Here is a 72,089-nt window from a genome sequence, read left to right as displayed (position 1 = left end):
AAGGGATGCCCCTAAATGACAATGGCACTCAATTGCTTCAAAGGCTTACATGGAGATGATCCTAAACCAAGTGATTTGAGATTGTGTTTGATGCAGTTGACTCCATGAACACAATCTCCCATGTGTGTACTATGCACATGCCAGACTATTTCTCTTAGAGAGGGAACAAGTGTTTGTGTTTATTCGCCCAGTTTCAAATGTCTAGCAGGAGTTCACTGAATCTCAGTTCTCTGAATCTCAGAATAACTGCTGTGGGTGCCTGACAGTCTTGATAGCAGGGCAGAAGTCAGTGTGGCCACAAGGACAGGACAGGTCAGGACAGGTCAGGACAGGTGTGGCCACAAGATGAGGTGAACTGGTTTAGATCCATCTGGATTCGAACCCAACACAGTAATCTTTCCTCTTGATTTACTCATCATCCTGCCAGCAATAGGGTTCTTTAAATTACATTTTCTTGCGCTCTTTTGAATGTTTTGTTTCAAGATTTCTGTGGTATCTCTTTATGTTAATGTGGTCTCAGTAATTGTGTATATATCACGGCGAACAAAACGCTAGAAAACAATACGAATCTAAACAATAGACGTTTTCACTTTCTCAGGATCTCAAAAGCTACAATGAGATGAAAGCAGATTCGGATTTCCGCAAATAGGTCTCGATATTGTTCAATACTGTCTCTCTGTTTCTTTTCTCAAATATACCACAGATGCATGCGAGAGGATGGGGGAGAGAGGAATTCGTGAGCTCAGAATTATAAGGTTCTATCTCCGTTTAGGGCAGTTCAGAGATATCGAGTTTTTACATTCCATTATGTTTTGTGAGATGGAACCGTTGTATTTTATGAATTACTAACTCAAAAATGTCAACATTTAAAAAATAACACCACACAGGCATTAATAAACACCTAATGGGTCAGATTATGTAAAAAAACTCAATTTTGACAAAAATGGAGATAGAACCTTATAATTCTAACGTCACAAATTCCTCTTCTGATTCATATGATAGACCTGTTTCTTTCCCACAACTCTAATGCTGAATGCAGGTGGCTTGCACACAATGGCAGTTATAAATTTGCTCTTGAAAGTGACCAGATAGCATCTTATGCTACGGGTCATACTGGGCAGGGTGGGTGTGTTAGGAGTGGATTACTGGTCAGGGGCCTGAGTAAATGTCGTTCAATTCCCTCTCAGAATAGACAGAAGACACTCCCAGGAACTTGTCATCCTGGAACTCTGACGTTATGAGGAGGGAAGAATTACCTGCTGAAATGTATAGATCCGACTAATGACAGTTTGTTTTCTGTTTCAGGAGCTTTTAGAAGATTAGCCAAATTCCGTTTAGCGACTCCCAACAGAATCCAGATGAATGCTATGAATGTTACGTTATGTTCAATGCAAATATCGGGGAGGGGGGGGTGTTTTAATGGGGACATATTATAGAAAGGCAGGTGGGTAAAGACTCTCAAAAAGAAAAGAGTAGAGCCCCGCTCCTTATCCTCTGATCACTGCAGGGCCCAGGCTAAACCCTAGCAATGAGCACTTGTAAAGTGTCTGTCGGTAAGCCCTGTAGTGGCTGGATAAGCAAACGAAAGAAAATCTAGAAATAAATAAAGTGGATTAGACACTCTGAAAGCTTCATCTTTGCCCTACAGCCGGCTGGGTACCTCTCCTGTCTGTATGATAATGCTTTTGTCAAGGCTCATGACCCACTTGGTACAAAGTGGGGAAATTACGTCATTTGCAAATGTGCTTTCATTCCATGATAGTGTATAATTGTACAAATGAAAAGAGATTATCTCTCTAGTCCTCCACAAACAGCTATCCAGCTTTATAGGGGGGGGATTGTGGGGGGAAAAAAAAGTGATAATTTGCCAAAAAAACCATGGCGTGGAGGCATGTACTCAACCTTGGGCCCAGGTTATTTTAAGGGAAGCCAATCTTTGATCAGCCAAGCTGAAACGGCTAAGATAAGTGGGAGCTACATCTCGCGGCGGGACCCGCGCTCCGGTCTGTTATTGCTATTTCCTCACTGGTTTCTTGAGAGCGGTAAATAGCTGTTACCCCCCTCCAATTTTTTTTGCCACCCCCCCCCCCCCCTCCCCACCTTATCTGCTCCCCACTTTCTTCTGGAGATCTCTGTCACTTTAATCCACAGAGTCTGCCGCTGGTTAACAAGGAAATCCTGTGTCAATTATCACCAACCACTTCCTGCTGGGAAAGCGGTAGGGAATCAAAGAGGCCTGAGAGCCTTTCACACCAGAGAGGAAGAGAGGAGCAGTAGGCCTAATTAAATGGTCCTTGTGTCCCGCTGTCTGCCGGTGGCCGGGTGACAGATAGCCCAGCCCAACGATAACCTCCGTTAGCTGATGGGTGTTTTGATAGGGGAGGTATGGCCACTTTGGCTGCCCTAAGTTTGGCAGATTGTGATCCAGGAGGGCCAAATTAATTCACGTAACCAGGACGTCTCGTCGTCTCGCCCCTAAAGAGCTACGTGACCGATGGATGTGTTGTTGAGAATGTTGAGATGTATGTATGCAAGTCAAAAGGCGAAATATCTGTGTGACAGTTGAGCAGCAACAAGTCTGACAGAAATACATTCTGTCAGCAGTGAATTCTGGAGGGTTGTGACAAAGGCTGACAAATGGTTACAAATTGTTATTATTATTGAGAAACAACCGGTTTGTTTTATGATCAAATAATTCAATTTGAACAAGCAGACAGAAATAGATTAACATTTTTTGCGGAAAACAGCACAGCAAATTCCTTGTATGTGAAAACCTACTTGGCGAATAAAGTCATTCTGATTCTGATTCTGATTCTGGAAATACATCTATAAACAGAGCCGACGTTCCTCTCTTAAGCTCAGGTTCTTCCCTTCAATTAATCGAGTCGACACCTGCCATTTTGATAATGCATGAACAGGCCTGAAATGCAGGGTCAAGTGTAAGTGTTAAAAGCATCAATAACCTAAGGTAGTGTAAGCCCTGATGTTCCTAAAGACTCTCACAAGGTGGATGTTAGAGTTGATGTACAACGGTACATGAGGCCCACCCACTGCTTTGTGTGTATAACTACAGGTAACTACAGGTACATCTACCTGTTTGTATGATACGCCACTGCTTATATAGGATGTGTAGTTGATAATGTTTCCAGATGAAATCAAAAAATAAACTTGAAAATGTAGCAGTTTAAGGTAATTATTTCAAATATTGTTGTGAAGTGGTCATAGTTTAAAAATGTGCGCAACAAATTGTTGAAATTATGTGGTAGAAACTAAACAGGCTATCGAGGGCCAAAATATGCACTGAAAGAGAGAATTCTACTCCATCTTTCAAGTGGAGGTCTGGGAGACCCCAATTCAAGGTTCAAACTAGTTTTTATCATCATTATCATCATAGAGGGTCAGCAAACCGCCCACCTGCTTACCTTGTAGTAGCCACTTCACTCCTAACTGTCACTTACGGGTATCTAGAGTCGCCTGCATAATGTCAGATTATGCTATCACCCAAAGTAACCGCCAAAACTGTCTCTTTGTGTCTGTTCATTTAAAAAAAAAGAAAAAAAAAGAAAGCTAACTGTTAAAACCACCAGAATTCTATTTTTCAAATAATGCTTGTGGTAGTCGATAGATACAAGTGCTCATAGGACTGACATTACTTGAATAGAATTGGTAATTTAAGATTTGGAATGAAGTAGAAAAGTTAGCACAAACAGCTCACTCTGATAAAAACTGTTTCTAAATGTATTAAAGATATAAAAACCTCACAAAACGCCAATCCTAAACACTGCATATAATTAATTTGTTTATACATTTAAGAGCTCTTTACAACCAAGCGCCCCCCCCAACCCTTTTTTTTCTCTCTCTATTCATTCCCAGCCCCTGTTGGAGGGCCCCCCCCCCTCCCTCCCCCTCCTCCCCTCTCCCTGAGTACCTGGACCACCTTTAAATGTTCAAATGGAGGGGAAAAAGGGGACGCGGTAAAAACCAATTTACTAACAGCGCGACATCATCTGTTTGGCCCGTTTATCTCTGACACACCACCCCTCAGTCCAGTGTTGACAGTACATGATATTCCATTAATCTGCCTAATGAAAATTTAACCAGTGTTATAAACAAATAATTGGCCATTATCCTCTCAGAGATCCCCCCGAATAAATTACTCGGGCGGTTTTTCAACGGCTTCTGAAAGGAGGAGAAGAAGAAACCGGCCCCTCCTGATTGATGTTGGAATAAATGCGGGGCCCCGCTCCAGTCGCTGCGAGTGGGTCTCGGCTAAGCCTGTGATTGACTTAATGAGAGTCTTTGGGGTGAGTAAATGTTCCAAATTGCTCAGTCATTAGCTTTTTACTCGGCTGTCTGAAGATACCCCCGGATCTGCGGCGTGGGTCTCTCCTCTTGTACCATTCCCGCCTGCAATTACATTTTCATTTAGAGCAAACCTCAGAAGTCCGATAGGCAGGGCCCTTTTCATTATGCTGGCCTCCGTTTTCTTTTTTTTATCTAAATGGTGTGAAATGTCTCTTAATTTAGACCAATTAAAGTTGAAAAAGACTGTGCTGTAATGAATTATCATACAAATTATTTACTTAATGCCACAATCTCACTCTCTCTCCCTCTCTCTCTCTCTCTCCTCCTTCCTTCCTCTCATCCTCCTCTCTCGCTGGCACCGGGGATGCAGAGAGAGAGAGTGCAGGCAGACCGGGGAGGGAGTGAGTGAGGGAGAGAGAGAGAGAGAGAGAGAGAGAGAGAGAGAGAGAGAGAGAGAGAGAGAGAGGGAGAGAGGACATGGTGTGGGGAATCCAACATTGAATCTTCTTTGAAATTGAAACTTTCCCTCCCCCCCCCCCCCCCCCCCAAAAGAAAATATACTTGCACAAATGGCTGAGTTTATCCCTCTTTTCAGGTTTATCTGTGTTTTGCATTAGACTGTGCGTTGCGGATACTTGTCTTCAAGAACCGAAGAGGGAAGGAACACCAGACAAATGAACAAAGGGGGAATATGTCATTAATATAACTGCTCATTCCAGGAATTTTCATTTCAGGAGATGTGTCTTCTAAGCTCCTTCTTAATTAAGGACAAGCTTATGCTTTCAAATTAACTTGTTTTAATTGAGGGGGCCGTTTTTTTTCAGTCTGGAAAGACAGTGTAGAGAATGGCATGGAGGCTCTTCTGAAGGCTTCTGGCTGACACACAAACACTGGGACAGTTCAGAACTATCACAGCATCCCCATCCCCTCCACGGGGACCGCCTCTCTCTATCCCTCCTCACAGGGGCATACACTGCCAAAGGCTTCTCCATTAGCCCCCTTTCACCATCACATCAGCTATTTAGCGAATATTCTTCAGCCACAATGACATGACTAGGCTAGTGAATGTTACCCATATCAGTTATTTTTTTTCTTTAGCAGCCAGACACAATGAGGGAGAATGGGTGAAAACTGTATATTTCCTCTAATGGTTTTGTTTTTGCGTCAGTCTTAAAAAAACAAAAAAAAACAGAGCTGAGTAAAAACTGGGCAAAGCTGGTCCACGGCTGAAGTGGCCTGTCACCATGGAGACTGGAGCTCTTGCTCTATGCCAGAGCAGTTCGGCAAAGACCCCAAGATGAGGGGGGGTAGCGAGGGGGGGGCACTAGGGTGTTTCTGTCCACCCCCCACCCAAACTCAAACATCCATTCCTCAAAAAAAAAAAAAGAGTAGCCTAACCAATACATAACACATAACATAACCCAGATACACACCACTTCTACGTCACGGTCATATTTCAACAACTCTTAGTGTCGCAGCATCTGACATCAACAAACGACAACGTAGCGTAGCGATGAATAATTACTTTTTATGTTTTATGATGAAATCATAAAAAAAACGGGGGGGAGGAGAAATACATTTGAGTGGGGGTCAAATTCAGGAGGTGTCAGAGTGTTGTTGGGAACTGAAAGGGCAATAACGTTAAGTGCTCTGTGATTTGTGCTAATCGGTATGGAATCACCCACAGTGCTTAAGTGCAGCTAAAGCTTCTGTTGGCCCGGCTCTGTTCTGTGTCAAGGCCGATTCCTTCTGACAGCCTGGAAATACAAATCCAGCATCGCCACCTGGGGTCCTTGAGAATTTAACTCACAGGTACAAAGTGGGGGCAGGTTTGGTTTTTAATAATGTCGACCGACTGCCCCGTTGGTTCGAGTCTCTGAGAGGGAGATGAGACCTAAAAGCAGTTAAAGGGGTAGTTAAGTTAGTTAACACAATATATAATTGAGTGTGATTTCACCACATACATTGGCTGTGATCAATTCACCAAGAGAGTTTGGGGATTCTCAGTTAGATACTTACATATTATATTGTTATATGTATTGTAAACATATTAGGCCTACACAGGAAATGTACCCCTATGGTGATACTGTCAAAATAAAACATGTATACATATTCAAAAATGTAGTTTTATCTTGAGTAAACCAACCCTTTTACATCAACGCAGACATCAGAAGCAGTGATTCAGAATATTTGAGGGCATCTAAAACTTTACCAACAGATCAAAGATATTCCAAAAACATCTGAATATACCACCATATACTGCACGTACTGTCATCATAATACAAGTGATTATATAAGTAGGCCTACAATTGTCATATTATTGTGCTGAACACAGAACTATAACAAGCATCTTCTAAGTGTTGTAGCACCGCTGTGAGCAGGCCTGAGAGACAACCTCCAAACCTGCTCATTTAGATGTGTCAGCGGATAGGAAGGGCGTCCCATCCTCACATATGGCTAGACAGGGGATATTTGCTCACTCAGACACAAAGCTGTACTCAAGTGCTTGCTTGGCATTAGGCGTGGAAGTGTGCCCCCAGATGCTGGCTAATTGCAATTTTTGCCCCGTGTCTCCATGAATGAAAGAGCAAACAGTGTTTTCTGAAGACCTCCGAGGAATAGCGCGTATTATGTGTGAGAACACGACTGTTCTCATAACGCAACGTCCGTCCCGACTGTGTTCTGGCGGCTAGCGCCTTTAGAGAGAGTTAAGACAAGTTGAAACAACTGGCTGGCTGTTGTGTAGAGCGAGTTAATGTGTGTTCCGATTTGTTTTTAGCTGTCAACAATTGTTTGAAGGTGGTTGAGCTTATTAGTTCATTGTTCACAGAGGAAGATCACATCAGAAGACGGCCTTTGTAAACCTGCAGGATCATATTACCTCCCTCCTAACTCCACACAATGGGCTTGTTTCTTTAGTATTAATAACCAAACCTCACCTTCAAAATCAATTTGAAAGTATGCATTCGGTCCTGAATGAGAATGGGGGGGGGGGAACTATTAATTATAAGTGGAACAGGTTCTTATTTTAGTGAAAAGTGGAAAAATTATGTGCCTTTGTTGAGGAAAGCCCAGGAGCAAAGCTTTCATTAGCCTACATGCATGGCAAAAGGAATTCATCAACTATAATTTTCTCTCAATGGGCAAAAAAAAGAGGGATCAACCTCAGTATGCTATTTATGGATTTGTGGGGAAGTCTGGGAAATGCTAATGTGATTAACATTTATCTACAACATGTTTCAAAATGGCCCTCATGTCCATGCTTGCCTTCAAGATTAAGTATTACACTTACTCAGGAAGAAAAAAAGAGAGAGAGAGAGAGAGAAAAAAAGATGCAGTGATATAAAAAAATCTGTTTGGGAGTAGAGCTACAGCAGGAGCACACAATAAAAAAAAAATTTTTTGGAAAAATTCTCTGTCACATTAGAGGAGATTTTCTTCTACTACCCCCCCCCACACACACACAACCCCCCCTCCCCTTTCTCTCTAAATATCTCTCTTTATGTGTGTCTGTCCCCAGTTGAAGGCGCGGCAAGCAGAGCACTGCTTTTGTCCTAGCGGAGTGTCTCTCTCTCTCGAAAAAATGTGAACTGTTCCACGGGATTAGCAGAGTGGAGATTTATTTAATGCATCCTCGTAGAGTATTGTTGAAATCTATTTTGGGATACGGGGGTTTGCCAAGCTCTAAGCCTGGTAATATATGCCTGCTACAGTTTAAGAAAGAGGGTTCGCAGACCCTCTTTATATTGGGATCATATGGATCATACAAAGTCACTGAATATGAAAAATATCGAGGGGCTGGTGGTAGCGCATTTATTGTTTTCACAAAGGCCCCCTCTCTCTCTCTCTCTCTCTCTCTCTCTCTCTCTCTCTCTCTCTCTCTCTCTCTCTCTCTCTCTCTCTCTCTCTCTCTCTCTCTCTCTCTCTCTCTCTCTCGAGAAAGGGGTTGTTTCCAACTGCTCTCTCCTGTCTCTTGTTTGTATGGGGCCTGTTTAAATATTTGATGTCCTAGAGAATGTTTGTGATATTCTTCAGATAAGATACTGCACATGCATATGCCATGAGAGGCCCCTGTTTAAGATGCTGGCTTAAGGTTTCTGAGAGGCCAACAAAGCCGCGGATGGGAGAGACTGGAGTACATTTGCATTTAAGCTGTGGATTACGAGGCAGCCAGAGGAGAATGAATAATAATAATGTTTCTTATTTAAAATGCTAAGTGTTTACCATATCCGCACATTGCTCTTTTGCCATAAAACCATAAAACCATATACCGTTTTGGTATAGGCCTAAATATCATGATAATACACATGTTTACAAAACATTGATCTAGGCCTAAATGTCAATTTCTAGGCTAAATGATATGTATAATTTGTTAAAATTTGCTAAAATGATATTTGCTAAATGATATGTACATTAATTAAAATATGTATTTTATATAATCGCCAGCATCCTAACAATCTCCCCCACTTTTCAACCTTAGACTGAACCACTGAACCACTGAACCGTCGATCTAAACCTGCTGATCTCAGCATATTTCTAAGAATTATGCTTGGAATTCACAGCCACCATACTCAACTACATTTCCCAGCATGCCTTAGAGGGGGGGGGGTGTAAGGTTTGGACTGCTTTTGTCCCTCACAGTGAACTGTGGGCAATGTGACAGAGAGTGACACAAAAGAGGAAAGCCAGGGGGTGCGCAGGAGTGGGGGAGAGAGAGCCGGACAAAAGGGGAAGACATGGGCTTTGCACGGAGGACATGATAAAGCCAGCAGCATTATCGTCAGTGTGAAAGACGGGGGCCATACTTCAAACGGGATTTTCTCTCCATGACAGGATACTCCGCTGACGCAGAGCAAATAGCGGCTGTAGCGGCACACAGCCCCGAGGGCTTCTGGGGGTCCTTTTGTAAATTCAACAAACTACAATGAAGTGATATGATGTCCTATAAAGAAACCCCAGACTGTTCACGACAGAATGACTGACAAATAAATGTAACAGTTGTCAAGATCGTTTAAAAGAAAATGAAAAAAAATGAACGGAAGGAAGGACCTTTCTGAAATGAAAACCTTCCTTTAAAGGAAAGGTGGTTTCCACTTTGGGTAGAGAAGTCCTGAATCAAATATATATATTTTCGGCAAATGTATAGATAGGCTACATTACTTTCATTGCAGAGATACCGAGGGAGGCATTGAGCTTGACAAAGTCTGTAGCAGAAAGCCACAGGGTTCAATCAATTAGTCTGTGATTATTATGACTCCTGCTGTTATTACTAGTCCCTCTAGTCGCCTGTTGTGATAACCCCAGACATAGTCCATAGTACTAATCCTCGCCCTCTCCCTAACCCCAACCTTTACTCTTTTAATCAATATCATATTGTTGAGCGATGGGGGCGAAAATATTTACATGTTATTTCTCGCTATGTTCAGTGAGAATTCACTGGTAGTCTTGGAATTTTACATTAAAGTTTTACGTGTGTATGTGTGAGAGTGTGTGTGTGTGTGTGTGTGTGTGTGTGTGTGTGTGTGTGTGTACCATGTGTCCAAAAAGTAGCCCAGTCTTCTTGGTAATACATTCAATTCCACTGTGTGTGTGTGTGTGTGTGTGTGTGTGTGTGTGTGTGTGTGTGTGGTTGTGTGTGTGTGTGTGTGTGTGTGTGTGTGTTTGTGTGTGTGTGTGTGTGTGTGTGTGTGTTTCACTCCTTTGTCTGAGCTCAAAATCACAAGGACATTAGGATTTAAATAAGTTTCAACAAGAAAGGCAGCAGTTGTAGCTGGGTGGTTGTGGCCGTGGGTGTGTAGCTCTGTGTTTGATGTGACTCTGTCTTAAACATTATGGCTGTAAAAAAAAAACATTCATTGTCTAGATATTAAAAGTTGTGGTACAATGCCATGCATGTATTATGACTAAATAAAGTCAGCGAGCAAGTGAGCAATCTACCATACACCCTCAACCACAACTAAACACATTTTTTACACCAGACAATTTGGAAGACATGTCATTTTTTATTTTCTTCAATTATTCAACCCATCTGTTTTCTCTCTCTACCGAAAATGGATTGTTGAAGAAGTTTGATCCGACAATAAATATGAACTGGCCAGAAAAGATAAAGGAAAACGCACGAAAAACACTGCAGCTAGCAAACATGACAGGGAGACAAAGATATTTCCTATGCAAAGCTTGAACACAATGTCATGTGTGATAGCGGCGGATCCTGTCCAAGTCACACGCAGGGGGGAGTGTGTGTTTGTGTGTGTGTGGGGGGTTTGGGGGGTGTGGGGGAACAGGGGAGGGAGGAAGGAGGGAGGAAGGGGGGGGGGTGGGGGTCAAAAACAAGGTTGGCTGCCTGCATCTTCCCTTGATTCCCGCTCTCTGGTTTGATTCAGTTGATCCAGTATCTCCGGCACATAGCAGGAACAAAAAAGGAGATCTGGGCTTTGGGGTAATCTCATTAAGAAACTCTAACCACCGTATGAGGAGGGAGAGAAAAAAGCAACTCATTCTGCACTATGCCAGAACGAAGGCTCAGGGAGGCAGGTGTAATGTTACATAATTAGCCTCTAAACGGTAAAAAGGAGATTATTGCAAATGGGCCTACTAGCCAGCACATGCAGGCAGACCTGGTCCCTGAAGACACCAATTTAGTGGAGCTGAAAACTCCCAGGGGAACTGATCTGTTCAAAAGGAAAAACCGGCTGTGCAGTAAGGGTGGGGGGGGGGGGTGTGTGTGTGTGTGGAGAGGAGGGTATCACACAGTGTTTGACCTATATCCTCTCAACTCCTCTAGAATACATGAACATTATGACCTTCACCATGTTAGGATGAGGAAATTACATTACGATACAATTATACCCCACATTACATTCACTGCATTTAGTATTAATTGACTTTTATAATAATGACAGGCGTTTGCTTTTTCTTCCTTCTTTCTTATAGCCTCCTCTTCTTCTTTCTACTTTTTTGGGAAAAAGTGGCTTTTAGATACTTTTAAATTCCTCAAATCTGCATGACGGGGGGAATTCACCGTGGGCCAGATTCTATCACTAGCTACTAGCAACGTTACAGCTTCTCCTTCACCTCCTAAAAAAAATGGTTAACAGAAGAATTGATGGGGTCCGTTTGATCCAGCGAGCCCATACATAGTCTGTCATACCCTCACGACTTGATCACCATGTCAGATTGTTGCCACATGTGGCACGGCGCACCGATCTCACAATGACAGTGATCAACTACTACTGTGTAACGTCCCCATCCCTCTACTACAACCGGACCGAACACCGGACCGAACATCACCAGTCCAAAACAACCTTAACAGTACAGTAACCCTCCTTTAGTAGGGGAAACCCAGTGGAGCCTAGAAGACGCAGCCTCTCCCTCCGTCTACTCTACTGTAGATGTTGCCCTCCAAACATGTTAATTATTGAAACAGACGATTCGAGGCGCTCTCTCTCTCTCAGACCGAGCCCACTTTTCGGAGGAGGAAAGGAAAGGAAGAGGGGCGGCATTCCTTTGTTGCCTTCTTCAGACGCATTCAAGCATTGGCTGGTTGTTACATAAAGTTGTATAACAAATGAGGCAGGATCCTTTGAACTGGCTGACCACACAGGCCTGGAAGAACCACTACGGGTCCAACATGTGGCAGTAATAACGGCGACCCCGCCCACATCAAGACATGTGGGAGACACTGCATTCCAGCGGGGCTCATTAAAGCTAGGAGACAAATCCACCAAACACTGAACACCACTTTACAAAAGAGGAGGTGGAAGATAAAAATATGTAGTAGACAGGACAGGGAAACGCATGTATGTCATAATTGCTGGGCCCTTAATGGCAGAAGTAGAAGTAGAAGTGAGAATTGTGTTATTGTAATATTGTAATATGAGGTTAGACTTACGGGATTGTAAAAGTGATCATTTAGCATTTAGTGATCAGGAATTCATAGTGAATCATAATGTAGTAAAATCATTTCAACATGTTGTTGCCATTGTGTTCTGGGATTGACAGCTACTGTAAAAAAAAAAAAACTTTTCTTTAAAAGTATTCAGGCACCTTTTGTAGTGAATGATTTAATGACTATAGTTATTATGAACTCTCATGTGGTAAGCTTTAAGTTTTAGAGAGCTGCCTTTGATTTAGGTTCATTTATGCATGTTGTTTGTTTTACAAGCCTGTCCGGTTTCTGTTCAAACTCCTCCTTTGACGAAACAATCTTAAAAAAAAAAAAAAAAAAAAAATCTAACATCAGGAAATGTGACAAGATATTGAATTTGCAAAAACATGACTTCACAACATGAGACATTGCATTATAAGGACCTAAGAATGTATTCACTTAAGATATAAAAAAGGAAAAAAAATACAATGAACATAAAATGCCCATCGGGGAGCCAGTTCTCTGGGTGTAAAAGACATCTGGCATGATGATTTTCAGCTCTTCATCTAATCCCCTCTAAATGTAAACTGAGGAAAAATGTGCCAAATGGCTTGAGAGCAAGAGACTATATTTTGGACTTGTGGAAGATTTAAATGAGTTTTATAGAATGTTAGAGGCATTATTGGAAAATGCACTGAGACAATTGTAATTAGTTTTCAGCCTGTCACATTCAGAATCATTATCCCACTTTTTAGATATGCCAAATTTCCCCTCCTGTTAACCATCACGAATGAGCCACGGAACGTAGAGACGTTTTTTTTTTTTCAAGTGGTTTGATGTTGTTGTTCATCCCTGTTGCAATGTGTTAGATGTTTGATATGTGGTGTTTAAACTGAGGAACGCACACGAGTCGTGTGCATGCTATTCAGAGGTGGCCCCTGTAAGAATTAATCTACTTGTAAGGGGATGACTGCCAAGCTATAGCAACCCACATGCTTTACAATAATATGACTTTATTCATAATGGAGATCTGGGACAGAAACTGTCTCTGCCCACAAGAACAAAAAACGCCCAACAATCTCAATGCAGAAGAGAGCTACATTAAAAGATGAGCCTTGTGGTAATGCTACCAAAACAGAACGGGGGCGGCTGTGGCTCAGGAGGTAGAGCTGGTCTAATGATCGCAAGGTCAGCGGTTCGAACCCCGGCTGGCCACATGTCGAGGTGTCCTTGGGCAAGACACCGAAGCCCAAATTTGTCCCAGTGAGCGGGCTGGCGCATTGCATGGTAGCTTGCCGCCATTGGTGTGTGCATGTGTGTGTGTGAATGAGTGAACGAGAGGCTGTTGTAAAGCTCTTTGGAATAAGGCGCTATATAAGTCAGTCCATTTACCAAAACAACTGATATTATAACCCTAGTTGGCAAATGTGTAATGGTGTTTCTGAAATGAAATTGTGGATGAAAGTAAGCAGCAACATAGGGGGCATGTCTCGATACCTAGCATTAGCAATATCTAGAACATTTGATGGGCTGTCATGCCTCTCAGTAGCTTGTGACTAACTGTTACAATAACAATGTTCCACAAACCTTCACGGCAGTTTGTGTTTGCAGTTGAAGGAACTGCTATTTCTAAACTAAATGCTTGTAAGTTTTAATTACAAAAACTACAAAACTACAAAAATGTAATGGCGTCACAACTGTAGCCTGTCCGTTAGGGGTCAAACCTGTGGCATATATATGTATATTTGTTGACCCATTTCCCTGTCAGCCTGTAACGGTGACTGTCCTATGGGTCCTGTCCTATGAGCCTGAGTAATGTCTGGTTCTGTGTGTTTGTGTACATTTACAAGAGTTCTTATACATTTCATCACACGTTGTGCACACCACATATCAAAGTTATTTATTGGTTGTTATTTGTTATAGTCGAGAACTTTACCCATGATGCAACTGCAACCAACGGGGGAAACAAACAGCCCAATGGGTGATGAAGTCACTTTCAAGTAGGCTTATATAGCTTAGGGCTATTTTAAAAATAAGTTCAAGTATGTTTTCTGAAACAACAATAATTTTCATGCAGCTAGCATTATTACTTTGCTTATACAGCAGTATAATTGATTTCAAATAGTATTAGATCAGTCCAGTAAAAATGTGTAGCTAATGCTTCCATACCATTCCAATTCCCTTGACTTCAAACAGAGAGATGCATTTGACAGAGGATGTAATCACAACAATAATAAAACAGACTGGCATGATTAAATGAGCTTGAATAATGGGTCCGTCACGGTCATTTAATAAATCTTCAATACGGCGGTGACCTCAGTCTCAAACACGTCATAAATCTACGGCAGAATCAACTAAATTGCTGCTTCACGAAAAAAACACATCATATAGCAAAACATGACTCAAGTATGTTTGCTGCTATTTAAGGCAAGGCAAGGCAAGGCAAGTTCACAAAGGCCAGGTTTCACATATGCATAAAAACACCTGTTGAGCAATCGTTTAGGAAGTCATAAATTCCCTCCTTGATAAAGAACAGAGGAGACAAGGACATCTGCGACTGATTAAACTCTCAGAAATGAGGAGGAACTGTTGACGTGAAATATCAAACGCAGCTTTGTTCCTGGTGAGGTGTGAGAGGCTTACATACGGGTACCCTGTTATTGTTTCACTTTTATTATATCCCTTGAAGTAACGTTTTAGTATAAACATGCCTAATGTCTCACATGTCTTGTGTGGTAATGTCATGGTAGGCTATAATAATAATAATACATTTTATTTATGGGTGCCTTTCAAGGCTCTCAAGGACACCTTACAAGACAGTTTAAAACCACATATCAAAACAGTAAAATTAACACAGCAAAATCAGATATAACAACAAACAAAATACAGGAGATCAAACCAAGTAAGCCATTGAGAAAAGGTGTTTTAAGACTGGATGTGAAAGTGGTGAGTGTCAATATTGCGTATGCTATGCTATGATAGATGGATGCGAGTGCTCCACTGCTGAATAAACCAACAACATGATTCTGGAGGTACATAAGGATATGATGATACAGTACATAGATTTCCCTACATGCAAAGCGGTTCAATGTCATGTACAGTTGAAACGTACAGGGGTGGAGCAATAAAGATATGCCTCTCCAAAAAAATCGTGCAGCCCCAGTTTTGAGTTTTGGCAAGAGAATAAGATTCTCTGCATAGTTTGATATATTAATTTCATCTAAAACCTGTCCAGCAGAAGAAAAAAAAAAAACTAACCTCACCGACTATATCAATCACCATGTGCTGCAGCAAGAAAAAATGAAAACAATATCATATCCAATGTTCACAATAACGGGATGATTCAAATAAACCGCTAAATAAAATGAGTGTACTAATTAATCAGCCTTCGGCAAAGAGAGATTGTGTTTGCCAAGTCGCAGTACCAGTGTGTGGCCACGGGGGGCAGCACACAAGACCTATGTTGAGTTATCACCTCAAACATGAAAGGAGGATTCACAGAACTCACCTCAGTTGTAATTGAAATGTTAGCCATCTCTTAGCTTATAACGACTGATAATAAAACCTGATGATCTAACCCTACAGCCTGTTTAGTAGCAGGTTTAAGTTACATGTTACCTTCTCTCTGCTTCAGCATTGGTTGTTGAACATGGAACACATACATGATATTACTCAGTCATAGTCATAATAATAATAATAATAATAATAACTTGGATTTGTATAGCGCCTTTTATAAAACCCAAGGACGCTTAGTCCATGAACCCATGAACCCATATTTTAGTTCTGAACCCAGATTTTAGTTCTGTAGAAGAAGAAGAATCATAATGGCAGTATGAACTCTTTACCTACTTACTACTCTTTATGACTCAATATTCATTGTTATCAACACACACACACACACACACACACACACACACACACACACACACAGACGCACACACACACACACACACACACACACACACACACACACACACACACACACAGACACACACACAGTTACAGCCACATACACACACACACAATCACACAATCACACACGGCCACACACACACACACACACACACACACACACACACACACACACACACACACACACACACATGATTCTTCAGATAATGAAGATGGTAACAGCAGCAGTCACGAGCATGGTCTGATGTCACCTTGTCATAATAATTGTGTGACATTTCTAGCAGGGCTCCCGTCGACGGCCAGAGAATATAATTACAGAACCCCAAGAACCCCAAAATGACCAAAGGCCTATTTATTTTAAACAGTATTCTATTAATTTTCAAAAAATGCCATTAAAAGTGGCCCAGAGGAATGTTAAACATTGTACGTTGCTAGTGAATAGCTGCTTAGCTGCTTAGCGGACTCAAGTTATTTGAGTTAGCTGGAAGCGTTGCACTCCTCTTTTAATTCATCAGATTAGATTGTTTCAGAGGAGAGGAAATTAGTAGTATGCAGTTTAAGAAGAAGGGAAGGAGCATGGCGTGTGTGTGCGTGTGTGTGTGCGTGTGTGTGTGTGCGTGCACAGTATATGTGCTCATACACTAAATCACTTTGATCACTAAATCACTCATCTGTAAAAGTGCTAGGCCTATATAAATCTAACTAAACATGTGCATGCTTCAATGTGTGCTTTGGTTGTCACTGGTTGGTGACTGAGGTATAGAGAACAGTCTGAAACAGTTTCTCAATCATCTATAGAGCCAATTATACAACACGGGTGTCCAACCAGGAGGGTTGGAGAATGGGGGGGTGGGGTGATGGTGGGGGGGTGGGGTGGTGGGTGGAGGGGGGCGGGTTGCAGGGGCATGGAACTCGATAGCACAACTCAAATCACATTCAATCTGTGTACTAAATTGATGGCGATGAAAATAAGACTCTGGACACAAAAAAACACTTGTTTGCAGATTAATGTCTTAAAAGGCCGTCTGTGAGGCCACTCTTTATGGTTGGCTTCACATCTGGGGCTCAGCCCTCCTCTCCTCTCCTCAGCTCTCAGAAGCTTTCTCCTGCCTCCTCTAAAGATCAGACCCCTTCACATCTGAATTCACACAGAAACGTTCTATAAATTAACTTGAGTAGTGATCATAATTGCCGAACAGCTGAAGTTATTTATGTGTTGTGTTTTTTTTCTTTTAAATGTCACTTTTAAGTACTAATATTTCTCAGGAAAATGAATATATTTGTTGACTAACAACTTGGATCACTCCTTTGAATATTCAGACATTTTAATCTGGTTTTAATATTTTCTCCAGTTTTATGCAAATGACAGGTTATTAGCATAATCACATTTAAGAATACATCCCTATAAAGTAAAAAGATTATAACCTATTTTTTTTCATTCATATACATATATCAAAATGGTATATTGAAATGTTAATGTTTTTAAATGTGGACTGTGAAAAAAAAGGAGTTCATTTACATACAGTATATACTTTTGAGCATTAGCGATTCCACATTTTACGTGACGAGATATAAAAACAGCTAAAACCTCCATGAGGGAAAGCATCCAACAGCTTACAGTGTTAGCACACATGAAGAATCCCCTTAGAGAGCCACGATAAACAACTGTAAACTGTTTATTTGGGGCCTGTTTGTCTGCGTTACAGACGTCACCCTTGTTTCTTCACAGTATCACCTTTCACTTCCCCCCCAGTACTGTACATACATACATGGCAGGTAGAAATGTGCTTTCCAAGGAAGAGGAGGGGAGGTTATAGAGGGAGAAAGGTAGGACATTACCTTCAGGCATTTAAGTGGAAACGGGGCCTAGTAAAAGCTTCTGCGAGATATTTAGGTGGATAAAGATGTAAGAAAGGGCCATTATACTGCCTAGGGGGGGGGACTCTATCTCTCTCTCTCTCTCTACCCCTCCCTCCCTTTACCTCTTTACGTCTGCCTTGAACTTGTAAGGAGTTCAGCGGGTCTGACAGGCCCCTGGAATGCGAGTACGGCCACTCAAGCCCGTCCGGCCTGCCTCTGAACCAGCTCAGTTACAGCAGGTCTAACTTACCTATTCATTTACAATGGGACTTCAACTTTATCTTTTCCCCTTAACACAACATTAACTACCAAAGAGCTGGAAACGCATTATCAGCCCGCCCCAAAGCTTGGATTGCTTCCCTCATAAATAAGATCATTATACGAGTGGTAATCCCATTAAATAGATCATTTTGCAAATATCTAAATCCAATTAATAATGTGTTTTCAGAGGGGGTTGCAGAAACACTGCTCTTTAGAAAGCTGACATGCTGTGACTCAAAGTCCTTTGTTAGTGCTACTGCCTCTGTAGCAAGCGTGATATTAATAAGTACAAACTTGAGCCTGAAGCACAGCAGTGTAAAAGGAAAACAGAAAGATAAAAGCTTTGCTTACTCTCATGATATAATAAATCCAGTGGCATTCATTAGAAGCTTGTTTATCGATATATGTTACATATAAAAATGTTTTCTAACATTTTTGATTTAATCTATATACTACTGTAGGCATACCTTTGTAGTCTAACTAACATAGTAACATCCATCTAACATAGAACTATTGTGTACAGTTGGTGTGATGTATTATATCTGCTTCAAACGATGTATAGATGATGTATAGTATTTATACTACAGCGTCTCATAACTTGTTCTGAAAGGTCCACATTGTGATTTTTAACTGTGTACTTCTGTACTGTAAATGTATGTATTATTGTGGAGTGAAACATTCTATTAATCTACAAACTCTGTCTGTCTGTCTATCTATATTTCACATTCAGCCATGCTGTTTAACAGAAGGATTTTCAATCCTTGAATTCTAGTTTAAATGGAGGTAAGATTGGTTAACAAATGACCCACTTATTCATTAGGATCATTTATAAACGCTCTGAGTCTTTACCCAAACTAATCAGACAGTACCCTCTACATGCCCTTTAACTTCTGGATGTTCTGCTACACAATGTCCTTGTCTCAGGACTGTATACGTGAACCTACACTGTAACATGAGGATGGCTACTCTCAGATACATTATTCACCTTTTACCACTGATGGTTTGACACTGTGCCAAACAGTTTACTGTATCTGAGGAGCAAAAGAAAAATGTATCACAACGTAAAGATAGTTAGTCCCTAAAGTCATTTTGTTTGTTACACTTAACTAATAAGTGTATAATCAATTGGGAGATGATATCCTAAGCGTTCACTCTGCCTGGAGTGGTTGTTTTACCTTTGTGGAATTCAGATGGAGCATTGTGAGGCTGTTTTCATGTTTTTCATGGTTTTTAATTGTCAACCGAAGCGGTTAAGAAAAAACACTGTTGTGGCAAAATGAATTAGTGAACGTTGCCCCTGGGTAATGTTAACACACAACACTAATTTCATTCAAAACATAAGTCGACTGCCAATGAATCATCATGCATTTCATTGTTACTGTATGTATACACTCTTACTACTTACTACTACAAAATAAAAATAAACCACAGCCTTTAACAATGGTCTCTAACGTAAGTAGTGGGATACTTTCCTATATCTTCTGTTTCAGACTCACTTAGCCTAACACTTCTGCAGTACTAAAGCTAGGAATGAAGTCTTACAATGAAGTCTTACAACTACCCTTCAAGAACAGTTGGAGACAATACACATCAGTCTATCAATGGACATATTGCCATTGTTTGTGTGTGCGTGTGTGTGTGTGTGTGTGTGTGTGTGCATGTGCGCGTATGTTTGTGTGTGTGTGTGTGTGTGTGAGCGTGTGTGTGTGTGTGTGCGTGCGTGTGTGTGTGTGTGTGAGCGTGACTCCTCTGGGGAGTGAGGAGTTAAACACTTTGGGCCACCGTCCCGCCAGATCATGTTCCGTGATGCATTCTGGGAAGAGAGGAGAGAGATTCACGCACTGCATCAGACCCTCTCTTCAGCATCCTAATGACAGTATAATTAGAAGTATCATTGTGGTAATTATTCTTTTCATCTGAAGGGAAGTCTTCAAAGTGGGTGGGTGAAGAACCAAGGTTGGGGGTTGCCAGGCCCCCCCCCCCCTCTTAGACGCTTTTTTACCTGTCTAATCTCAGTCCTTTCTCTAATGGAGGGAAGGAAAGAGAGAGAGAAAAAGAGAGAGAGAGAGAGAGAGAGAGAGAGAGAGAGAGAGAGAGAGAGAGAGAGAGAGAGAGAGAGATGTGGAGATTGAGGTCATCTCCCCCCTCGCCGGGGGTCAAACTCGAGGGGTTAATACCTGGTGTCCAACACAGCACACAAACTCCGCTGAGCTCATCACACTAATTAAACAGACACACATCCTCTCCGAGGTCCGGTGGCCAATCGCTGCCAGCTAAAAAAGCAGTCCATTCATGGAGGCTGGCAGGGTGTGCGTGTGGGGTGGGCTGGGGAAATGCTACCTGGCCTTGCTCAGTTTGATTAATGTGGGAACAATGGTGCGCTTGTGGGCCGCAAGCTCCCCTCCACTTGGTTCTGGTTCACTGCCCTGCGAGAGGGGACTGCATGTTCCAACCTCGTACCCTCCCACCCACCCCTCCGCCCGCCCGCTGTCCTCTGTCTCGAACCCTCCTCTCTCTAACCCTCTTTCCACTATGACCATCGCCACCATCGCACCATCATTTCTATCAATGGATCGGTCGTGATGTTGTGAATGTTGTGATAGTAGAAGTTAAACGTGTCACAGACAGCGAAGGGCATGTCTGAATGGATCTCCGACACACTAGTGTACACACTTTAGCATTCTTCCTTTTCCAAGTCGATTCATCAAACTCTATAAAACTAACATTTTATGACAATGAAGGATTTTTCGTTACAATGTCGATAACATTTAGTACATACATGCAAGGAATCTTTAGCAGGATGTATTACTCTTTACTTCCTATTCTGTTAGTTTCTTAGTTTATTCTATTAAATGTACGTCTTAACTTTAACACTAACGGAAGAAAATGATGGATTGTTTTAACCCACAAGCTCTGGGTGTATAACTGACAGGCAGCAATCACCTTTCTAGGAAATATACATACATATCAATGTCATCCCTCTCCGAAATACATATCACTGTCATCCCTCTCAGAGGCTGAAGGCATAATGGTGTGTGTGTCAAAACCGGGCAGTCATAATTAATTGCAGCACTTCTTCAAGTCTCACTGATAGACTCCAAGACCTAAACCTTCCTCACTACCTCAATTGTATCAAAATAGAGAGACAAATTGAGCCACCTGCGTTTCCAAAACCCTGACAGCCCCCCCCCCCCTACCCCGCCACCCCCCCCCTACCCCGCCACCCCCCCCCCCCCCCCCCCCCATGACACTTGGAAAACATTGGACAATTTCCATCTCATTTGGGGCTGAAAAATGAGCATGTGAAATCCTTACTGAGAACATATGGCTGTGAGCTGTGTGTTGGTTACCATGCACTGGGTTGTTTTGAGAAGTGCTGCGTGATTTTCTGCAGTGTACTGGTGTTTAAAAAATAAACCTTGCCATGCTCACAGGCCTGCTGTGCTGCTGGAGCCTCTATGAGGGAGTGTGAAAGCTTTGGGTTGTTCAACGTGACACAGATCTGAATGAACACTCCTCGAGTCTCTGTTAAAGCTAAGATATAGGAAGACATTTAAAAATGTTTTTGCATTTAGCAGACGCCTTATTCCAAAGCGACTTACAATCGATACATTCGACTAAGCAAGTGAATCATCAATTCACCAGTCGTAGCAGGAAGAGTAATCTAGCTCAGGCCAGGGGCCATTGGCAGTCATTGTAAAAAGAGATTTTAATTTTTTATTATTCGTATTCTTTTTTTTATGATAGACACTGGAGAGACAGTACAAGGGGGGCAATGGAGAGACAGTACAAGGGGGGCAATGGAGAGACAGTACAAGAGGGGCAATAGAAGTCTTAGGAGGCATGACGTATGACACATGACGAATACACGAGGTAGCATTTGCATTCACAATAATCACCAACCAAAAGAAAAAAAACTGTAAAACTCATCACTATTAAACTTAATAAATCATGCTTTTAAACGCGCTAGTGCAGAATTGAGAAGCTTGGATGTTTTCTGCTATTGTAATCCTCTCTCTGGATGCAGTTTCGTAATGTTGTAAACGATTATTTATCTCAGATTAATTTGATTAAAGACCCTTAAAACACATCTGGCCTGTGGAGCTTCTCTTTGTAACATGAGGAAACACCGACGGATCTTCTTTTTGTAGATTAGAGGATTGTAATTAATTGGGCAATTGGCTAATTGTTCTGTTCCTTAATTAACCACCGCTGAGGAATGAGTGTCTTCTCTCGGTGACCCTTATTTAATGTGCACGGCGCTGAGGTGATGTCATGCAAAGCTCGCACTGATTACACGCACGGCACAGTCAGCGTGAATGCACACGCACGAAAAATAATAATACAGCATAGTAAGTAAGTAAGTAAAGCTTTATTTATACAGCACCTTTCATACAAGAAATGCAGCTCAAAGTGCTTTACAACAGGAATAAGAACATAAAGTGAATATAAAAACATATATAAAAACATATACAAGCATAGAATGAATATAAAAGCAGGGGAAAACAGTAAAAAGAACAGGTAAAGATAAAATACAATATTACGTATAGACAAAATAACAGGCGAAAATAACAGGCGAAATAAACAGCATGATGGCAAATTGTGGAATCATACCATTGTTTGGGAAAATATATAGCCTATCTGTGTAACTGAGGAATCCCATCACCTGTTGTCAGTAGCTAGGAAAAGGATTAGAATGATATTACACTAAGTACATTGACTCATCTTATACAGTACACATGGTGAAATGACAGTATTCACATCAGATTGACTGTTATGGCTTTATGGAGATTAAACGCGTAAGGAGGAGTCATAATTAGGGTGACATGTACATTGAGAGAGCCTCTTTTTCACTTTCTTCACCTGTTGAGATTAAATAATAGGGCGCTTAAAGAAAATAATTTACTACTCCGAAATCAATTAATTGTGAGAAATAATATATTTTATGAGAAGCCTACAGTGCACCCTTCCAACTCAAACAAATATCTATAATGAAATATATCATGGTAGATAGATAATAGATAGATAGACTTTATTTGTCATTGTTACAGTACAGGTACCAAACAACGAAATTTAGGAGGGGAGGCTCCCCTGGTGTTTAAGAAAGGAAAAAGAAACACATTTTGGAAAAAGCATAGATGCATAAAATCACAAGAAGATAAGGAGCTGGTTTACATCAATAGAGGCTATGTACACAATCCACTGTACTATACTGCACAGATAGTCAAATAGGGTTGTCATATTTCACAAGAAAGTATTTTTTCACATTTTTTTAAAGTGTCACAGTTTGCAGGCTTGAAAATGTACATGTTTGTGCCTCAGCACTAGCTGCCATACAATCCGTCCGGACTTGTCCTGGGCCCAGAACTTAGGCCTTGGTAATGGTAATATCACGGTTACACTTGCCCTTAACAAAACAGTTGCCTGGACAAAAAAAAGCAAACATTTTAACTGTTACCACCAACACCTACCTCCTTGTACCTAGTTTTATACATACATGTCACACACAAAAGTATTTTCTTAAGAGAGATGTATTATACTGTGTGTTTAATTCTAGTACATTTTCTTAAATCATTCAACTAAAGCTGACCCCATGTAAGAGACTGTTTATATTTGTATTCACATGGAATGTTCAAAAAGCCAAAAAGCGTCAGTTGAACCACCGTCGTCATCTGATGTCATATCCTGTCCTGCAGACAGATGAACTTGCACAACCTCAGCAGCGACTTTCCTCTCTACCTGTGTCTGTTGGACGGTCTGGGGGATGGCCTGTGAACAGTGGCTCTCTGTGCAGGGCTACAGTACGAGGGGTTAACTGTCGAGCCAGACACTCAAAAACATTGGCAGAACACTGAGGCGATTGCAGCCCAAATATACAACGCTCTCTCCCCTCAAACCTGGGCTTGTTTAGCTGTTGGCACCCGGTGTCTTCAGTCAGCCCCATGCCAGCAGAGCTGAAGTGTGCCCACAGAGTACACACACACACACACACACACACACACACACACACACACACACACACAGAGTACACACACACAGAGACACACACACAGTGGCATCGTCTCCCACAGCGCTCCTCATGCCCTCACTTTGTCTACCTTGGCACTTTTCACGTTTGATGGGAAAAAAATGAACACGTTGTAGTTGACAAGTGAAGTGCCAGACAGCATATTTATACATCTTAATTACCAATAATGAGACTGAGCTACCTGCCAACCATCTGATGAAAGCGGTGCAAAGTTGTTTACTGTTGATATTTGACTGATTTGATCATAAATTAGTGTATCGTGTATCTTAAAATCCCACCGAATTAAATCAAAGTCCACAGACTTTGTACTACATACTGTTTGTACATATGTAAGCGACGACTAGCTTGGTTTTGAGTTGCAAGTTGCAACTCGCCTCATATTTACACAGGAATTATAAATTGAGTCGAGATGATTATTAGTTAGCTCTCGGGAAGTTTGACATCTCACTGATCGTCTCACTTCAGTAAACCTGTTAGGACCTGGGCGAGGAGTCGTTCTCTCCCAGATCTCTCTGATTCAAAGCCATGTTGGGATATAAACACGTTTAGATTTGCCAACGGTGATAAGCTCCCAGCCTCTGCTGGGAGAGACATACTTTTTACGATGGTTAACGGAAACAAGAAGTGCATGGATTTTGCTGTAAAAAATATACAGACGTCGCCTGTGACATGAATTTATGGCTGGGTAATTCCCCGCTGGAGTAATTTGGCTGGTACATGTGCAGCTTAGCAGCATTCCAGCAGCTTTCCTAGCCTGTGAAGTCAGGAGATGACTGATTGATTGATTGTATTACTCCCAGTTTAGTGTATGTTTACTGAACTAGCAGTAAAAGTCGTAATGCAAACTACCCGCGAGCCGTGAGCAAACCAGCCCACAGCAGCCCTGCTGTGAGACACACACAGACACACACAGACACACACAGACCCATGTTGATTTCTTTATGTTAACCATTACTTAGCACTAATAGGGCTGCTGGCTTGAAAACTGCACTTTGCACAGTATGAATCATTATAGTATTGAACAAACCTCATACTCATACTTTTACTGATTCACAGTTTTTCCTGTTATATATTGAAATACTTTATTTGAAATAATTTACTTAGTTTTTTCCAATAATTTAACCAGTTTAAATTATAGAATGACTCATACTACCAATTCTGACAGTGCAAGGGGCTCAAACCTGAACATGAACTCATGTTCCCCCCGCATCTTGAAAATGATAGTACAGTAGTAGGGCCATAAATAATTCCTCAGATGCGAAGAGTTAACCCCGAGAGGTCACGGGAGGTGTGAAGATCGGTGTTTCACTTCTCCGCAGTGTTGATCACGAGCGCGCCTAATTACGGCTGTCATTGATGACAAATGAGGTCATCATTACTCTCCCAGTTTGGTTCCGAATTGCGTCTCCTTCTGTGTTTTCCACACTAATATAATCCCTCCCAAAGCTCTCCGTGGTGCCAATTACAAGGATAGAGAAATGACTAAACACTAGCCTGTTGTCTTACTCCTGGAGTCGGCTCGTGTTTCATAGCTCTTCACTGATACGTCGCGAGGACACGTGCCGGTCAGACGGTGATAATGAGACGAGACGTCGTCGTCGCTCGCCAGCTTGTTGGGGGGATGATGATTATTTTTTTATTATATTTTTGCCACCTCCAGTATGGCAGCGAGTGGTGGCCACACGGGCCCAACCTGTTCCCCCCCGTCAAAGAGACACAATGAGGGAGGGGGGGGGGTGTGTGATCTGGGACGCTATTGCTGCTGTCAGGAAGGTGTGGTTGGTGGCCGCTGGGTCTCCATGACTTCTGACAGGAACCCCACAAAGAGAGTCAAAGGCCCTGGTGAAACCTGAGCCGCTGACCTCTCGTACCCTTGGTACACTCTGTTGTCATCGTCATCAACAGGATACAGATTGCTGCCAAGTTGTAATTGTGCCACCGTCTTCTACGGTGTGTGTGATATAATAACTTGTATAAATGCAGTAATTATATTCACAAACATTTCACTGTTTCGTCAAAAACTCCTGCTGCATACTCCTATGCCAGGATATGAATGATCTTTATTGTCATTGTACAGGCACAACGAAATTGAAGTGCAAACCCTATAGGTGCTAACAATCAAAACACCGTCCTAAGATAATAAAACAAGAACGACATAAATAGACATAAATAGCTACAAATAGGGGGATATACCTAAAGTAATTGGTAGGAATCTGAGTATGTATCTATATATCTAAAGTATGAAAGCAAAAAAAATAATCCGACCTGTCTGTGATATATATATATATATATATATATATATATATAAGTAACCCAATGTAAGATGTGTGAGCTTTGAATACGTTGACGTTAAACACTTTGTGGTATTATTACATCAGACCCGCTCTCCCATAGAGAGACATGGCTTTGACGTGTTGCCTCTCTCTCTCTGTCTCTCTCTCTCTCTCTCTGTCTCTCTCTCTCCCTCTCTCTCTCTCCCTCCCTCCCTCCCTCTCTCTCTCTCTCTCTCTCTCTCTCTCTCTCCCTCTCTCTCTCTCTCTCTCTCTCTCTCTGCCTCTCTCTCTCTCTCTCTCTCTCTCTCTCTCTGTCTCTCTCTCTCTCTCTCTCTCTCTCTCTCTGGGGTGTCATCTGGCTCTCTCCTCACCTGATCCCAGACGCGTGGCAGCGATCAGAGGGAGACAATAGAGACACAATAGGCAGACGGCGCGGGTCTTCCCCTGTAGAGAGCAGCAGCAGCGGCATTATTTGACACCCGATTTATGTCAAGCGCCTCTTTAGATTAGCAAACTATCTAATAGAGGAGCCCTCCTCCCATACAAGGTGTGTGGTGGGTGGGGTGGGGTGGGGTGGGTGGGGTGGGTGGGGTGGGGTCCTTCCAGGGCTCACAGGGGAGTTAACGTTGACATCTGGCCCTCGCTCATCTCTAACCAAGTCTGTGTCTGTCTGTCTGGGGCAGCTGCCCAAATACAGGACTATGTTTCCACTCAAAAGAGCCTCCCCTCATCCATCTGGTGAAGTTTCACCTCAGTGTAAGTGTCTTAATGATCGCTGCAGGCTTCCCCCATTCATAGACGCGTGCAGGGGTGACACCGATCCATGCGTGCGACGCCCATCCATTTTTAAAGGGGAGTGTAGCCAGGTGACCTGTGCAAGGTCCCCCCACCTAGCATGCGTCTCCTTAGCGGCACACGCGTGCTGCCACTCTTCCGAACAGCCATGACGTTCAGACACACTACACACACGCCCTTATCTAACACATGTTTTGTAGTTTTTACTCAAATTACAGCGATATAATATAGTGGAATACAATGGACAACGCTAATGTTAGGCTTTGTCGGAGTCTAGGCGACACGTGCCACTGCCATGCAGTCACTGGGATGTGAAACTCTATCTGTTGATGAATGGACGGCAGTGACAATGACTGTTTCAATTAGCTCATTAATACAACAGATGACACCTATAGTATTAAGCCTAATTACAGATTTAGCATTGTCATTTTCTTTTATAGTTTTTTTTTTTCAATACATTTTTGCGCACATTATTAAAAATGTAATTAGAGGTCTGTTACCAATACAGCAATAACATGACAAAGCACATGGATTTAATTTTATTTATTTACAGGGTTCCTACAAGTTTCAACAAGTAAAATTTAAGACCTTTGAATATACCTTTGAATATAATTTTGAACCTGTTCGCGACACCATGTGATAGCTTTTTGTCATCCTTGAGGTGATGAAATGAGGGATTTCACTGCCATACAGACAAAAAAGTCTGAAGGATAATTAATATCAAATAAATAAGTCCCATAATTACTCAAAAGTAGTTGATTAATTTCCGCGTAAATAGATGTGGTCGGACTGGTTTCCTTGCAGGATACGCTAATCTAATTTTTAAGACCTAGCACCTCATTTTCAGACCGAATAACTGAAATTGTAGACCTTTTAGGCCTTGTAAATCGGATTGTTGGATTTTAGACTTTAAGGCTTTTTAAGACCAGTGCGGGAACCCTGTTTTATCCTCATGACATTGGAATTGTCCTCCAGAAGGATCATACTGTAGATGAATGAATGAATTGTCTTTATGGTCTTTATTGTCATTGATATAGTACAGGTACCAAACAACGAAATTTGGGAGGGGGGTGGGGGCTCCCCTTGTGCTAGGAAAGAGAAAAAAAAACTAAAAAAACAAGAAGGGAAAGGAGCTGGTTTACATAAATAAAGGCTATGTACACTATCCACTATACTATACTGTACAGATAAAACACTGTGCTGTACTCTATGCTATGCTATACCTATTCTAACATGTCCTATTTCTCTGCAACCTTATGTACCCTAGGGTTGTCATATTGCACATAGTGTTATTGCACATTCATTTAAAGTGTCGCAGTGTGCAGGCTTGAAATGTACACATTTGTGCCTCAGCACTACACCTGATTTTTCAATCCAGCAGCTGCCATCAATCCGTCCAGACTGTCCAGGGCCCAGAACCTTTGCTGTGATCAGGGCCTGGATGGCCCTGGGGTAGAAGCTGAGCTTCAGTCTGTTTGTCCTTGCGGACATGGTCCTGTACCGCCTGTTCGAGGGCAGCCGAGCAAAGTGTTCGTACCCAGGGTGGGATGGGTCTCTGGAGATCTTGGAGGCCTTCCTGAGGCAGCGTGTGTTGTACAGCTCTTCCAGAGAGGGGAGGGGGGCGCCGGTGATCTTCTGGGCCGTTCTCACGACTCTCTGTAGCGCATTCCTCTCTGCGGCTGTGCAGCTGGAGAACCAGTTGCAGATGCAGTAGGTGAGGATGCTCTCCACTGCGCAGCGGTAGAAGGCCACCAGTATCTCCTGTCTGGTGTGGTCCTTCCTGAGGACTCTCAGGAAGAAGAGCCGCTGTTGTGCCTTCTTGATGATGGCTGCTGTGTTGTTCTTCCAGGACAGGTCATCCTGTATGTGCACCCCCAGGAATCGGAGGGTTGAGACTCTCTCCACGCTCCCTCCGTCGATGAGCAGGGGCTGGACCTCAGATTTTTTCCTCCTGAAGTCCACGATGATTTCCTGGGTCTTTGACTGGTTCAGCAGCAGGTTGTTAACCTTGCACAGCTTGCTCAGCTGCTCTACCTCATCCCTGTACGCCGCCTCGTCCCCCCCCGAGATGCAGCCCACCACGGTGGTGTCGTCTGCAAACTTTACGATGGAGTTGCTGGGGTGGACGGGGGTGAAGTCGTAGGTGTAGAGGTTGTAGAGGATGGGGCTTAGCACGCAGCCCTGGGGGGACCCAGTGCTGAGTCTGAGGGCTGTGGAGGTGTGGGAGCCCACCCGCACCCTCTGGGGGCGGTCGGACAGGAAGTCCTTGATCCATGCACATATAGAGTGTGATAGTCCCAGGTCTAGTAGTTTGGTCACTAGCCTGTCTGGAAGGATGGTGTTGAAGGCAGAGCTGAAGTCCACAAAGAGCAGTCTCGCGTAGCTGTTTCCCCTCTCCAGGTGGGATAGAGTGGAGTGGAGAGTCGTCGCGATGGCGTCCTCTGTGGACCTGTGAGCTCTGTAGGCGAACTGGTATGGATCCAGGTTGGGCCAACTCAAAGATGTACAACAGAGATGCATAATTGACCAAAAAAAAAACATTAACCAAAGGCAGTAAATCCTACACGAAGAACAATGTATAACCTGAGGTACGTTGGCAGTTGAAAATTCACATAATCAGTGTAAGGAAGTACCAGGAAGTACCAGGCCTTGAGTAAACATTTAACCTGACACATAAAGGTTTAGCTCGTGGTAATGGGTACATACAGAAATTGTAATAACATGTCCCAAATGTCCCAAATAATTTACTGTATGGTCACTCTATTTATTTGACTTTGTAGTTGAACGATTTAATCTTTAATATGGATTTATTTTCATGTCAACAAGTTTCTTTGTGTTTTGCTAAATAAATATTTGGTTTATTGATTTCAAGAATCAAAACCTGGCTTCATAAAGTGAAAGAAGAGTTGTAGGTTTTATTCTGGAAGCCTGTTAACCAGTTTTGATTTCATAGGGTCCTTCATCTGCCTTTTGTTCTTGGTCCTAATTAGACTAAAACTGTTGTTGTCTTTGGTTTGAGTTGGCAGCAGCTTGTGTAGTGATGCAGCTCTCTCTGGTGCTGGCCGGGGTGACAGGAGAGAGGTCATGTTTTAACCTGCTAGAGAGGTGGACTCAAACCCGCCCACAAACACTACACAAGTGCTGTGCTGCTTGTCCCCGAAAGGTTTCACACACACACTTCTTGTACACATAAGCACATTAGAGGAGAGTTTTAACAAGCAGCCTTGCCACTCACAGTTGTATTAGGACGCTACTTGTTGTTGTTTTCAGGGAAGGCATGGGAGTTTCTCCACAACAAAAGGAGGAGGAACCCAACGGTAGGAACATTTAGAAACAAGCAAAATCCAGCTCTAATTATAATGTGTCATTAAGTTTGGCTTTTTATGTGCAAATAAAACAACTGAGAGTGAGAAAAAAAGACAGACATGAAGTGGAATACACGGTGAGGTCAGAAACCGAAAATTATACCCTTTTAAAATTACAAATTCAAAAGTTCATAAAAAACAACAATGACAAAATCTATCTATAGCAAGAACACAGAAGTGGTATATAGTATGGCCTGAAGAGGTTAGAAAAGCTCTATATATGTCTAATGTATTATTATTATTATTATTATTATTATTAGTAGTAGTAGTAGTAGTATGGTTGCCAAATCTTTGCTATATGGTATCTAGTTCCATTGAAATCTAGTATTGTGAAGTGTGAACTAGTTTCATGCTTGTCTATAAGGTGTTCAACATGGGGTGTTGGGTCCTCCCCATTTCATATGACCAAGTACACAAATGACAAACTACCTCCAGTAACATACCTAACGTAGCACTAGAATAACGCATCAATTAAAACACAGACAACAGCGTTGCTTTAAGTACAGTGTATTTATTAAAAAGAGCAATACAATCATCCTGTTTGTGCCTTCCAATTGACAAAGTCCAAATACGTTTCACTCTCTTCAAAACCTTCTATGAGTAAATACACATGCCACATGCCCCCCGAAATAACATAACAATGTTTGGGATCAAACCAGCCGGGGGAGGGGGGGAGATGATGATGACGACTGCAATAAATACAAGTATCAATAAATACAAGTATCAATACTGTTGAAGCAGTCCTGTCACTTTCAGAGTCACAATGATCCAGACTTTGAACACATAATGACAGCATTATGCCTTAACCCCTTATGCCCAAACTTAAGAGAGGAAACATTGCATATAGTGTGGAAATTCTTATTGTCTTGAGCAAGTTTGCATTTCCTTAAGACTCTAAAACTCCAGTGCCATCTCCTCTGAAAAGATTAGACATATGGAAACATTACTGTCTGTATTATCATAAAATAATGGTTTGGATCAAATAGATTTTTCTAAATTGCTATGATAGCAAAATGAGGAAATGTGATAATGGCTTTCTAAACAGAAAGACAGAATGCAAACCGTAACTATTTGAACGCAAACATTGCATGACTGTAAGTGATATGAAATCTAACTGCAGACACAAAATCGTCAAGCAGACATTGATTTACTAAGTACTGTGCAATTGTTGCAAGGCCTGTCACATAATTCATCGGGAGATACAATAGTTATAGTTTGGATTTTCCTAAATCACAACCAGTTAAAGTATGGTAGCAAATCTAGGAAAAACTTAACATCTTTGCTTGTTTTGTGCGCAATGAAGAAGTTGAATTCTGAATGTAAAAGTGTGCTAAAAAAACAATATAAATACTAATTATGTATGTATTAAGCATAACGGACTCCATAAAGCTCAAAGTGCACTCAATAACGCGTCGCAGACAGATCTCAAATAATTCATTGTCACCGTTTCCTCAGGAATTCTCTGGAACATTACAAGGAACTTTGGGGGGATTTGGACAGTGCTTAAGCTATAGTGTCTCCCAGCTGCAAGTGATTTAAATAGCCTCATGGCAAGCAGCATCACATTATCAGTGAAGATTTAGACGCAGGACTCTGATCCAACTAGGGCTTAGAGTCAGCTTTGTCAAAAGGTTACATTCAGTTGTTTGCACTGAGAAGTATGGAGTTGGGCTGGAAATGGACCAGCTGGACTGTATAACCTTTGACAAATTATGAATCGGACACATTTACATTAATATGCCGTCGTGTTAAAACCCAAGCCTGCTGGCTGTGTAGTGTGTAGTGGACTGACCGAGAATTTAATAATTTTAATGGAAAAAAAACCAGATTGAATATTCTAATACTGTCGTGTGATGTTTGACATCATATTCCATGAGGATTGACACAATATTTTAAAGGTGAAAAGTAAGTTTTCCTGACCTAACATTTCATTAAACAATTTGACTTGGCATCACTCATGATCAATTGGCTAGCTTTGGGGGGGTAATTATAGCCTACCTGTAACAGCAATTAGGGAAACACTATAAGCTGACATGTAATTGGAAGTCAGTGTACATGCATAAAAACTTAATATAAAACTGATAAGGCCATCTGTGACAAACAGCCTAAAGGCAACAGAGGACACATCTCACACCCTACAATATGAGATTGTCGTCTAATAAACTTTACAATATCTAGGCCTAATGTTCAATCTTTTAAAGGGGGAATTCACTGGAGCTAATTTATGCCATAATGTGTATAGTTAAAAACAAAATGACGTTTGAATTGCCAGTATACAACATTGCCAGTATACAACAGACATCCACTATCAGCTATTATGTGTTGGCAGGTGTTTACCAAATATAATATTAGGTAAAGTACTTTCTGTGCAGTCAAAACACATTAAACATAAAATGTAAAACAACAGCAGAATATCGACAGGTGTATGCATACAACACCACTGGAATCATTGTTAGGAACAACAGTAAGTGTTTTGGTCTGTATGTAGCCTACACTCTCTTTGGAAAACGTCAAACATGTTAAATGCAAAAGCACCATTGGCCTCATGACTGTTACATCCGTGTGTTCATGAAGAGTGGCACATTCCACAGCCTGCAATACATTCAACGGAGGGCTGACATTGTGAAAACATTTTGTGAAACAACAAATAATGTAGTATCTTTTAGTCTTTAACCATCATGTGATTTGATATCATACAGTGTAAAGGTCCAAAGCATTAACGTATTTCAAATCAGAATGACAAAACAAAACAAACAATAACAGTAAGAAGAGAAACATAAGCAACAGCAGCAACAACAAAAACACTGAAAGTATCGCCACATTTTCCTTCTAGTTAGTGTTGTTTCTAGCCTGCTCACACCCATTCAAACTGAGACATAAACCAAAAGCACACACCGCCTTCATCAGTAGATAACGCTTCAGATACTGTACAGGCAGCATCATTAAAACGCTTGAAATATAATTGAAGCATAAAGACACTTCTGCAGCATTAGTTAGCAGAGGTGCTGCCTAGCGGCCTGCCGGTGTGTTAGCATTAGCATGTCTCTGACTACGGCGGGTCAGTTTCAGCGCAAGCTGACGGATGACGTGCTAATGACGGACATGCAACGCTTGTTGTGTAGTTTGGCTGCAACTCCTCGACTATCTGGTTTGGGATTCAGAGGGGCTGTATTACAGAAACGTCCTAAATTGCATATCGGAGCGGCCATAGTTAAGGATTAGTCAAGTTAACGTTAGCTATTAAAGTGACAGTTAGGACAGCCTAACGGTTATCCTAAAGTTAAGCGACTTTATTTAAGATTTTGTGAAGTTAGGAAGCTTGTGTAATACACTTTTCCTATCTCAAGTTAGGATAGGAACGTTGATTTAGGAACTGTGATCTGTAATGTCTTTTTGGTCCTAATCCTAATTACCATGATTACCAAACAGTTAAGATAGGATATGCAATTTAGGAAGTTTCTGTAATACAGCTCCTGAAATACACGTTCACGATACGGGCCGATTGCATAAACATCCGGGTCCTCCCCGGGATTCTTTGAACAGCGTGGCTCTTCTGGATTGCATTGAACAAAATCACGTTTATTCATGTCAGAATGTGCAACAAAATACAATTAAAATACAGCTAAAACTCTGAGTTCACTCAGCAACATCGTAATACTTTCACCGTCATATTTAATATTTAACAACGATGTTGACAGATGTCGTCAAAGACAGTTACTCTATCGTTACTAAATATAGTTCGATTGGCCTTGTAATGTTTACATGGTGGCACAGAGCCACTCTTACATTCTTTGGGGGGAGAACCCTGGACCTAGACCTAGACTGAGTCAAGTCTAACTGTTAGTCAGACTTAGGATAGATGTCTTATTTCACCCGGGGGTCTCGTGAGACTTGTCAGAATAAGCCTGGATTTTCCTTTAGCAGTGTTGATGGAATTCCCCCCTGTTGCATAAAAGTGACTTACAAATTGGCTAACCTAAGTCCTGCTGAAGCACTACGTACCTAGGAAAGGTAAGACACTGAACAGAGGAACATGGCAGTTGATAAGTGAGTTAGCATGGTGTTAGCAGTTGAACATTTCATAATTATGCAACTACAATAAAACAGAACTGGGCTGGCAAATATTTAAGTGTAAACATAACATGTATGACGTAACAGTAGCTTGCTATTGTTTTTCAAACTGAATGAGCATTTAGATTTGGAAAGGCAAATTTGCTCGCTTGTCTGTGTAATCTGTGTCCAATCTAACTAGTCAGCTAGCTAGTTGACAAGGTTGCCAATAAACAAACTAAGCGTTTTTGCATGGATATATTTCATTTGGTCTTTTGTTTGAAATTCAATCTTGAGAAAATCTGAATGGTTAGACTTTCACTCTTTTTCAATGACTAGTCAGTTTTTGCCATGAAAAACAGTATCTTATTTCATTTAGCCTGAGGCTAGGCTGTCTAGCTTTTGGGGCTTAAAGAAAGTCAGTCTATGTTTAAATACAACTGGGTAACTGAAATTAGACTAGTCTTACAGCTAAAATAAGACAGGTCTATGCCCATAGGCCAGTCTTAACTACGTTTATATAACTGGCCCCAATTGTCACCATAATTACACACGCATACTTCTGTTGATCTCATTGTCATATTGATTAATATAAAGTACCAAGCATAATGTATAGGTCACACTGTATATGGCACCATTTTCTACTCCAACAAAGAAAAAAGTAGCACAAAAATGTTAAATTATACATTAAGTGACCCATTAAGTAACCCTAGCATGTGCTATGGCAACAGTATACTTATCTTGAGGGGGAATCTCTAAAACAATGTTTTAAGTAACAATTTAAAAAAACATGTTAACAGTGTATTTAAGTCTTATTTAATGCACTTTGACAATTTGCCATGGACCAAACATCTCCGTAAGCATAAGCTGAAAGCTGATTTAGTGTGTTGTGTTTTGTGTGTCCAGAGGAACATATGTTGTTATGACAATAGTGTCAGATGGTAATGATTTGCCGTGACAGGTGGTGAAATATGTTAAATTGAGGATGATCTGGTTTTACACACAGGCTGATTCTGTTTGTTATATTGCCAAACAAAATGTTATGGCGGTTACAGTCAAACTGTCATGATTTCCAGAGACAGACAATATCGGGAGACAATATTAAGCTTTGCTTTGTGTCGTATCATGAAGGCTTTGTGACAGATGTATGGTATAATGTTAGAAACATTATATTGGCCATGTTATGTGGTGATGGCCTTTAATCTACTGGTACAGTTAATGTTGTGGATGGATTAGGTTTTTATACACTGTTTTACTAGTAAGAAACTAATGAAAATAACCAAAGATGTTGTGGGAGAGTAGTTACAGTAGCATGGCCACATATAAAAGGCATAGCTGAAGATGTGCTTTGATACTGCACTTTTTACTGTACGTAGCCACATAGCATAGGTGCACTGATTACACATCCTTCAAACAATAAATTAATTCAAGCAAGAATCTGTAAATCTACACTGAACAAAAATGTTAACGCAACACTTTTGTTTTTGCTTAAATGTTTCACGAGTTGAAATCAAAGACCTAGGGTTAGTCCTAGGGTTAGTGTTGCGTTAATATTTTTGTTCAGTGTACAAACTGTACCAAAAGCAAAAACAGTTGTACCTATGGTATCAACCATACTTCTCTGTGTTGCTGTAACAAACAATCATACATGTACACAGGCATGTTCAACTTGAGGAAACAATATAGGCAAATCATTTAAAAAAGTGTAAACAATTTGTAGACACCAGTAAAACATGACTAAGATATGATTATTGCACTTAATCATTCTGTCTGTGCAAAACCAACATAAACGTGACGATTTATGCCAACGGGCACAGAGGCGTTGGCTGTGATATGTTTGGTCCTAACGAACACCTTCTAAGTCATCACAACTACTCTAAAAACAATAAATTAAAGCCAAAGAACTGACTGTAGAGTTGATATGATGGACACTGACAGCTCTTTGAATGAATACACTTTGGTGTTAATATCAGGAAGGCTTCAATAGCAGTGTCTTTAGTTTGCCCTCCGATAAATCACATTCACCAACACAATGCTGAGTCGTTCTGTAGCAAATCATCACACCTCTTAATATGATTCCATCACTATTATACAGTGTTTACATCTTTCACACTGGAAAAAAGAAAAAAGGTATGCAACGTAACACTATTCCCCTTAATGTCATAAGGGACATGTTTGGAAATGTAACGCATTGAGAAAGCAGCATTCAGTAGTGCTTAGTGCCTGGCCCTCATGCAAGTGTCTTTAAAGTACATGTGAGCGTAGACTAAAGTGTAACAATAATTCTGCGTCTAGGGCTGAAGTGTAAATACAGTCATTACAGCTCCACAATGATCAACCCAACCACTTGATCATTGTGTCTTTACTGCAAAATAAATGAATAAGAATAACTAGACTGGGACAATCCCTGTGGAAATTGTGAAGTGTGCTTGCCCCTTACAGCCAGTAGGGGGCAGGTCAGTGGCCTCTGGGCCACCCCCCCTGCACCCGGGCCACTCCACTGCACCCCGCGGCGAAGACCGCGTTTCTCTAGCTCACCCAGGGGCCGAGCTAACTAGCACTAGCTAATTAGCACTAGCTAACTAGCGCTAGCTAACTAAAAGCACACAACTGCCACCGGAGCGCCTGGTAAACATGTCTTGACTAAACTTCGCATGATAAGAGCATCTGGGCGTAACACCACGCAGCAGTGTGTATACTATGAGTGTGTGTCAGCAGTGTATACTATGAGTGTGTGTCAGCAGTATATGAGTGTGTGTCAGCAGTATATACTATGAGTGTGTGTCAGTGTCGATAGAAGTCTGTGATGTACTGTACCGTATCAAATACCAACAAATAGTAATCCTCATCTCATAATCAACTATATGCAAAATCAACATAGTAGTAACTAATTTGAGCGATATAAGAAGAACCCGCTGGTCTTATTCAGGCTTGTGGATGAATCTATCACATCGTTAGCCTCATAGCATAATATGCTAAGTCATATTTTGGCCAAATTGAGATATCTGCCTAACTCTACTCTCCTAACACTGCTGATTCACTGTGCATTATTGCCTCTATGACATCAGCCTATCAGAATGCTTGTTACATTCCAAAATCACTATGATCTGCCCAAGTCATCTCTTTGACATTTTTGACACTACATACAAAGATGGCTCGGCTGACCACAAGTGAAGCATGACTTAGGCAATTATGCTACGAGGCTAACGATATGAACTGTTGGCATTCTTGAAAATAAAATGAAGGAAAAGAAACGCAAATGACTGAGCAGGTACCACCATGGTGAATCAAGCGTGTGGGTCATAGGTCATGACGACCCCATCATCGTTTGTTGGGGAATAAACTGGTATAAACTCAAATGAACACATAGAAAAAAACCTGTACAAATATACAGTGCATGATAAGATTAAAACTGTTTTTTGTAAAGATTCGGCATTTGGTCAAGATCACCATCTTCTTCAACTTGCTACAGTATATACACCCCCACACTACATTTGTAAATTACTTCATCATAAATCACTGTTTTATATGGGTTATCACTGTCACACAAAAACCCTACTTCACTGCTCTAACCCGTGACGATCTTCTCTACTTTTTGGAGATCTTCCCCGCTTTCCTCTTGGGCTCGTAGGGTGTTCGTAGGATGCTCGGCGTCTCCTCCATGACGCGCACCAGCAGGTTATCGATGTAGTCTTCCAGCTCACGGATGTGGGCGTCCTTCTTTTTCACCACCTCCTTCTGCTTGATGAGCTCGTGCACCACCTCCTCGAAGGAGAGGCCGCTGTAGGAGGACACGCTCGCCTGCTTCTGCTTCTGCTTCGACTCCTGCCAGGGGGGGGGAAACACACATGAGTTAGCTCAACCTTTTGTTTTTTTATTTCAGCATCTGTGGTGGATGTTTATTTCAGGGTTCCTACAAGTTTCAACAAGTAGAATCTAAGACCTTTTTAGACCTTTTTTTAGACCTCTTTGAATAGAATTTTAGACCTATTCACGACACCATATGATAGTTTTTTGTCATCCTCGAGGTGATGAAATTAGGGATTTCACTGCCAGACAGACAAAAAAGGAAGCGAATTGGCATTTTTTTGGTTCCAGCTTAATTTCTGCGTAAATGTGCAACAAGAGGAGAAAAAACACTGGACAAGGTATACACCAACATCAAGCTTGCTTACAAGGCTAGACCGCTAGCTCATCTAGGCATGTCTGACCACGTGTCAATCCTCCTGATCCCAGCCTACACTCCCATGAGGAAAAGTGCTCCCATCACCACTAAGACTGTCAGAACCTGGCCAGCAGGGTCCGCTCCACTGCAGATCTGCCTGAATGACACCTCATGGCAGGAATATGAGCATGAGGACCTGGAACAGTTCACGTCGTCGGTTCCGAACCACATAGTGAACTGCACCAACTCAGCCACCGTGGACAAACGTCTACCCCAACACGAAGCCGTGGATGACTGTGAAGGTCCAAAAACTGCTCAAGGAGAGGGACAACGCCTTCTCAGCGAAGGACGCACGGCTGTACAGCACCACCAGGGCTAACCTAAAGCGTGGCATCCGGGAGGCCAAGGCAGACCATAGAGAGAAGATTGAGGAATGCTTCCTGAGCAACGACTCCAGGCGGGTGTGGCAGGGGGTTCAGCACATGACAAACTTCAGAGCCAACAGGCTCACAGCCGCGGAGGACGACCCCCTGCTGGCGGAAAAGCTGAACTCCTTCTACGCCCGGTTCGACGAGGGGCGAACGGAGGTAACCACAACACAAACACCACTCTCTCCAGCTCTCAGCAGCCTCACCCTCACAGAGCATGAAGTGAGACGCGTGCTGAAGGCGGTGGACCCCAGAAAAGCCTCAGGGCCAGATGGCGTCCTGGGACGGGTGCTGAGGGACTGCGCCGACCAGCTGGCCGGGGTCTTCACCAACATCTTCAACCAGTCCCTGTCCCAGGCCACCATCCCACCCTGCCTGAAAACCTCAACTATCATCCCAGTCCCGAAGAAAAGCACGGTGAGCTGCCTAAACGACTACCGCCCGGTGGCACTCACACCAATCATCATGAAGTGCTTCGAGAAACTAGTCCGGGCCCACATAGTCACACGCCTCCCGCCCAACCTGGATCCATACCAGTTCGCCTACAGAGCCCACAGGTCCACAGAGGACGCCATCGCGACTAGGGGTGGGCATCGACGATCGATAATTTATCGATAATTGATCGATAAGGATCTTGGTCGATCACAAAATAAAACATTTGGTCGATCACAACAAAATTTTTATTTTTTTGTTTTGTTTTTGTGATCGACCAAATGTTTTATTTTGTGATCGACCAAGATCCTTATCGATCAATTATCGATCGTCGATGCCCACCCCTAATCGCGACGACTCTCCACTCCACTCTATCCCACCTGGAGAGGGGGAACAGCTACGCGAGACTGCTCTTTGTGGACTTCAGCTCTGCCTTCAACACCATCCTTCCAGACAGGCTAGTGACCAAACTACTAGACCTGGGACTATCACACTCTATCTGTGCATGGATCAAGGACTTCCTGTCTGACCGCCCCCAGAGGGTGCGGGTGGGCTCCCACACCTCCACAGCCCTCAGACTCAGCACTGGGTCCCCCCAGGGCTGCGTGCTAAGCCCCATCCTCTACAACCTCTACACTAGGGATGCTCCGATCTGGATTTTTGGGGCCGATACCGATCACCGATATTTTTCCTCAAGATCAACCGATACCGATACCGATTTTTTTTTTAAATACATAACTGTAGGCCTACTGACTGGATAGCCTACATATTTTTTGCTTTTTAGACAAAAGTTTTGATCCATTAGGCACCAAGCAAACGCAGACCCATTTTTATGGCATAGTAAAAGTCTGGCCTATCACCCAGTTAGGGCCTGAAGCCCAAGTCAGTGATATGGCTGTATAAAAGACATCATAAACGTGGCCTTCATGGTTTACATACTGTTACATCCTCCTATGTTTTCTGTTCAGTTATCTGTCTTCCCCAGAAAAAGAAAAAAGAAAATAAAAAAAATAAAAAAAGATCGGTTTTTGCGATCGGCCATTTTTGCCGATCACCGATCGAGTCATTTGGAGTGAAATCGGCCGATTTAAATCGGTGGCCGATAAATCGGAGCATCCCTACTCTACACCTACGACTTCACCCCCGTCCACCCCAGCAACTCCATCGTAAAGTTTGCAGATGACACCACCGTGGTGGGCTGCATCTCGGGGGGGGACGAGGCGGCGTACAGGGATGAGGTGGAGCAGCTGGGCAAGCTGTGCAAGGTTAACAACCTGCTGCTGAACCAGTCAAAGACCCAGGAAATCATCGTGGACTTCAGGAGGAAAAAATCTGAGGTCCAGCCCCTGCTCGTCGATGGAGGGAGCGTGGAGAGAGTCTCAACCCTCCGATTCCTGGGAGTGCACATACAGGATGACCTGTCCTGGAAGACCAACACAGCAGCCATCATCAAGAAGGCACAACAGCGGCTCTACTTCCTGAGAGTCCTCAGGAAATACCACCTCAGACAGGAGCTGCTTGTGACCTTCCACCGCTGCACAGTGGAGAGCATCCTCACCTACTGCATCTGCATGTGGTTCTCCAGCTGCACAGCCGCAGAGAGGAATGCGCTACAGAGAGTCGTGAGATCGGCCCAGAAGATCACCGGCGCCCCCCTCCCCTCTCTGGAAGGCTGTACAACACACGCTGCCTCAGGAAGGCCTCCAAGATCTCCAGAGACCCATCCCACCCTGGGAACGAACACTTTGTTCGGCTGCCCTCGGACAGGCGGTTCAGGACCATGTTCGCAAGGACAAATAGACTGAAGCTCAGCTTCTACCCCAGGGCCATTCAGGCCCTGAACACAGCAAAGACCTAGGTTCTCGGCCCTGGACAATCTAGACAATTTGATGGCAGCTACTAGATTGTAATCAAGTGCAATACTGAAACACAACTGTGAACATTTCAAACCTGCAAACTGCGACACTTTAAATGAATGTGCAATAACACTATGTGCAATATGACAACCCTCGGGTACATAAGGTTCAGAGATAGGAAATGTTAGAATAGGTATAGCATAGCATAGAGTACAGCACAGTGTTTTATTTGTATAGTATAGTATAGTGGATAGTGTACATAGCCTTTATTTATGTAAACCAGCTCTTTTCCCTTCTTGTTTTTAGTTTTTTTCCTAGCACCAGGGGAGCCCCCCCTCCCAAATGTCGTTGTATGGTACCTGTACTATATCAATGACAATAAAGACCATTCATTCATTCATTCATAAATAGATGTGGACGGGCTGATTTGCTTGCAGGATCTCATTTTTAAGACCTAGCACCTCATTTTTAGACCGAATAACTGACATTTTGGGCCTTGTAAATTGGATTGCTGGATTTTAGACTTTAAGGCTTTTTAAGACCAGTGCGGGAACCCTCTTATTTAAGTGTTATGGAACGAGAAGCCGGGGTATATCGGTTATAGGCATATATATCCACGATATCCCACGGCTTCAAGTTCCATAATGCTTTTATGCAATGGTTACCAAGTTTATCTATCAATATTTCACAAAAGAAAGACAAGACAAACTTTTATTGTTGTTTATCGGTTGCTAAGCAACGGTAAGAATGTAACTTCGATAACGGTAATATTATACAAACGCGGAGTAATATGAAAAGATGTGTCAACATTCTATTTAGGCGTGCGTATATCCTGGATATCGGCACGGCTGGAACGCAAACTGACCAACAGAAATGCATAAATTATGATGCTTTGTTTTGTAGCCAATCAAAGTGTTGTTGCTAGGTAAAACACCACATAAAACACTCTAGGTGGTGAGTGTTCTGGAACTCTCTGGCAGTTGGTGAGTTAAACTCACACAGTCCCTTTCAATTAGCTCAACCTTGATAGCACGACTAACTAGGAACTCAGATATCTCTATACAAGTGTGTTAGACCCTATTTCTTGTAGACGTAACTGCTTGTTGATACATGAGAGGGTTAATAACATCATCATTGTCAATGGAAGAAAAAAAACTAGAGGATATGTTCTAGAAGGAAACTGATGAAATAAATAAAAGGAGAAAGCCAAGTCTGCTGTAAGATATGATCTAAAGCCAAGGTGATGGTTTCCCTCATATTGTGGTAGATAGACTAACTGACTAATTAGAGGTGTTGGAATAATGTCACAAAAACAGCGTCATTACCGCACGTGTTTATCTGTTGTTCCCTGATAGCAATCAAGACTAATTGAGTGCACGTGATAAGATGTAAAAAGCCTCTACGCTAGGTTTGTTAGCACTGACAAAGCCTTTGCATCTGACGTGTTAGATCGGTTACCGTCTCATAGCGTTAGTCATAATATCACAGAAGGACGGATGGTTCTGGAACCCTGTAGCAGTAAAATACATGTGATGCTTCCCAGAATGAAAAAGAAAAAAAGAAAAGAAAGTTTAGCTCCGATTCCCTCTTTAAATCTTCAGGCACAAATCCGCCTCCCTACACACCCCGTCAGAGGCCTTGACCAGCTGGTAGACAAGAGCTGCATATTAAGATTAAACCCTTCTGATAACAGTAATAAAGATAAAAAACAGGAATTTCTGTTCCCTGGGGAAGCAACTGAGTGCACATTTCCGGAATTTAAAAAAAGGTCAAGCCTAATAGACACAGAAACAAAGACACAACCCCAAAAATGTCGGTTTGTTCTTTAGAGGACGAACAGATTGCCACGGACTGCCCGCCCGCATCACAGTCTGTGCCCATCTCATTACAGGGGGGGGGGGGGGGGGGGCGAGAGGAGCTGTAATCGTTTTTAATGAGGTACCACGTTATCGCTCCAGAGCTGGACATCCGCCCCCAAGCAGATACAGCAGCAAAGCAATCACCCTGTTTAAAATACCTTACTTATCAGCCTCCCTCTCCTCTCCTCCCATGCCTCGATTCACTGAAGCTCTGTGCAGCGTCTAACAATGTGAAGACCGAGTGCAGGAACAGGAACATACCGTGTTTACGGGCTGTTCTATCAGCTCATAATATGAGATGCTTAAGGGACGCAAACTAGCCTGGCAGGGTTCAATTACCTCCATTAATGGTTGAGACAAAGAACAACTAAGCATGTTGCCGATGGGTATTGAACGATATTTCTGCAGACAAAGTATAGTGAGAGAAAGAGAAATGGTGTGTATGCGGTTGTATGAGAGGGAACAGGAGAGCTTACGAGTCCAAAGGAAAGGCGTCGTGTCAAGATTCACTTAGCTTAGATGTATCGGTTACCAAACCAGCTCGGTTTAAAACAATATGAGCAATGATGTTCATGTATGAAAAAAAAAAAAGCTACGCTACAACCATGAATATAAGAATCAAGAGCTGTGGTACTGTAGCTGGTGACAGGGACACGGAAATGACCATGAACTAGCAACGTGGTGATGACCGTTTCTCTCCAAACGGTAGTGAGAGAGGAGATAAGGCTCGCCACTTGGCATTCCCCACTTGTCTCATTACTGTTTCTAATGAGCTCTGCTTTGAGAATCTAAAAGCTCACTCCTTTGAAATCTCTCACTTATCCTCCCTCCCCCCTTCTCTCCTTAATTAGGAGGCCTGAAAGCAGAGGAAATGGAACTGCCATTTTTCGCTGGACTCCACAGCGGTGTACACACACACAGGGGCACATGTGGCCCGAGACAACCCTCAACACCTACGGAGGGAGGTGAGGAAAGCCATTATCAGCATCCTGCTTCTCATTTAGACATCACTTTTGGCCGATGCTCTTACCATGTAAATACTGGTTCTGCTGTAGCGGCCAGGCGGAGGTAGTGTGACATTTATACACTGTGAACGTGAACGTTTTAAGATTATGTGCTTTTTGTGAGAAAGAAAAAGACAAAACTAAGGTAACAAATCTAAGCCTTTCCTTAAACTAACAAAATCTTAATACCTTCTCAACCAAGCGCTCCAATTAAGGGTACCAGTACAATACATGAATACATCTACAGCCTGTACAGACCCAAACTTCACACGGTTTGAAATTAGATATAGATATGAACACTTTATGATTATGTGCTTTTTGTTAAAAAGAAAAGAAAAGATAAGGTAACAAATCTAAGCCTTTCCTTAAACTAATGACATCTTAATACCTTCTCAACCAAGTGCTCCAATTAAGGGTACCAGTACAGTACATTACTACATCTGCAGCCTTTTCAGACCCAAACTTCACAAGGTTTGTGATCATAAGCAGATCAGAGATGATGTCCGTTATCGTCAGCTGTTAATTAGTTAAGTGACGCTCACGCAGGAGTGTAGAACACATCCCTGCCTCAGAGATCAGCATCACGAGCTGACATGTCAGATGAGATCACTCAATTAAAAGTGTTTGTGGTGTTCTGGAACTCACAAATACAACAAACACACGGTAGTTTAGTTGTTATTTAGTGGTTATATCGTTCTCTCTAAAAAATAAGATATAAGACATATTTTGAGATAAAACTATAATCATTCACCTGTTTAATCTGCTTGGAATAAGATAGCGATATAGAGATATAGATATAGTCATAAGATATAGATATAGATATAGAGATATATAGATCAGATATAGTATATATAATATAGAGATATAATATAGATATATAGATATAGAATATATATATATATAGAGAGATAGATATAGTAATAAGATATATAGATATAGTAATAAGACAGAGATATAGAGATAATATATATATATAGATATAGTAATAAGATATATATAGATATAGAGATATAGATATAGATAGATAGAGATATATATATAGAGATAGAGAGATATAGATAATAGAGAGAGATATATACATATATAATATAGATATATAGATAACGTCTCTCTTACAGTCTTCTTGTTGTAGTTGTCTCTCGTCCGTTGGCCGTAGGTGATGTCATCATTACTGGCCGGCTTCTTGTCACTGCAGAACAGACAGTCACATGATTTATTACACAAACTACAAAATCCATAAAATCATGTTGTGGGTGAGGAGGGGGTTATATTATTAATAACTAGTATGGTTTCAACCCTGATGTGGTTTAATCTGCCTCAGACCTAAAGGACCACTGAGCTGCTGCTAGGCAGAGGCAGCTGTAGAGATGATGACCTCACACCTATAGAGAGATAAGTGGTTAATTGAGGTGTCTATCTCTGGTCTATCTCTGCTGCAGATCTCATTACCGCTGCTCAGGTGGCCCTGTTTAAAACCCAGTTTCTCTAAAGACACCTTCCAGTCTGAGAAATACGAACTTTAAGGACCAAATTACCAAGACACTGCTCAGTTCAACACATGAAACAGAAAGTGAGGGGTGCTTAGGTGGCATAGCGGGTTAAGCGTCGACCACGTAACCGCAGGGTTTCCGGGTTCAATTCCGGCCGCGGACATATCCTGCATGTCATCCCTTCTCTCTCTCTCTCTCTCCCATCCTTCCTGTCAATAATCTCTACTGTCTCTGTCAATAAAAAAGAGAAATATGAGTGGGACTGCCCCACTCAGAAAAAAATAACTTAACAAAACAAAAAACTGAAAGTGAGTGGGTTCGGTGAAAACCCAACTAAACATGGATCTGGCTTTTTTTTGATCCACCAAACAGGTGTGGATGCAACAACACATACACATACTCACACGCCTCCCGCCCAACCTGGATCCATACCAGTTCGCCTACAGAGCCCACAGGTCCACAGAGGACGCCATAGCGACGACTCTCCACGCCACTCTATCCCACCTGGAGAGGGGAAACAGCTACGCGAGACTGCTCTTCGTGGACTTCAGCTCCGCCTTTAACACCATCCTTCCAGACAGGCTAGTGACCAAACTACTAGACCTGGGTCTATCACACTCTATATGTGCGTGGATCAAGGACTTCCTGACCAACCGCCCCCAGAGGGTGCGGGTGGGCCCCCACACCTCCACAGCCCTCAGCCTCAGCACTGGGTCACCCCAGGGCTGCGTGCTAAGCCCCATCCTCTACAACCTCTACACCCACGACTTCACCCCCATCCACCCCAGCAACTACATCGTAAAGTTTGCAGACGACACCACCGTGGTGGGATGTATCTCGGGGGGGGACGAGGCGGCGTACAGGGATGAGGTAGAGCAATTGAGCAAGCTGTGCAAGGTAAACAACCTGCTGCTAAACAAGTCAAAGACCCAGGAACTCATCGTAGACTACAGGAGGAAAAAGTCCGAGATCCTGCCCCTGCTCATCGACGGAGAGAGCGTAGAGATGGTCTCAAACCTCCGTTTCCTGGGACACATCATACGGGATGACCTGGCCTGGAAGGACAACACTAAAGGCACCATCAAGAGGGCACAACAGCGGCTATACACCCTGAGATGCCTCAAGAAACAACACAGCAAGCAGGAGATGCTGGTGGCCTTCTACCACGGCGCAGTGGAGAGCATCCTCACCTTCGGCATCTCCAACTGGTACCACAGCTGCACGGCAGCGGAGAGAAACGATCTACAGAGAGTCGTGAGAACAGCACAGGGGATCACCGGCGCCACCCTCCCCTCTCTGGAGAAGCTGTACGAAACACGCTGTCTCAGGAGGGCCTCCAAGATCTCCAAGGACCCGACCCACCCTGGGCACGAACACTTTGTCAAGCTGCCCTCGAACAGGAGGTACAGGACCCCGGCCGCTAAGACAAACAGACTGAAGAACTGCTTCTACCACAGGGCCGTCAAGGCCCTGAACACAGAAAAGGCCTAAGTTCTGGGCCCAGGACAAGTCCGGACGGATTGTAATGGCAGCTAGTGCTGAGGCACAAACATGTACATTTTCAAGCCTGCAAACTGTGACACTTTAAAAAAAATGTGAAAAAAATACTTTCTTGTGCAATATGACAACCCTAGTTGACTATCTGTGCAGTATAGTACAGTGGATTGTGTACATAGCCTCTATTGATGTAAACCAGCTCTTTATCTTGCTTTTTCCAAAATGTGTTTCTTTTTCCTTTCTTAAACACCAGGGGAGCCCCCCCTCCTAAATTTCGTTGTTTGGTACCTGTACTGTAACAATGACAAATAAAGTCTATCTATCTATCTAACAAACAAAAGGTTCAACTACCTTGTTTTGAAGTTGGAGCTGAAGGGGTTGGTCTCACTGCTGAAGGGGTTGGGGGTGCGCAGGTCCCCAGAGCTGCCTGACCGCCCCCGGTTGCTGGTCTTGTTGCGTCCCTCCTTCTTCCCGGTCACACGTTCCAGGAGGCTGACCTTCTCCTTCTTCTCCTTGCGCTCCTCCCGCTCCCACAGCTGCCCCCCCTGCTGCTCCCCCCCGCCCCCCCCGTCGAACGGGTTGCGGTTGCGAGGGAGGGTGGCGTACTTCTGGGGCAGGGTGTCGCCGATATCAGTGAAGGGGTCACCGTGAGCCTCCCCGTCCTGATAGCCCGGGACCTCGCTCTGGGACCGTCTGTGAGGGGAGGACACACTCCCTGAGGACACACACACACACACACACACACACACACACACACAGACACAGACACAGACACAGACACACACACACAGCAACACACACACACACACACACACACACACACACACAGCAACACGTTAAACCATAACAGAGCATAGAGACAATGACAACGAGCAGGGTGGACTACAAGGCATCTATATTGATGTTTCCAATACTACCTCTGCACATATGATACTGTATATTGCATAGTCACCTATCACTACCATTCTTGTTCTATTTATATCATGCCCTTATATCACTATTTGCACTTCTGGTTGGAAGCTAAACTGCATTTCGTTGTATAGTACTTGTACTCTGCGATGACAATGAAGCTGAATCTAATCTAATCTAATTTTATTTATTCATGCAAAACGCTAGATGAGAAATCAACATTTCATTCATCAACGCAACAGATACAGATAAAACAGAAAAACGTCCCTTCGTTCGATTAAGATCGTGAAATAGTGAGCAAATGGATGGTAAATGGACTGCACTTATATAGCGCCTTTATCCAAAGCGCTTTCCAACGGCCTCTCATTCACCCATTCACACACACATTCACACACCAATGGCGGCAAGCTACCATGCGAGGTGCCGGCCCGCTCACTGGGAGCAATTTGGGGTTCAGTGTCTTGCCCAAGGACACCTCGACATGTGGCCAGCCGGGGCTGGAACCGCCAATCTGCCAACCTTGCGATCATTAGACGGCGGCTCTACCTCCTGAGACACAGCCGCCCCACAACTCATCTGTGCTATGCACTGTAAAAATGCTAAAAACATCAGGCCTAATCCTTGAGATCCTCACCGCTCTCCTCTATGGAGTTCATGGAGTCCAGTTTGGGTCTGAAGTGAGTCCCGATGAGGTCCGACATGGAGTGGGCGGCAGAGAGCTTGTGGGAGCCGGCCAGGAGGGGTCTCTTAGCCTTGGCCTCAGGCTGGGCCTCCGCCGTCTCTGGGGGGGGGTTGGTGGAGGGCTGGCGGTGGTGGTGGGGGGGCTCAGAGTCACACGCGGCTGAGCGGGGCAGGATGGCCGAGGAGGTGTCGGAGAAGTCGTGCTTGTTGCGGCCCTTCATCTTGTCCTTGAGCTTGGAGAAGGGCGAGCGGGGCTTGTCCTTCATGGAGAGGTCGAACATGCTGGCGGTCATGTTGTTCCTCATGAACTGGATGCTCACCTGGATCCTGCCTCTCTCTTTCCTCTTCTTCCCCTGCCGGGAGTCCAAGGAATACCAGCTAGAGAGAGGACAGAGAAGGGAAGGATTATTAAACATCTGTAAACAAGGCCCAGTGTTTCCTCTATATGCATTTATTGGTGGCGGGCCGCCACGAATGAATTTCCTCCGCCACTAATTGATTCAGTCCACTAAGTGCACGATTTCTCCCCCCCAAAAAATAAAAAAAATAATCCACCTCTGAACATTTTAGCTGATTAAAATATATCTGATCCTAGATCAGCGCTATAATGGATGTTGACTAAAAGTGCACCTAAATCCACGCCCATCTCTCTCTAACCGCTGATCCAAAATCAGATTAATGACATTAAACATTCAGTTGACGACGTGACACAAGGGCTACTCCTGATTGGTCTAAATGTGAACCATCTAAAAGATACAAAAAGCTAATCTAGCTAGCTAGGTGCACAAATAAGATATCACGTTAAATAACTTCGAAAAATTAAACGAAAACAGCGACAGATGGATGGATTTTTCAAGAAAAAATATGTCCCAGACACTTCAAACATTGCTGAAGCTAGCAGTGGCTATGAGCGATCCGAAACTGAGTTACCGAACGGCGGAGGTACGGGTAAACACGGCTCATGTTGGTGTCCTCAAAGGTAAAAGTTGGTTTCATCATTGATAGCATTACCTTGCTGTTGTTGTTTACCGAATGCTCCATCTGACTGTCACACTGTGATTTTACTTCTGTAAACAGTTAATGAGTCACGTTAGCCGGTTTTGTGCGTGTACTCTCATGTCGGCCTACTTCGTATTGATCTTTCTGTGTGTGTGTGTGTGTGTGTGTAATGCGCGTTCCGCATGTTCCGCTGTAGCTGTAGGATATATTGGTATTTGATCACCTTCTATATAAAATCACCTGCTCGGCTTTAATGACTTAACCGCTATTTAAGAAATTATAATTGTTGCCACCCTCTAGTCAGTGGTGTAGTGTGGTTTTTTCTAGTGGGTATACTGTGATTCTTCCCTCCCAGCCTCATATCGTTCATTTCCGAACGCCATAAAAATAAATCTGCGCTCCTTTCTATATATATCTAACATGACATGTTATATGGCTGATCTGTGCATGATAGTGCTGCATTTTGACATATTTCATGTCGCATCTTCCCCCTTTGATGGTATAGCTATAGTCAGTCCCAATGGTCCAAAAGTCAAGTGCTTCGTAACACAGACGGGGTGAATTTTATGAATGAAAGTGAAAGTTCTGTCACAAAACGCTGTTACGTATCCTCACACATGTTTAAGTGGGTATATGGAGATCCTTGGTCTTTCCTAGTGGGTATGCGGCGTAGTCCTGCGTATCACCTAGACTACACCACTGCCTCTAGTTTTTGGTGAAACCACGTCTTTGTTTTGAGCGCCAGTGCGCGTTTTTACTCCGCCACTAATGTGAAAAATCCTGGAGGAAACACTGAGGCCTATTCGAATCCAAGGAATACCAGCTAGAGAGAGAACAGAAAAGGGAATGATTATTACACATCTGTAAAATAATAATAATAATAATAATAATAATAATAATAACGTGGTTTTATATAGCGCCTTTCACAAACCCAAGGACGCTTTACAGATTTTACAGACAGAAAGTCAGACAGACAGAACAGAAAAAACACAGAGACAGCGACAGTGACAAAACTAAACTAGGGGCCAAAGGCCTTGGTGAACAGATGAGTTTTGAGGGCTGATTTGAAGGTGTCCAGGGTAGGGGCGTTGCGGATCACTGCGTTGCGGAGTTCCAGAGGCCTATTCGACTTAACGTGACATAATTCAAGAGTCAATGGCAGATTCTAAACACTGTATAGGCTACTTGTTTTCAAAATGCTTAACATCTGCCCAAATGATCATTTCCATGGATATTTAAAACAACCTGTATTAAAACAAGCTGTATGTCATGAAAACGTCATGAAAACAAACAACAATGGCTGTTGTTACAACTCATTAAATTAGGTAAAATGTCTACAAGGGGGCTCCGTGATTTAACTTCACACAGACCACTATACACAGCTAATTTGAAGCTTTCGTCTTCCAAAGAATGCATATTACAGAAGGGGGGGGGGGGGGGATAAGCATAATTCCCTGCTAACTGTGATGGTCTGAATCTGGAAAAGAATGTTGAATAATACGGTGGTGTGTCCAGGCCGTTCTCCAGCCAGCCTACTGCTGTTTGTTTAACCTCTTTGCTTTCTCTGCTGGAAGTAATGTGATTGATGCCGTCGCTGTGAGGGAGAAAGGGAGAGAGAGAGAGAAAGGGAGAGAGAGAGAGAGAAAGGGGTGAGAGAGAAAAGGGTGAGAGAGAAAAGGGTGACATTTGCACAAATCCCTCCCTTGTTCAGAACTTCTATGACACGCGATTACGAAGGCAATGGTGCAGGCAGCACAACCAGGCCGTACAACCAGGCAGGCCAACCAGGCCGTACAACCAGGCCGTACAACCAGGCAGGCCAACCAGGCAGGACAACCAGGCAGGCCAACCAGGCAGCACGACCAGGCAGCACGACCAGGCAGGACAACCAGGCAGGACAATCAGGCAGGACAACCAGGCAGTACAACTAGGGATGCTCCGATTTATCGGCCACCGATTTAAATCGGCCGATTTCACTCCAAATGACTCGATCGGTGATCGTCAAAAATGGCCGATCGCAAAAACCGATCTTTTTTTTTTTTTTTTTTCTGGGGAAGACAGATAACTGAACAGAAAACATAGGAGGACGTAACAGTATGTAAACCATGAAGGCCACGTTTATGATGTCTTTTATACAGCCATATCGACTGACTTGGGCTTCAGGCCCTAACTGGGTGATAGGCCAGACTTTTACTATGCCATAAAAATGGGTCTGCGTTTGCTTGGTGCCTAATGGATCAAAACTTTTGTCTAAAAAGCAAAAAATATGTAGGCTATCCAGTCAGTAGGCCTACAGTTATGTATTTTTTTTAAAATCGGTATCGGTATCGGTATCGGTTGATCTTGAGGAAAAAAAATCGGTGATCGGTATCGGCCCCAAAAATCCAGATCGGAGCATCCCTAAGTACAACCAGGCAGGACAACCAGGCAGGACAACCAGGCAGGACAACCAGGCAGGACAACCAGGCAGGACAACCAGGCAGGCCAACCAGGCAGGACAACCAGGCAGGACGACCAGGCAGGACAACCAGGCCGTACAACCAGGCAGGCCAACTAGGCAGGACAACCAGGCAGGACAACCAGGCAGGACAACCAGGCACCAGGCAGGACAACCAGGAAGTACAACCAGGGAGTAAACCAGGCAGTAAACCAGGCAGTAAACCAGGCAGGACAACCAGGCAGGACAACCAGGCAGTACAACCAGGCAGTACAACCAGGCAGGACAACCAGGCAGGACAACCAGGCAGGACAACCAGGCAGGACAACCAGGCAGGACAACCAGGCAGTAGCCTACAACCAGGCAGGCCAACCAGGCCATACAGGCTAGTGAGAATGTTGGATTCTCTGCTCTCACAATGTGCCAGTTCAAAAACATTGTGGATATACACAGCTAAATATTGTGGATACACACAGCTAGACATTGTGGATAGGTACACAGCTAGAGATATTGCGGATATAGACAGCTACAGACATTGGGGATATAGACAGCTACAGACATTGGGGATATAGACAGCTACAGACATTGCGGATATAGACAGCTACAGACATTGCGGATATAGACAGCTACAGACATTGGGGATATAGACAGCTACAGACATTGCGGATATAGACAGCTACAGACATTGCGGATATAGACAGCTACAGACATTGCGGATATAGACAGCTACAGACATTGGGGATATAGACAGCTACAGCCATTGGGGATATAGACAGCTACAGACATTGGGGATATAGACAGCTACAGACATTGGGGATATAGACAGCTAAAGACATTGTGGATATACACACAGCTAAAGACATATGGGTACACAGCTGCAGTGGGAATGCTGCAGTATGGTATGGTGGTGTAGAGGTCCAGTACAGTGTAGGGCTCACTCAGAGTGTCATCTGTGTGGTACAGGAGGTTTCACAAGGTGCTCCAAGCTACAAACCCTGAAGGGGTGTCAACTCCAGCACCCTAAATAAACACAGGACAGCTATTAACGTTGATTATGACGTATCCCGTTTCTTTCCTACTAGCGGGGGAGGAGGAAGCGCGCTGATGTGTTTGCATGATAAAATGTAGGTTACCGATGGATAATTAACACCAGGTCTGGTTCATGTTCTTCCTCGTAAATGCAGCCATGGCCTAGCCGTGGTAACAACAGAATGAATGTGCAATAACACTATGTGCAATATGACAACCCTAGTCGTTTTATCTGTACAGTATAGTGGATAGTGTACATAGCCTTTATTTATGTAAACCAGCTCCTTTCCAGCTCCTTTCCCTCCGTTTTTTTTTTTTTTTTTCCCCCCTTTCCTAGCACCAGGGGAGCCACCCCTCCCAAATTTCGTTGTTTGGTACCTGTACTATAGCAATGACAATAAAGACCATTCATTCATTCAGGTTGTAGGCTACATTAGATATCACACAGACAGAAGAAGTAGCACTAAAGCCCTATTGGCACGGGACTAGTATTAGGCTATCTGGTGACCTCTGGTCATTTGTAATAATTACGGAGCTTGTCTGTGTTCTTAAGCCCGTGCAAATCGGCCATGTCTGTAAAAAATGTATGTAGCTAAACATTTCCAACGCAAAACATTACATGTTTGGCATTTAGCAGACGCCTTATTCCAAAGTGACTCACAATCGATACATCTGACTAAGCAAGTGAGTCATCTATCCACCAGTCGTCGTGATGGAAGCACGGAGAGACAGTACAGGGGGGGGCAGTAGAACTCTTAGGAGACACAGTGCTGGGGGGTAGTAGATGTCTCAGGAGACACAGTGCTGGGGGGTAGTAGATGTCTCAGGAGACACAGTGCTGGGGGGTAGTAGATGTCTCAGGAGACACAGTGCTGGGGGGTAGTAGATGTCTCAGGAGACACAGTACTGGGGGGTAGTAGATGTCTCAGGAGACACAGTGCTGGGGGGTAGTAGATGTCTCAGGAGACACAGTACTGGGGGGTAGTAGATGTCTCAGGAGACACAGTGCTGGGGGGGTAGTAGATGTCTCAGGAGACACAGTGCTGGGGGGGTAGTAGATGTCTCAGGAGGAGCAGTTAAGGTGTAACCTGAAGAGATGGGTCTTCAGTCTCTGGCGTACATTTACAAAAAAGTCCAGCGTGAATCACCCCTTTGGTGCGTGTTGGAGAACTAACCAATGGCCTGTTGCGCTTGTTGTTCATGAAGCGTATGTTACACAGAGCCATGACATCATATTATCGCTTATCCCGCGCGAATGTGCCACACAAAACAGACATCCAAGGGGGGGGGGTTCTAAATGACGGACGTCACCACATAATACTAGTCCCCTGCGAATAGTGCTTAACTCTACAAATGTGGTGCCACTGGATTGGGTAGTGTAGTGAAGTGTAATCTGAATTACTAACTCAACATACATGTCTGACCAGCTCCTCCACATTCACTTAACACAGGCTAACACCCATCTGGTAGCACCTTCACTGCTGTCCTCACTGGACCAGTTCACCCACTGTCAACTTAACTACACCTGAAACGGTAGTCTAGTATTATCTATTGTTAAATAGGTAGGCTGCTACTTGCTTCGTTGTTCAACATCAACAGACCATCTGATACCAAGGCAGTGATGGAGAAAGTGATCCTTCATTAGGTCCAAGCTACTGAAAGTGTCCGTTGAAAAGTCAGTCTAGCCTCTCACATTGGGTCTCTATTCTACAAATACCCAACATATTGTTTAATAATAATAATAATAATAATAATAATAATACATTAGACTTATATAGCGCTTTTCTAGACACTCAAAGACGCTTTACAAACTGAAAAGATTGAGTAGTGATGCTGGGGACACATGGGAAGGGGAGGGGGAGAGCTGTTTAGCAAGTGGAGAGCTGAACACAAAAAAGGTCATCGTTTGTGATTAGGCCAAAGGCTTCATAGTTCTGTATGACACCAGCACCTTCATGACCTTCATCAGCACAAGCTCAGCATCAGACGTCAAGCCACGTTTCACTGATTCCCCATCAGAAATATGGATATAAATGGACTGACTTGTATAGCGGCCTTATTCCAAAGGACTTTACAACGGCCTCTCATTCACCCATTCACACACCAATGGCGGCAAGCTACCATGCAAGGCGCCGGCCCGCTCATTGGGAGCAATTTGGGGTTCAGTGTCTTGCCCGAGGACACTTCGACATGTAGGCAGCCGGGGCTCGAACCGCTGATCTGCCAACCTTGAATTCTTGAGTTCAATTAATATCAGTTAAGCACACGGGCAAACTGATGGGCTTTAAACAGAAGGCCACCCCACAACTGTACTGTTCTAGCTCATGTTCCCTTCATGTTGTCCTTTCCAGCCCTGTTACAAAAACTATGGTGGACTGGCCAAATCATATGATCTAGGATTATTAAGCCTAGGCCTAATTCTCCCAGGCTCGTTTGAATATTGAGTGGTTTGATTGTGGAAAAACATGATCAAGATAAAGAAGAAATCTGTGCATGACACTTACTCAGTTTTCCTCCGCTCCTTATTGTCGAAGATCTCGTTGAGATTGATTGACCTCTGACCCAGGAACTTATCCATCCCCACCAGCGACCGGTGCATAACGATGAGACAGAGTTCATAGATCTCTGGGTTGCCCTCCAGGAGTAACCCAGGCAGTTCAAACGAGGCTTCCTCTCGCCAGACGGGGTTGAGTGTCTTCTCCGCCACAGACGTCGAGTACTTCTCCTTCCCCAGCTGGATGATGGTGTAGGCGTCGTTGGTGCCATTCTTACCCTTGGGTTGTAAATCAGTCGCTTGGAGAACGGTGGCTTGGACGTGAGTAGGGAACCACTTCTGGGACTGCTCTGCCAGTGACATGGTCAGCTCTGTTTATGTGAGGGTGGCCATCCAAGTGTACATGCATGTGAATCTCGAGGGTGTGTGCGTGTGAATTAACTAGTGATGGTATAAAATACACACAGCGACAAGATACAGGGCTTGATGTATACAGTATGTTGATCGATCATATGCAGCTAAGCTAATAGTACATGTAGGCCTACTATAAGTCCATGTTATCTACTTGTCGTTTGTGATTATAATATCACAAGTGCCCTTGCCACTGGTGTTGGATTACTTATCTGAAAGTAAAATGGGAGAAAAGAATGAATGAGAGTCAACACTCTCTTGTAATATAAGTACAATTATAGGCCGAGCTTTTAGCTTGATAGTTAATTACACAAATCACCACTCTAACTAGCCATAGATAACTTTAATGCATGTTTACATAAAGCATGACTTAAATGCTCGTATACACTCATTAAGGGAAACATTCTGGGATATTTACTCAGGTTAATGGCCTTTCCTATTCATTAGCCTAGTTAGTATATGTAGCAGTATGCATTAATGTAACTTATGAGCACCCAATGAGCTTATTAGTACAACTGTGATAGGCTAACCCTATCTAGTCTAGGCCTAGCCCTAGGTTTCATCTTACTACACTGTTGTTAATGTGTTGTTGCCATTTCAATCTTTATAGAAAACAAATAGTAGTTGTTATATTATAGTTCATTGCTTGAATCCAGCCCTGCATCAATGACAGCCAGCATGGCAACAGTACACCAACCTCAGCTATACATTTATAAGCTATCAAAATCAGGTGAAACACATCATGGGATAATAACAAGGATTAAACACACACAGCATACGATTATCTTCCATCTCAGTGCTAGTCTGTGTATGTTGACACAACTGTTAGTGAACATAACGATGAACATTGATTAAGTGTAATAATGCTGCAATAATGCTAACACTAGCTAGCTAGGTGAGATGATGCTTAAACAGGCGTGTTCACAACAACAACCTTACCTCAATGTCATCTTCTCTCCGTGCTTCTGAGATGCAGTCCTTCATAAATCAATTCGGATTGTTGTATAACATATTCCCCCAAATAAATCACAACTCGAAACCCATCTCTACTCATCCACATACCGCACACACAACTTCCTACATCCGTCACCTGGAGTCACGTGTATAAGGTTGCCAGATGGGAGTGACAAATTCCAGCCTAACCACAGTCTAAAAACCGCAAAATCCACCCGAAAAAACACCAGCCCAACCCCTGTATTGTCAGAAAACCTTTAATTACTATTGAGAAGGTGCCCATCTCCTGCCCCTAAAATGTATGTCTGCTGCCAATGATGTTTGTAAAATAAAATAAAAACCTGCACATTGTATGTAGTGTAGTATTGTGTTTTAACTTCACGCATTTTGTAACTTTTAGGCACTGACATTTTGAAACTGCCTAAATGCTATTTATCCAGCCCAACCTAAATGCTATTTATCCAGCCCAGTGTGATCAAAAGTAGCCCAGCCATTCGGCGGTAACCCGCCCCATCTGGCAACCCTGCGTGACGTAAACGTAACACGGAAGTGGGTTTGAGTATGGCAGTCCCAAAACCTTCCTCTTATTCACTTCACTGGCTCCTACCCCCAACATATCTTAAGGGGAAGAGTGATGGTTCATCTGAAGTGATGATTGTGAAGATTGTATTCTGCCTGAGCGCATAGTGTACATACATACATAGGCTACATACATACATACATACATACATACATACATACATAGCCTACATACATACATACTGTACATACAGTAGTCATCACTGCTTGCAAATGTATAGCCTACTAATTGTAGGCCACTCAGGCTTCATAAAACATACATACACATAACAAACCATATGTTAGATACATGATTAGATATGTGGTTTCTGTAATGGTTGGATAGGTTTGTCCACTGTGGCCATTGTGTACATCATGTGCCTGGATTCAACCAGTGAACAGTTTGAGGTGAGGCTGAAGTACACCTAAATGCCTGGATGTCACAATTCGCTTTGGCAAATACTGGTAAAATATCGGTGCATGCAAACCAACTGACAGGGAGAAGTCCCATAACTCTGCGATATAATGACGAAGCCATGTAGCACGAGAGGAATTATGACAGTTGGAACACACTCCTGGACTCTAGAGTTACTGTTTGACATACAACACCAGGCTACATATTTCTCGGAAGAAATACCAATTTGTCAAGTTGAATACTTATCCTTTTGCGTAATAACATCCTACAGATAAATGTCACTGGAGGCCAGATTTAAAAATCACATAGGCCTACTGGTTCATATTCTGTCAACATGCCATTGAAAATGGTTCAAAACCAGCTTGTTGATGAGTCACACTGTTGCCCGAGGCGGCTTTTTTGACACAGTAAACCACCAGATCCTTCTCTCCATCCTCTCAGAGTTGGGGATCTCAGGCTCGGCACTCTCCTGGTTTGTGTCCTACCTGGCTGGTCGCTCATACCAGATGACATGGAGAGGGTCGCTGTCCACCTCACGCATTCTCGCCACTGGTGTCCCCCAGGGCTCGGTCCTAGGGCCCTTATTACAGTGAGTGTTGTACTGTACTGATTTCATATTCAATAAGACAGTTCATATTTTTTTTAAATGCCGGTTGAGAGAGGATGCTGGTGTTGCTTGTTTGCCGCTTCTCCGCCCGAAATCTAGGTGTAATTGCAGTATACAGAGTAGATTGTCCTACAAAGACATTTAGATTTAGATTTAGTAATCTAAAAATTATAATATGATGTATAGATATGATAGATATGATACATATGATATGATCACTTTTCAAAAAATGCCGGTCGAGAGAGGAATTAATAAAGAATTAATTAGACCCCTATACTTTCTTTTATCTATTTATTTGTTTCTTTTTATTTTACAACTCGATCTTTTCAGTTTGTAAAGCTTCTTTGAGTGTCTAGAAAAGCGCTATATAAGTCTAATGTATTATTATTATTATTATTATTATTATTATTATTATTATTATTATAAGTGTTCTCCCTGTGCAGCAAATTTCATGACTCCTGGGAGTCCTGGCTGACTCTTGACATCTTGCTCCAGTCATACTGGGTTTTAGGTTTTGGTCTGTGAATAGAAACACGCCAGTTCAGGTCTGTTTGCTACAGTTGTCATAGAGAACTAGCAGTCGGCTAAATCTTGATTTTCTTTAAAACATGGAACAAATAAAATAAGGAGGAGGTGGGTTGAGGATCGAGGAAAATGTGGAGAACAGTTTCCTTGGGTCAGAGATAGATGATTGAATTTTGGAATGGTAGTACAAAGCTTTAGCACCTGATGCAGAGGAGGTGTAGCTGAGGAAGAGAGTGTGTTAAAGGTTTTAGGTCATCAGGGAGGCCGGTTTTTCTCCATTTCCTCTCAGCTGCCAGAAGCCCTATTCTACAAGCTTACAGGACTTCAGACAGCCAAGGAGTAGCAGTATAAGTTTATTTCAGTCATAGGAAAAGATATATCATTAAGGCATTAAATGAAATAGGAAAAAAAACAGGAAATGACCGAAAAGGTGTAGGCTGAAGATAACAATCAGTTAACGACTGGACAGGTTTCACTCGCTCACTCCAAATGTGTTAAGACAATGTCAGAGGTGAGCAGTGACTAAATACCTAAGAGAAAAGTAAAAGGCCTCCCTCTCTAAACAGCAGTTGGCTTCAAAACTGTTAGTTTTCAATAGAAGCTACAGGTAGGTTCCATATTTAGACATTGTTGACATTCGTTGTCAGTTGTGTATTGTGGGTAGATTATATTGGAAGAGTTGTGAGGGGAGGTGTAGTGTCTGTGTCCTCCTGAGGGATGAAATAGACGGAATCAGGAGAATGCACGTTGTGATAGCAGGAATAGTGATAGCGGGTTAGTGAGCAATACAGGATGTAGGTTGTGCTCAATACAATCAGAGTAGTGAAAAAATACATAGTAGTTTGGCCTTCCTCTTAGGCCTTACTCGATGGACTCCTTCGTCTTCGTGTCAGAAGACAGTTGCTCTTTGACTGTCCGGATAGAAATTGAGATTCTGTATTTTCTGATGACTAGCAGGGTTGCAGCCCCTCCCACCTAACGATCAGTAAACGCCTGGACAGGTTTCACTCGCTCATTCCAAATGTGTTAAGACAATGTCAGAGCTGAGCAGTGACTAAATACCTGACAGAAAAGTAAAAGGTCTCCCTCTCTAAACAGCAGTTGGCTTCAAAACAGTTAGTTTTCAAAAACTACAGGTAGGTTCCATTAGACAATGTGGCAACTGCCGGTGTCTTGGGCTAAATATTATAAGAGACAAGTAAGACAAATAAGACAAGTGGCAATAGTTGTAAAAGACAAATAAGACAAGAGACAAATTGAGCAATACAATAGTCGTAGTAATACAAACCAGTGGGGACATTTGAAACTCCTACCTACTGTATGTAGCTGAAAGGTTAGATAGATATATGGTTGGGAAGATAGAAGGATAAATGGTCATGTTTGTTAGAAGGTCATGGATAGATGTTTTCTGCAGGTCACCTGTTGTTTTTATTTGTGCGTTTGAAAGGTCCATGGCAGTTTCAGTGCAAAAAAGCTTTTATCAGAGTTGATAAGGAGCCCACCTAATACATGTTACATCCTACCCTCATGGTAAATGAGAAAAAGATCAGAGAGGTAGAGATAGAGAACGAGAGAAAGAGAGAGAGAATGCGCCGCCTCTCATGCCACCTGTCCTGCATAATCACAGACCCTCAGCTGGAACCACAACAGGAAGAGTGAGAGAAAGATATGCTCATTCTATTTTATAACCCGCCTTCCAACAATCAGTATTCAAATCAGAGTTGTTGTAAGGGTGAACCAGTCAGACATAGTCAGATGTTAACTCAGTTAACTCAACCTCAAAGTGAGACAAGACCGTGGCCATTTGGCCTACAATCCCTTGGCAGAACTCAGAAAGAAGACTTTTTTTTTCTGCCTTCATATCTATCGTTCAAACCATCTTGAAATGTTTTCTACTACCAAAATAATACCAAATGTATATTCCAGAATCTCTTCTGGAACTTTGTTACTCTATTTTGACTGCAACTGTTATGGACATCCACCTTCTCTCATCTATCTATCTATTTATCTATCTATCTATCTATCTATCTATCTATCTATCTATCTATCTATCTATCTATCTATCTATCGTCTATCTATCTAACGATCTATCTATCTATCTATGTATCTATCTATGTATCTATCTATGTATCTATCTATCTATGTATCTATCTATCTATCTTTCTATCTATCTATCTATCTATCTATCTATCTATCTATCTATCTATCTATCTATCTATCTATCTATCTATCTATCTATCTATGTATCTATCTATGTATCTATCTATGTATGTATCTATCTATCTATGTATCTATCTATGTATCTATCTATGTATCTATCTATCTATCTTTGTATCTATCTATCTATCTATCTATCTATCTATCTATCTATCGTCTATCTATCTAACGATCTATCTATCTATCTATCTATCTATCTATCTATCTATCTATCTATCTATCTATCTATCGTCTATCTATCTAACGATCTATCTATCTATCTATCTATCTATCTATCTATCTATCTATCTATCTATCTATCTATCTATCTATCTATCGTCTATCTATCTAACGATCTATCTATCTATGTATCTATCTATGTATGTATCTATCTATCTATGTATCTATCTATGTATCTATCTATCTATCTTTGTATCTATCTACCTATCTATCTATCTATCTATCTATCTATCTATATATCTATCTATCTATCTATCTATCTATCTATCGACAGTGCCCGCTATAAATATTAGAAAGAGGAAGCATTTGGTCTTCTTTTAGCTCTATACTCCAACTGGACTACTGGATTTGAAATGAAACAATTACCATAAGTTTAAGGGACATTCTCAGTTTTAATTCAATGTTTTATCAGATTGGTTTCACCATTTGAAAATGATGAACCCTTTTTAAACATAGTCCCCCTATTTCCGCCACTTAGTCCCCCAGGGAACCAGTAGTACTGGAACATTGGCTTAGTAACAGGTTTCTGGTAAGTCAGTATTGTGTGTTGTGGAGACATAAGAGAGTTGTCAATGTCTAGTATTGATACTAGCCTTTAGGTTTTTCCTGGAGTCTGCTATTGGTGTATGTCAACATGAACCAAAGTGGTCACTGCAAGTCAAGGAAGCCATTATTGGGCTGAGCAATCAGAAGGAAAATATTCTAAACATTAGGCTTGCCTTAGGCAACAACAACAGTTTTGAACATCATCCAAAAGATGAAAACCACTGGTGAGCTCATACTGCAATCTCAATGGCCTGGTAAGGACAAGGAAGACTTCTGTAGTGGATGACGGAGAATCCCCATATGACAGGAACTCTCTCCAGGAGAGGCTACGTGCTAGGTGTGAACCACTAGCTAGCCACAAAAAACAGGTTGGCTAGGTTACATTTCCTGTACCTGAAAGTGCAGAGTTCTGGGAAAAGGTATTGCGGAGAGATGAGACATCTATCCAACTATCTATCTATCTATCTATCTATCTATCTAATCTGCTCTCATCTACCTATACTGTAGCCTATGTTATCCTCTGACCATCTTTTATCTATTGGTCCATCCTACTATCGCACTATTCTTTCAACTACCCAGCTACTACTACTATCACTGAGACTGCCAATGGCCCTGGGCCTGAGCTAGATTACTCTTCCTGCCACGACTGGTGGATTGATGATTCACTTGCTTAGTCAAATGTATTGATTGTAAATCGCTTTGGAATAAGGCGTCTGCTAAATGGCAAAAATGTCAATGTAAGCTTTCAACTACCCATCTCTCTAGCTATGTCCAAACCCCCCCATGGACATTTTAAATTGACATTGCGTTAACATTGTTGTTTAGTTGCATCATTGTATATCCATCATGATGAAACATGGTATGGCGCAGTGATGTATAAATCAAAACGTTGTATAAAGGTAGGTAAAATGATGTTGATTCGCTGTCTCATGCCAATCATAATGAAACGATGGAAGATAACTCTGAGACAACATTAAATCAAAACAAAAGTACGATGCGGTAACGTTGTCTCATCCAAGTTGTTTTAGGGTCATAGTAAATCATAGTAAAAGTGTTACTGAGGCAACACGTCATACCATATGTTATCCAGACATCATAAAGTTTGCAAGACATTATAATAACACCCTAGAGATGTTTTTATATTAGAATTGTTCCACTTAGATGTTGTTCTGGTGTAGTATTTGTAGGGATGCACTGAAATTATTTGGCAAAAAATATCAATAAAAAGCACATTTCTAACCCTAAACATTCATACCGAATGTTTACCGAAAAATGTTACCACAAAATGTAATTATAAACCTAATCAGAGGAATGTATTCTCTTTTTTATAATCAGAGGTGTTTATTCTCACAGCCATCGTATTGCATTTGTCTCCTTCATCAACATCATTTGTAACATAGGCTACAGAACCGACGGCCATTTCTAAATGAACAATACATGTATTGCAGAGGGGGAGCAAGAGTGTCTGCAATTATTGAGAAGTAATAATGGTAAATGGACTGACTTATATAGCGCCTTATTCCAAAACGCTTTACAACGGCCTCTCATTCACCCATTCACACACACCAATGGCGGCAAGCTACCATGCAAGGCGCCGGCCCGTTCATTGGGAGCAATTTGGGGTTCAGTGTCTTGCCCAAGGACACCTCGACATGTGGCCAGCCGGGGTACAAACCGCCGATCTGCCAACCTTGCGATCATTAGACGCCGGCTCTACCTCCTGCGCCACAGCCGCCCCATGGGTGTGCCATAATGGGTGTAGCGTCCCATAAATGTGTTAGGATTGTGTTACGTTGTTTTGGATGTTGGACCTGTAACAGGTACAGTGCAGTTCAGAATGAATGAGACTGAAACGCGTGTAAAAAATACAGTCTCTCAACAAATACAGACTTGACTTGGAAAGTAAAGGGGAGAAATTAAATCTCCGAAAACAGGCTACGCAGTCAAAAAACACTGATAGGACTAAACCAGAAATAAACAAAACAAGAATCAATAAGATCCCTGGGAGTATCCGGCAGGCAGTATCAAAGCAACAATGAGCAAACGAATTACCGTCTTAAGGAACCAGGAAATAGACCACTGGCAATACTAAGAATTCTTCAAAGAGCCAAGCGATCAACCCATAAGGGGAACAGGGAAGTGGGCCACTTAAATAGCAACATACAAACACTCACAGATGACACACATCAATAACTACGTCCATATCGAGTGCAGAATTCCAAATCGCCAGTAGGAGGCATCAGGGAGTCGTCAAAAATGCCCCCCCTCCCTCCGTAACATAAATGCATAAAGCTACGTCTAAATTTAAAGTGAATAGCTGCAATGGAAATATGTTGAATTAAAAATGTGCTAATGTGTTGAATACTTATTTCCCCCACTGTGCATTACAACAGCATAGGAATTTACAATCAAGTGTTCAACAATCAACAGGCGGTGTGTAATATCCTCAGGACACCCACCAGGAATGTTCATTCAACTGTAAATAAGAGTCCCGGGGTGAACGAGGAGGTATTTATCACCATTCACAAACGAGATCAAAGAGCTCTGTCATTGTATCAGTCATGTAAACACATGGAAATAGTAAGATAAAGTAAGTAAAAGTTCCCTGTTCCAAGCACATGACCGCTTCCACCAAATCCGTCTAACAAGAGTTCTTGGGGAGTCTCTTTGGCACTTTGAAACTCTGTGATGAGATAACTGATGCACTAATGAATATTGCGATTCAACAATTTCAGTGCTTGTTAAATCCAGGATGGGTTTCACTTTGGAGACAGGTCCAGAAAGGTCTGCACCTTGGGGTCCAATGCCACAAGTGCACCGATCATTTTGCTGCTTCTCTCACCAAAGAGCACCACGGCCATCTCCCTGTACACTGCGTAGAAGACAATCTTCTTAGCTCGGTCCCTTCGTTGTTTCAGTTGTGTCCCCATGTTTGTTCAACCCTTGTACAGTAGTGTTTTCAGTGCATCTCCACTTGTTTGGTCTTGGACCAAGTCCAAGGCTGCTGCGTCTGTTTTGGTGTTTTCAAGGTTTTTGACAATGCATGTCTTCCACCTGGAGCACCTGTTTGGGGGCTCGAGCAGTAACAAGATCTTATACACCATAAGTCCAACACACCTAAAGCTAGTTTGTGTTATTTGACCCAACAGGACCACTTCACATCAGCTCCAAAGGTCAGGGTGGTGTCAATCTCTGTGACAATCTCTCCAGGTGAGTGGGGCCTTGTGTACCATCTACTTTTATAGTACCATACCACAAATCCCCTGCGTCTCTGACTATTTCTTCTGTTCTTAAACTACTCATCGTCTCAATGAGTTTGTTTTGAATGTCTTGGATCATATTGTGAAGTATGACTTGAGCGATCCTTGCCAGCTCCAGGTCCTTTCTAAGAGAATATTCGAATAATTATAGGAAAACTCTGCTACCTCCTTCCACCGTACTATCATATGTCCCCCTGTGGCAACTGAATCACAGAAATACCTAGTACCATGTCAGTATGGACAGATCTATTGTGGCTCGGCAGTTCAGTTTTTTACTAGAGAAGATTCTTCTGCCCTGATTCTCTGTCTCTCGAGCTCCCTCTACCCAGCCTCCTGTCAGGTGTTCTTTTGAGTTGCTCTGTTTGTTACGGCCTGCGTTTGTTCTATGGCAGGTTTCCAGTCACAGAATCCTCTCGCAGACAAATGTGTGTCAGAGTATCCTGACTAACGTCCAACAAGGGGAAACAAAAGGACGCATCTTCTTTGATGGAATATTTAAACCAGTCACTCTTTAGATACCATGCCCTTGGCAAAAGTACGCCTTTTCCTTGAAAAATAGGTGAACTGGAAATATTGAGTATTGAGTACAACACGATTGGGCTTGTCAACGCCGAGGTCATCTGGACCTTTGGATGCTGTCAGGGTCAAAGCTAAGGAACCCAAGAGGCAGGACACGTGTATTGTTCTCGGGAACATGACGTCACGGTTGCTATGTCCGTCCACTGCCGCCATTTTCTTTGGCACATCATTTCGTTATCATTTTCGTTAGCTATCTCGAAGCATGACGTACAGAAAATGTAAACAGTTGGAGGCGCTATAAAGTAAACGGTTGTGAGAGCAAAGAACATGGCGGCCGTATCCCACAATGCAACGCCATGACGTTGATTCCCAAACTTAATTAAAGAACCAAGTTTTTATGAAGTAACAAGGGGAAACAAGGAGGAAGGGTCAAATGTGACACGTTCTAATGCTTTGGTCCTCATGTCGGGATCCGATGTAATGATCAGACTTTTCTTTCGAAAAACGTGAATAAGTTTCCGTGTTGTTGAAAATCAATGACACATCGCTAGTCAACTAACAGCTTGTCTTGTGAGCCTGCTAACTATAGTTAACTAGGTAGCAGTGGGGATTACTCACCCAATCCATTGTGTTGCAGTATTTTGGCTTGACTAGCGAGTTTGTGGATATGAGGACCAAAGCATTAGAACGTGTCACATATTGGATGACTGCATTCATATTCCATTCACTCTGTGAATGACCCAAAGTAACATCAATAGGTTTAGGCTCTTGCAAATCCAGCTCAGGCTTGTTTGTTGCTTTGTAATACCTTATAGAATACTTGGCAGTATTTATTAGTGTATAGGCCTAATGCATTTTTAATGTTTCAATCATTCACAGCTACACACACTACAGGTAGTCAGCCATCTCGACACTCTTAGAAAAGAGGTTTGGGCTGTCTCTGTCCTTGTCCCTGTCCCTGTAGGAGAACCCCTTTGGACCCTGTTGGGTTCTAGGTCAAACCCTCAGCCCCAGAACTCTTTGGGAGGAACACAAGTATTGTTGCTTAACATGCTGCTACGGCTGCTATCTCTATGAAAATGACATTTATTAAAAAGCAGGAAGACAATTACGACCAGCTTTGGCAATTACTTGGAGGTGGACGACACCTTTTCGTACGCTGGCCATCTGTATTCCTCCTGGGGAGCTCACCTACCTGTCCCCTGGGAAGGGGGGGGGGGGGTAGTAGATGTCTGGGGAGGGGGGGTAGTACATGTCTGGGGGGAGGGGGGAAGGTACGTAGGCACACTTGAAAAGAGGTAAATCACACAAACATGGGAACTGCTTTGTCTCCTGAGTGGGTGGCATGGAGGTGCGGATAAGGGATTCATTTGAATGAATACAGACATGCGTGTCACCCCACTTGACAAGTACATCTTAACCAAACACACCTGTCTATGTTGGTTTTATTGTCCTGCCATGAACGGTGCAGTTATGTACATACCAAAGTCTCCGGGAACTGAGGCCTGGGCCCATCCATCACAGAGAGATTATTAAACTTATCTAGAGTGCATCTCTAAATGAAATGGTACGGCTTAGTGAAATATTAGGTTGTATAAGAAAGCGTTTCAGGGCCACTTTAAATGAGGAGGGTGCCTTATCACGTTGCCATTTGTGTGTCAAGTCTTAGTTCAAACACCAGGAAAACAGAAGGAGAGCTATTGGAGTAGAATGTAAAAATGGTGTGTCCAAAATGACAGGCTGAGGAATAGCATGGGTGCTGCACACGGATGACATGGTTGAGTTAGGAAAGCAAGCTGAAGCCCACAAACTATACCACTGTATCTTACTGCTACAGTACACCCAGGAAATCATTGTTTCTGAGGAGAAATAATATGGCTTGAAAAATAGGTTTTCTTGCAGAGTAATCATTATTATTATCGAGCATTATACTATATAATAATGTACTCTTGTTGCTGCTTTCCTCCGATGTTGGACTCTTTTCATACATGCTGTATTTTATTATCTACTGTGTTGAGTAATGTAAAGTTTCAGTGATAGAAATAGCATCATGCTAAATGGTAAACTGGTAAATGGACTGACTTATATAGCGCCTTATTCCAAAGCGCTTTACAACGGCCTCTCATTCACCCATTCACTCACACATTCACACACCGATGGCGAGGTAGGCAAGCTACCATGCAAGGCGCCGGCCCGCTCATTGGGAGCAATTTGGGGTTCGGGTGTCTTGCCCAAGGACACCTCGACATGTGGTCAGCCGGGGTTCCAACCGCCGACCTTGCGATCATTAGATCATGCTGTATGTAGTAGGTCTCTCCTACATTATCATGCTGTATGCAGGGGTAGGTCTCTCCTACATTATCATGCTGTATGCAGTAGGTCTCTCCTACATTATCATGCTGTATGTAGGGGTAGGTCTCTCCTACATTATCATGCTGTATGTAGGGGTAGGTCTCTCCTACATTATCATGCTGTATGCACCAGTAGGTCTCTCCTACATTATCATGCTGTATGCACCAGTAGGTCTATCCTACATTATCATACTGTATGCAGTAGGTCTCTCCTACATTATCATGCTTTATACAGGGGTAGGTCTCTCCTACATTATCATGCTGTATGCAGGGGTAGGTCTCTCCTACATTATCATGCTGTATGCAGTAGGTCTCTCCTACATTATCATGCTGTATGCAGGGGTAGGTCTCTCCTACATTATCATGCTGTATGCACCAGTAGGTCTCTCCTACATTATCATGCTGTATGCAGGGGTAGGTCTCTCCTACATTATCATGCTGTATGCAGGGGTAGGTCTCTCCTACATTGCCTGGCCGATGACACCGATCCTTAATTTGACAATTTGTCAACCACTTTCATACCCTCTATAGGAAAAGGAATACCCCTTCTCTCCCCTCTTGTGCGGGATACAAACATGAAAGGCATGGCATTCCAGCATCACCTGTATCCTTTTATTATTTTCCTCAGTATATATACTGGTGTATATAAAAGACATCATAGTAATAAATTAGTAGCGGCAGTAACGTATGGCCCTCCGTCTACTTTCCAGGGAGAACACAACACTGACTGAAGCCCTTAAACTGTAAAGGGAGCCTGTCCTGCAAGCAGCCAGGTCCACATGTTGAGCTATATTAGGCTTCACCTTTAAAGGGTCGACCCGCCATCCACTCAAGGTCTACTGCCACGGCCAGGCAGATGGTTCTGGTTTGGGCTCCGTTCTTCAACACTATATAGGTTGTATTACATTTATTAAACACTTTAAAAAAATATCTGGCTGTAAGATTGTCCATCTGTTGGGGAGAGGGGGGGGAGGGGGCAACGCAAAATATATGAACAAAGTACGAGGGCGTAGTGGGGAGAGGGGGAAACCGTTGTGATGTCAGTGCCGGCTCTTAATGTAGTGCAGGTCTAAGTTCAGGACGGGTGATTGATTTAAAAGGCCCCGTTTTTTTAGCTGAGCGAACATTTAGATCACAGATGAAAATTTTAATAAAAAAAGAAGGAGAAAGGCACACAAATCACCGCCCGCTTTACTCTCTGGAATGTTTTTGTGCGCAGGTTTGATATATAGCGGTGCAGATGTGCGACTGGCACGTGACGAAGAAAGCGAAAGAAGAAAAAAAAAAATTGCTAAGCCTGGGGAACGTGTCAGCGCGGTGGCTCCCCAAAGACTCTCAGTTTTAACCCCAGGTTCACTGGTGTTTATTGGGGGAGGCCGTCCTTGTTCACCCTAAAATTCACCTTTCGGAGGGCGGCAGATATTTGCAGGGAATTGAGGCCTAGCACAACAATGCTGACACCCAGAGCAAGACGTGAACAGATTCATCTCAATGGAGAGCAAACGTTGGCAAATGATCACATGGAAGACTGACGTTGAGCTTACATTAAAGTGTCAATAAGACCGTGTTTATAGCTGTCATATTGTAGTAGTTGTTATAGGCCTACCGATGAGAATTATCAATGAATTGTATCATAATCATGATTGAAATAAGTGTGTTATTACTGTCTTTCCTGTCAAGTGCTGTCCAATGTTTTCCTGAGGGTATTAAATAGATTAAAGTAATTAAAATAGCAACATTTATTTAAATGGTTGCTTTGGCATACTTTGTAACACAAGCAATTCATAAAGAGGCTCCTAGCAGTATGTCTACATGCAGACTGTCCATTAAACATGCTGTTCTATTTACCAGACAGCTGATTTAGTCTTAGCCAAATGCATTATTTTAACATAGACATGGAATGATAAAATCTGTCTAAGTTTGACTTTGCATTAAAGTGGTTGTGCCTGAGACTCCCTGCTCCTAGACTATCAATATCAGTATATCTGTTTCTGACAATTATCTTTGTCCAAAGTCTATATGCATGTGAACACAATTAATTTCACTGTTGATAAAGTTTACAGACCAAAAAGGTAAAGTGTGTGTGCTTGTGTTCCCAACACCATGCACCTGTCATTTTGTGCAGAATTGTTGATTTGTGCAAATTGTTCTAAAGCAAGGACATTCCATTTGTCATTAAATTGAGCATGCATTTAGTTGTGCAGAGATTATTTTTTATTATTTTTATAAAACCTTTAACTTTAACACAAATTCAGATTTTTGTTCTCAGCAATATGAAACTGCAGAGGAAGATAAAGGGTTTATTATACTCACACATAATATGTTATATTATATATATATTATATTATGGTCAAGAACTCAAGGCTGGTTAGAGAACACCACTGAAACTGTTCCTGGACTTGTCTTGCTTCGTGTTTTTCAATTTGGAGAGAAACATCTGTTTCCCAACAACCCTCAAACTACCAACATTATACCAACATTAGTATTTCACATACATTGTTTACCAATAATGTTCTGGCCAGACCCCAATACTGACATTTAAAAAAAAAAAGCCACAATGTTTAAAAAAATAATACTTTTTCTTTCATAATCATTTCAAATTGATTTGTTTTGGCAAAAATATAAAACCAATAGGAGCGAATAGGGTCCAAAATGGGGTCAAAAGATTTCACATAACCCAAATCTTTAAAATCACTTGAAATCTATGTTTATGACACAGGCAGTGCTATGACACGTTGTACATGCCAACATGTTGATCACCTCTGGTGGTGAATTGTGCCGTGTTGCCTAAACCCCTAACATGTATAATGTTCTGAACACCAAATGAATACTTGACACCAAACAGAAGTTGGATTTGTTAGTGACATGATTTCTGACAAATAAATTCAAGAACATTGAAGACAATTGGACAATTGCTTAGGTTTTGTTTTGTTTTCCACCGTCAAAGTCCCACCTCGGGTCTGGCTAGAGTCAGACCGTTTGTTGGCAGTTTGAAGATCTTTGACACAGAGAATGCAGAAGAGTAAAACCTAAATAAATCAATGAACGTAATGTGCTTTGCTCTGTAAGTCTACAGTTTAGTTCTACTCACAGTTTAGTTTGTTGTCTTATGATGGGAAATGCAGTCAGTCTATAAGTGGAGGTCTGCAGTACTATGGGTTGTCTGTGTCTGTAGCCTGTAGTCCGAGGCGGCCATGTGTTAAGCAGCCACGATGCTTAGAGATTGACACCAGCACTCTGAGGTCATGTCTTCTGGGGGCAAAGGAACAGGTGTCCCTCCAGCTCCAGTTTAAAGAAAATCTACCAAGGCCTAAAGGAAGCGAGTAGGCCCAGATGTGTGTGCCCCGCGGTCTATCTAAGGCCCGCTCTTACAGGATGAAATGATCCTTCAGTAACAGTGCTGAGGAGGTATTTGAGGTGTAGAGTTCAGAAGCATGCTAATGACAGTACATTTGTAGGAGTACTTTTTGGGAAGAAAAATTGAAAAACTGCCAGACTTGAATACATTTGG

General features: G+C 42.6%; 1 protein-coding gene across 1 annotated transcript; it reads right to left on the bottom strand.

Annotated features, from left to right (window-relative positions):
* Positions 1–38,304: 38,304 nt before the first annotated feature.
* On the bottom strand, positions 38,305–56,359 carry rab11fip2 (RAB11 family interacting protein 2 (class I); the record flags this gene model as incomplete). Its single annotated transcript, XM_080526685.1, has 5 exons — positions 38,305–38,541; positions 45,577–45,649; positions 47,799–48,162; positions 48,991–49,415; positions 56,007–56,359. 5 exons carry the CDS (start codon positions 56,357–56,359, stop codon positions 38,305–38,307), a joined length of 1,452 nt encoding a protein of 483 aa, XP_080382811.1.
* Between the last annotated feature and the right edge of the window lie 15,730 nt (positions 56,360–72,089).

This window comes from Nansenia antarctica, assembly GCF_963989245.1.
Source record: "Nansenia antarctica genome assembly, chromosome: 1".
In the NCBI taxonomy this organism is placed as follows: Eukaryota; Metazoa; Chordata; class Actinopteri; order Argentiniformes; family Microstomatidae; genus Nansenia; species Nansenia antarctica.
The sequence above is the reverse complement of the archived record's forward strand: the minus strand, read 5'-3'. Positions and strand labels throughout refer to the sequence as shown.